Source organism: Musca vetustissima, unplaced genomic scaffold (genome assembly GCF_032173495.1).
Source record: "Musca vetustissima isolate MV318-11 ecotype Yass unplaced genomic scaffold, APGP_CSIRO_Mvet_v1 utg11918, whole genome shotgun sequence".
In the NCBI taxonomy this organism is placed as follows: Eukaryota; Metazoa; Arthropoda; class Insecta; order Diptera; family Muscidae; genus Musca; species Musca vetustissima.
The window spans coordinates 136681-208769 of record NW_026877911.1 but is presented as its reverse complement, the minus strand read 5'-3'; the positions used below and the strand labels follow the sequence as shown (position 1 = coordinate 208769).

The window sequence follows — 72089 nt, the reverse complement described above, 5'->3', positions numbered from 1 at the left end:
TGTTTATCAGTTCCAGTAAGGAATAGTCAGACATATATAAAAATGATGTATATTCTACAAAATACCTATATATGGTAATGATATTCAAATAAATGACATTTACTACATTTATTACATTTTATACAGGTATATGACGTTTTCGACGTTTACACCTTTTTGACAGTCGAAACCTAAAAATTCGTCGCATGGACCATCCCTGCTGTTTGGAATTAATGTTTGACTTTTAAGACTATATTTTCTAGAGGCGGACGTTGACGTCTCAAGGCCACACCCACCATCAGAAATATCATTTTTTCTATCGCATTTTCGTCAATAGAAGTACGTTTTGCCTTATATATGTAATTTCGATTATTTTTAAAGACAAACTCAAAAATATATTAAGGAAATAATATTGCACTAACTGTATATGGCCGAATGTGCCCCACTTTAAAATGTACTTTTATAGTTTTTTTTCATTATTTTCTTTAAATCCTCTAAAAACGTCATATTTGTAATTATTTTTTTATGAATGCATATTGTAATTAACTACTTTTTAATAATATTGCCTAAAAATTGAAAAGTTTTATACAGGAAATACTTACGAAATGGAATTATTACCAACTAATCTGTAAAAATACAAAAAACCGTGCATCTAATAAGTTTATTAGCTAGAGATAGAGATACCTGTGAATCGAAGCTAGTGATGTACAGTGAGAAACGCGATTGCTGAGTGTACCCCGATGCCGAAGGTGCTCCAGTCTCCCCTACTTGGTTTGTGTTGACATTCTTGGTGTTCAGTGATTTTGGTTGTTGTTGGAGATCTGTGATTTCATTTTAGAGAGAGTATTGGCGTTTTTAGATTTGTTCGTAAATAATATTTTCTTTTTTTGCTCCTTTTTGTGCTTGAGTACCGTTTTTCTTTGAAAAATTCAGGGCAGTTTTTGTTGTGGATCTATGCTAGCGATTGATGTTGATACATTGAACTTTATGGCACATACTTCACATATAATGGAGTTCTTACAAAAATTTTTGGTGTGACCTAATTTGAAACAATTTTTGCACTGTAGCGGATTTCGGACATATTCTTTCACCATGCATGTAATTATTCCAATTTCTACAGTTGTAGGCACTTCGTATTAATTGAAACTGTGTTGTATACTACACCATCCTTAAATCTCGTTTTTTTTTTTGCAATAAACAACACCTTGCAACTTCATACCAATAAAAATTTCTTTTGCGGAATGGTCTGTTAAAAAATCGCAAGCGTATAAGCCTTTAAATATATTTAAGGTTGGATGATAGATGAATTCTACGGGACATACACCAGCAAGATTTGTTGTTTTAGCTTGAACCTCATTCGTGGAAAAAGGGAGATTTCCATCTCTTGTGAAAATCGTTTTTAATGTTGGTTCAGCCGAAATACATTGAATAACCTTGGATATCAGGAATATGTTAAAAGACGTTAGTGTTTTTACTATTTACTATTCATCAACACATATTTAGGACAGGATTGGTATTTGGATTTGTGTTGAACTAAAGTCGGGCTAAAGTTGCAATTTTCTTTGGGGAAGAGTTGTTACCAACTATAGGATCTAGAATCCCATAGTAATTTCATACAGCTTAGGATGTCATGTTAAGAAAACCAACAAATATCACTTATAAGTTCTTTTGTATGTAAAAAAAAATTACGAAAAATAAAGGAACAGTATTGTTGTTGTTGAGAAAGTTCACAGTGCGCGCTTGTTGATATGTTTACTTGTCAACATAGGAGTTTATCTTTGTTCATTCCGTTGTGACTGATATATTTTTGGATCAAATATATTTTGTACTACTCGAACAATCGATTTGATATAATTAAAAGACTTTTTTTGAATTTTTTATCTGTACATGATTTTATCGATGATTACTTAATTTACCAAATTTTAGTTCTATTTAAAATATATCTTCAAATAAATTTTAGTAAAGTAAATAAACACACGATGTTTTAATTATATGGCTAGCTCAAAGTCTATCAGCCTTATTCTGGATATTCGCTAGGGAGATTTCTCGCACGTAAAAAATGTTTCGCTTTCACATTCTCGCCTTATTCTGAATGAATAGGGAGACGCGAAAAATGCAAGATGCGGATTCGAATTTTCGAAAATGGTGGTTGAAAAATAGATTCGTGTTGCCATATTGTAATTTGATTTGTAATATGTGTTGCCCCATTGCAATTTAATTTTCTATTATTTTTCAATATTTAATTTATTAAAAAATGTTACTTTTTATTGTTATTTAAACTTTATAACAATACAAATGTGAAATATCAAGAACCAGATGAAAGGCTGCTTTGTAATTAAGATAAAATAAACTAAAGTGTGAAAATATGGCAACATACAACCGCATGTGAAGCAGCTTTTTATTGTTTTGATACAATTTGGTGCAACAACTACAACAGATTACAAATAAAAGAAAAATTTTTATGATGGCAAAAACCACAATGAACTTTATCAAAGACAACGAATAATGGGAAGAAATCTGCGATTAAATCAAATTATTTCGCAGTTTATTATTTCACTACATAATTGTGTACGGGTTTATTTAATTTCGATATTATATCTCTCCAAATTCTTAAAGTGGCAAATTATTTTATGATATGCTCCTTCTCCTTTATTTTGTCCTTCAAAATCATCAGGCAAATTTGGCTATGTGCTTTTTCCATAACTTTTTTATTTTATTTATTATTTTCTGAAGGGACACCCAAAATGTCTTTATTTCGCCTCCAAAATGCATCAAACTCGGCTTAAATATTGCTTATTAGCTTTATACATTCGGTGACAATATTTGGTTGAGCATGCATCGTTATAAATAGGATTTCCAATGGCATTTTATTTGTTGTTTTCGAGTTCATTCAGAATAAGGCGACAGCGAGAACGAACTTTTCTTATAGCGAACACATTTTCTGGTTAAGATTTTTCATACAAATATTCGTAAAAATCGCATACATTTCATTCCCCTCGTAAAAATTTTCCAACGAAATGCAGCAGTCTCTGCAGGAAAAAATATGTTCTTCTGCTAACCGTACGATATTAACGGTAAACCACTGACGTGTGATTCTCTGCTCATTTGTTCTTGTGTGTGTCTCTCTAGAACTCACTTTGTTCTTACGTTGATCGATCGTGCTATTCACATAATTTTGCTGCTCTGTGAATTTAATTCAAATGTCACAAAAACGGTCGCACTATATGACGCTTTATATTCGCATAATGCTTTGCATCATTAATGCCGTAAACAATGGTGAAAAAATTGATGTGGCGAATCGCTACCACATCTCTCCATTTACTCTCACATTATGGAAATGCCAAACAGCAATCGCCAGGGCCGTCAAACGAATGTGCCAAATGGAGGAGTGCTTATGACACAAAAAAGCGAAAACGCTTGTCGCTACTTATATTCATGATTAAATAAAAAAACAGTCGTATAGTATATACCGTATTGTTCAGACGTGAATTTCTCCTCATATAACAAAACAAAAAACACTTTAAAATATAGTACTGTTATTCGTGCTTGTTTTTCTTCACAATACAAGAGTTTAAGCAAAACAATAACAAAAATAAATTGAACAAAATTAAGAGACCGTACGACGATGATGTTGTTGCCTCTTCAAGGCATTTAACTATGACTAAAAACCCAAAACCTAATAGGTCTTCTCAGAGAGTTGGAAACCAAAATTATTTTCTCCCTCTTCAAGTTGTGGATCCTGATGATGCAGATGAGGATATCGAAAATATCGATAATCCAAGCAGTGATAAAATACCACCGATAACTAATCTGAAATGCAAAATTGAACAAGTGCATGAAATGTGCACCTGCGTGAAGTTAGCAACGTTGCTAATTTTCGATAACAACATTTTTAACAAAACTACAGGGTGACACAGAACGACCAAATTTTACATTTTAGTACCTTTTTTGCAACTGTGATAAAAATAAATAAATAAATTTAAATAAAAAATAAATTAAAACACAAAAATTATGAATGAATATAACGAAAAAATTTACTAATATTGTTGTATAATTTATTTTATGGTGTCCATTTAGATTAATCTGTAATATTCCAGTAACAGCAGTTATAAATATGACAAATTTTTAATTTGGAGGCTACTACTTCTAAGGTCAGAAATATGGATCTGGAAGCTACAATATAAAAACGTACACCATAAACTCGATGTCTAATGAAAGAGGAGATCCTCACGAGCAATTTGGTGTATCGCATGAGCTTCTAATCAGTTTTTCGTTGAACAAAGTTTCCAATTTTCTGGTTTCCAACTGGTGGTCAGGACAGAAAACTGGATCTGGAAGCTACAATATAAAAACGTACACCATAAACTCGATGTCTAATGAAAGAGGAGATCCTCACGAGCAATTTGGTGTATTGCATGAGCTCGTAATCAGTTTTTCGTTGAACAAAGTTTCCAATTTTGTGGTTTCCAACTGGTGGTCAGGACAGAAAACTGGATCTGGAAGCTACAATATAAAAACGTACACCATAAACTCGATGTCTAATGAAAGAGGAGATCCTCACGAGCAATTTGGTGTATCGCATGAGCTTCTAATCAGTTTTTCGTTGAACAAAGTTTCCAATTTTCTGGTTTCCAACTGGTGGTCAGGACAGAAAACTGGATCTGGAAGCTACAATATAAAAACGTACACCATAAACTCGATGTCTAATGAAAGAGGAGATCCTCACGAGCAATTTGGTGTATTGCATGAGCTCGTAATCAGTTTTTCGTTGAACAAAGTTTCCAATTTTCTGGTTTCCAACTGGTGGTCAGGACAGAAAACTGGATCTGGAAGCTACAATATAAAAACGTACACCATAAACTCGATGTCTAATGAAAGAGGAGATCCTCACGAGCAATTTGGTGTATCGCATGAGCTCCTAATCAGTTTTTCGTTGAACAAAGTTTCCAATTTTCTGGTTTCCAACTGGTGGTCAGGACAGAAAACTGGATCTGGAAGCTACAATATAAAAACGTACACCATAAACTCGATGTCTAATGAAAGAGGAGATCCTCACGAGCAATTTGGTGTATTGCATGAGCTCGTAATCAGTTTTTCGTTGAACAAAGTTTCCAATTTTCTGGTTTCCAACTGGTGGTCAGGACAGAAAACTGGATCTGGAAGCTACAATATAAAAACGTACACCATAAACTCGATGTCTAATGAAAGAGGAGATCCTCACGAGCAATTTGGTGTATCGCATGAGCTTCTAATCAGTTTTTCGTTGAACAAAGTTTCCAATTTTCTGGTTTCCAACTGGTGGTCAGGACAGAAAACTGGATCTGGAAGCTACAATATAAAAACGTACACCATAAACTCGATGTCTAATGAAAGAGGAGATCCTCACGAGCAATTTGGTGTATTGCATGAGCTCGTAATCAGTTTTTCGTTGAACAAAGTTTCCAATTTTCTGGTTTCCAACTGGTGGTCAGGACAGAAAACTGGATCTGGAAGCTACAATATAAAAACGTACACCATAAACTCGATGTCTAATGAAAGAGGAGATCCTCACGAGCAATTTGGTGTATCGCATGAGCTTCTAATCAGTTTTTCGTTGAACAAAGTTTCCAATTTTCTGGTTTCCAACTGGTGGTCAGGACAGAAAACTGGATCTGGAAGCTACAATATAAAAACGTACACCATAAACTCGATGTCTAATGAAAGAGGAGATCCTCACGAGCAATTTGGTGTATTGCATGAGCTCGTAATCAGTTTTTCGTTGAACAAAGTTTCCAATTTTCTGGTTTCCAACTGGTGGTCAGGACAGAAAACTGGATCTGGAAGCTACAATATAAAAACGTACACCATAAACTCGATGTCTAATGAAAGAGGAGATCCTCACGAGCAATTTGGTGTATCGCATGAGCTCCTAATCAGTTTTTCGTTGAACAAAGTTTCCAATTTTCTGGTTTCCAACTGGTGGTCAGGACAGAAAACTGGATCTGGAAGCTACAATATAAAAACGTACACCATAAACTCGATGTCTAATGAAAGAGGAGATCCTCACGAGCAATTTGGTGTATTGCATGAGCTCCTAATCAGTTTTTCGTTGAACAAAGTTTCCAATTTTCTGGTTTCCAACTGGTGGTCAGGACAGAAAACTGGATCTGGAAGCTACAATATAAAAACGTACACCATAAACTCGATGTCTAATGAAAGAGGAGATCCTCACGAGCAATTTGGTGTATTGCATGAGCTCCTAATCAGTTTTTCGTTGAACAAAGTTTCCAATTTTCTGGTTTCCAACTGGTGGTCAGGACAGAAAACTGGATCTGGAAGCTACAATATAAAAACGTACACCATAAACTCGATGTCTAATGAAAGAGGAGATCCTCACGAGCAATTTGGTGTATCGCATGAGCTCCTAATCAGTTTTTCGTTGAACAAAGTTTCCAATTTTCTGGTTTCCAACTGGTGGTCAGGACAGAAAACTGGATCTGGAAGCTACAATATAAAAACGTACACCATAAACTCGATGTCTAATGAAAGAGGAGATCCTCACGAGCAATTTGGTGTATTGCATGAGCTCCTAATCAGTTTTTCGTTGAACAAAGTTTCCAATTTTCTGGTTTCCAACTGGTGGTCAGGACAGAAAACTGGATCTGGAAGCTACAATATAAAAACGTACACCATAAACTCGATGTCTAATGAAAGAGGAGATCCTCACGAGCAATTTGGTGTATCGCATGAGCTCCTAATCAGTTTTTCGTTGAACAAAGTTTCCAATTTTCTGGTTTCCAACTGGTGGTCAGGACAGAAAACTGGATCTGGAAGCTACAATATAAAAACGTACACCATAAACTCGATGTCTAATGAAAGAGGAGATCCTCACGAGCAATTTGGTGTATCGCATGAGCTCCTAATCAGTTTTTCGTTGAACAAAGTTTCCAATTTTCTGGTTTCCAACTGGTGGTCCAATTTTCTGGTTTCCAACTGGTGGTCAGGACAGAAAACTGGATCTGGAAGCTACAATATAAAAACGTACACCATAAACTCGATGTCTAATGAAAGAGGAGATCCTCACGAGCAATTTGGTGTATTGCATGAGCTCCTAATCAGTTTTTCGTTGAACAAAGTTTCCAATTTTCTGGTTTCCAACTGGTGGTCAGGACAGAAAACTGGATCTGGAAGCTACAATATAAAAACGTACACCATAAACTCGATGTCTAATGAAAGAGGAGATCCTCACGAGCAATTTGGTGTATCGCATGAGCTTCTAATCAGTTTTTCGTTGAACAAAGTTTCCAATTTTCTGGTTTCCAACTGGTGGTCAGGACAGAAAACTGGATCTGGAAGCTACAATATAAAAACGTACACCATAAACTCGATGTCTAATGAAAGAGGAGATCCTCACGAGCAATTTGGTGTATTGCATGAGCTCGTAATCAGTTTTTCGTTGAACAAAGTTTCCAATTTTCTGGTTTCCAACTGGTGGTCAGGACAGAAAACTGGATCTGGAAGCTACAATATAAAAACGTACACCATAAACTCGATGTCTAATGAAAGAGGAGATCCTCACGAGCAATTTGGTGTATCGCATGAGCTCCTAATCAGTTTTTCGTTGAACAAAGTTTCCAATTTTCTGGTTTCCAACTGGTGGTCAGGACAGAAAACTGGATCTGGAAGCTACAATATAAAAACGTACACCATAAACTCGATGTCTAATGAAAGAGGAGATCCTCACGAGCAATTTGGTGTATTGCATGAGCTCCTAATCAGTTTTTCGTTGAACAAAGTTTCCAATTTTCTGGTTTCCAACTGGTGGTCAGGACAGAAAACTGGATCTGGAAGCTACAATATAAAAACGTACACCATAAACTCGATGTCTAATGAAAGAGGAGATCCTCACGAGCAATTTGGTGTATCGCATGAGCTCCTAATCAGTTTTTCGTTGAACAAAGTTTCCAATTTTGGTTTCCAACTGGTGGTCAGGACAGAAAACTGGATCTGGAAGCTACAATATAAAAACGTACACCATAAACTCGATGTCTAATGAAAGAGGAGATCCTCACGAGCAATTTGGTGTATTGCATGAGCTCCTAATCAGTTTTTCGTTGAACAAAGTTTCCAATTTTCTGGTTTCCAACTGGTGGTCAGGACAGAAAACTGGATCTGGAAGCTACAATATAAAAACGTACACCATAAACTCGATGTCTAATGAAAGAGGAGATCCTCACGAGCAATTTGGTGTATCGCATGAGCTCCTAATCAGTTTTTCGTTGAACAAAGTTTCCAATTTTCTGGTTTCCAACTGGTGGTCAGGACAGAAAACTGGATCTGGAAGCTACAATATAAAAACGTACACCATAAACTCGATGTCTAATGAAAGAGGAGATCCTCACGAGCAATTTGGTGTATTGCATGAGCTCCTAATCAGTTTTTCGTTGAACAAAGTTTCCAATTTTCTGGTTTCCAACTGGTGGTCAGGACAGATAACTGGATCTGGAAGCTACAATATAAAAACGTACACCATAAACTCAATGTCTAATGAAAGAGGAGATCCTCACGAGCAATTTAGTGTATCGCATGAGCTCCTAATCAGTTTTTCGTTGAACAAAGTTTCCAATTTTCTGGTTTCCAACTGGTGGTCAGGACAGAAAACTGGATCTGGAAGCTACAATATAAAAACGTACACCATAAACTCGATGTCTAATGAAAGAGGAGATCCTCACGAGCAATTTGGTGTATCGCATGAGCTCCTAATCAGTTTTTCGTTGAACAAAGTTTTCAATTTTCTGGTTTCCAACTGGTGGTCAGGACAGAAAATTGGATCAATACAAAAACGTACAAAAGAAGATGTATCCATTCCTTCGTCTCTAGCTAAAGGTTATAATTGAGCGCACCCTGTTATAGAAATTACCCAATCTAATCCATAGTTGTCCTTTCACATATTTAGCAAGATAAGACACCAATTATTTTCTTTATAATATGTATTTATTTTTTGTGGAAAATGTGGAAAAATTGTGGAATATGTTAGCATATACATGGACATTATAGTAACAAGTTATTGATTTTTGACACTGAACGTATATACATAATGTACAAATTTAATTTCTTAATGACTAACAACATAATATAATTCCGCGCATATACATTCTCACTTCAATATCCATGATGTCGCTATGCTGAATTAGAAACTAAAAATGTACCTATGTATTCCATACGGGATCTTCAATTGTTTCCTAAAATTAAGAAATTTAAATTAATATATGTCTATGTTTGTATAATTGAGAACTACTTACCATTTATAAAAATATATATTTCATTTGCATATATATGAAATTATTATTTATGTAGGCGAATCGCTTCAAAAACAACCATTATAGCCGCCATTTCCAATAAGATAGGAGATGCCACATCTGCAAAAAATGTCGTTGCACATTTTCCATTATGATCTAAAAAGTATAAATATAAAAATTATATATTTACATATATATTATTTTATAAATAATTAATTTTAAATTAGAATGCGTTTAATAAAATTGAAAAAAAAAACATTTTTATATTTAACGGGTAAATATAAAATTGTGTATGTAGTATCTGTTTAATAAAGCGTGGCAACTCTCGTCACTTTCCATTTGTAATGGAATAAGAAAAAGTGGAACGAAACGGGATGAATTGGATGCCTAGCAAAGATATCGTTGAGTACTATTGGAAAAAATGAAACAGAATGATATTTTGAAATGGAAAATAAATTTGGCTTATGCACTTTTATTGAAGTTTTCATCGACAACAAACGTGTTTACAAAGTGATACAAAAATATATAATCCAAAATGTTAAAGTGCTTCATTGTTTCTTTAAAAGAAATATTACAACATTGTAATAGCTTAGAAAATCTAACGCATTTTTACAAAGATGAACATGGTCACTTTCAACGAATAATAGACCAATTGAATGAAATGAATAAAACGGCAAAATACCGGCGGCTCACAAATACGAAAAATAATCGTCAACGAATTGCATACTATGCTAAGCAATATATTCAGAGAGGTGTTGTAAATGCATCGAAAGGGACAGTTCTTGATGTGGAAAAAAATACAGCAATAAAAATAAATGATTGCTTCCCTTTTTGGCAATCAGAGAATGAATTACAAGAACAAATAGTGTTGCCAAAACTACCTGCACTCGAGAATTCGGCTACTGACAACAATTGTGTTCCTCACGATGTGGCAAATTGCGATGTAGTGCAGAATATGCAAAAAGACATTGTGAAGACTTTCAAAAGCGCTAAAGAGGATGATAAGAGTACAGCATATAAAATAAGTGACGATCATTCATATACTTCGACTGCAATGGAGGAATTGGAAAAAAACGTAGCATCTTCGAATTTACTGCCAATGGCCGAGAGTACAGGTATTGATAGCATAATTTCTGACGCTTCTGATTCCAGTGTAGTTCTAGAGACATCAATAGTTTCTATGGAAGACTGCATAATTATGGATGAGAATGTGCTGGATCACATATCTAAAGCAAAACCTCATAATGAAAGTTGTAGCATATTGGAGGAGCATTGCTATTCGTTGCAGGATCCTAATACCAAACATGTACTCTCTGAAGAAATAAAGCAGACAGAAGATAATTGTCCAGAACCTAAAAAGGATGCTACAGTTAACATTGTAAGTACAAACATACCTCTATGTCTTAAAATACTGATAGTATGAAATAGTTGATTGATCTGCTCCAGAGTTGACTGCATGACTAAGGTAAATATTTGTTGGCCTTTCTTTAATTTTCATAATGTTTGTTTACAAATTCAACTTAACATATCTAAAAGAAAGGAAATTAGTTAAATTATTTACAGAAAGCAACCAACACAAAACATTGCTAAATATACATTACATTTTTAATTATTTTAGAGCTCCATTTTAAGCAGCGATGAATTGAATGGTACTCCGGAGGAAGATTTCCATGTGGATTTATTAAAAAGAAATCGAAAGTCCCCAAATCCAAACGAGAAGCCTAACAGAAGCGTTCGTTTGGTGAAACGTTTACCTGAAGGAACAGAAAGAGAAAAAATTCGATTTAAAGACTGTAAGTTTTTTGACTGTGAATATTCATGCAAGGGCGTCCGTAATATTATGGACCAAAATAATGATTTTAGTCCGAAGAAAGTTCTACAGTATTTCATTCGGGTTACATACGAGGCAGCAAACAACGTTTGTGATCTTAACATACGATCAAGCAGGTTTAACGAAAACAATGACATGTTTACAACATATGCATATTGCAATGATCCTGCTTGCTGTACTTTTATAATAAAACTGTCTTTAGAAAATGAAACCTGCCGTGTATTTCGATCCAAAAAAGAACTGCAGCATCAAATTGGGGTCCACAAATATTACCAAGCTAGGGGTCCGAAACGTCAGCTGATAAAGGCGGAACTTTTTAACATGAAAGCTATAATATACAGGAAAAAGATAATCAACCAGCAATCAAAAGCATTGTATTTTGTTGGAAAACAACAAAACTTAAGATCTTTGTCAACATTTCGTAAAATTAGATCCGAACCAAAAGCCCACTTTGATTATGATGCGCATCCTTTCATAGATACATTCATTATGAGTGAAACAAATTATAAAGAGTTTATGGTGTACGTTTTTATATTGTAGCTTCCAGATCCAGTTTTCTGTCCTGACCACCAGTTGGAAACCAGAAAATTGGAAACTTTGTTCAACGAAAAACTGATTAGGAGCTCATGCAATACACCAAATTGCTCGTGAGGATCTCCTCTTTCATTAGACATCGAGTTTATGGTGTACGTTTTTATATTGTAGCTTCCAGATCCAGTTTTCTGTCCTGACCACCAGTTGGAAACCAGAAAATTGGAAACTTTGTTCAACGAAAAACTGATTAGGAGCTCATGCAATACACCAAATTGCTCGTGAGGATCTCCTCTTTCATTAGACATCGAGTTTATGGTGTACGTTTTTATATTGAAGCTTCCAGATCCAGTTTTCTGTCCTGACCACCAGTTGGAAACCAGAAAATTGGAAACTTTGTTCAACGAAAAACTGATTAGGAGCTCATGCAATACACCAAATTGCTCGTGAGGATCTCCTCTTTCATTAGACATCGAGTTTATGGTGTACGTTTTTATATTGTAGCTTCCAGATCCAGTTTTCTGTCCTGACCACCAGTTGGAAACCAGAAAATTGGAAACTTTGTTCAACGAAAAACTGATTAGGAGCTCATGCAATACACCAAATTGCTCGTGAGGATCTCCTCTTTCATTAGACATCGAGTTTATGGTGTACGTTTTTATATTGAAGCTTCCAGATCCAGTTTTCTGTCCTGACCACCAGTTGGAAACCAGAAAATTGGAAACTTTGTTCAACGAAAAACTGATTAGGAGCTCATGCGATACACCAAATTGCTCGTGAGGATCTCCTCTTTCATTAGACATCGAGTTTATGGTGTACGTTTTTATATTGAAGCTTCCAGATCCAGTTATCTGTCCTGACCACCAGTTGGAAACCAGAAAATTGGAAACTTTGTTCAACGAAAAACTGATTAGGAGCTCATGCAATACACCAAATTGCTCGTGAGGATCTCCTCTTTCATTAGACATCGAGTTTATGGTGTACGTTTTTATATTGAAGCTTCCAGATCCAGTTTTCTGTCCTGACCACCAGTTGGAAACCAGAAAATTGGAAACTTTGTTCAACGAAAAACTGATTAGGAGCTCATGCAATACACCAAATTGCTCGTGAGGATCTCCTCTTTCATTAGACATCGAGTTTATGGTGTACGTTTTTATATTGAAGCTTCCAGATCCAGTTTTCTGTCCTGACCACCAGTTGGAAACCAGAAAATTGGAAACTTTGTTCAACGAAAAACTGATTAGGAGCTCATGCGATACACCAAATTGCTCGTGAGGATCTCCTCTTTCATTAGACATCGAGTTTATGGTGTACGTTTTTATATTGTAGCTTCCAGATCCAGTTTTCTGTCCTGACCACCAGTTGGAAACCAGAAAATTGGAAACTTTGTTCAACGGAAAACTGATTAGGAGCTCATGCAATACACCAAATTGCTGGTGAGGATCTCCTCTTTCATTAGACATTGAGTTTATGGTGTACGTTTTTATATTGTAGCTTCCAGATCCAGTTTTCTGTCCTGACCACCAGTTGGAAACCAGAAAATTGGAAACTTTGTTCAACGAAAAACTGATTAGGAGCTCATGCAATACACCAAATTGCTCGTGAGGATCTCCTCTTTCATTAGACATCGAGTTTATGGTGTACGTTTTTATATTGTAGCTTCCAGATCCAGTTTTCTGTCCTGACCACCAAATTAAAAATTTGTCATATTTATAACTGCTGTTACTGGAATATTACAGATTAATCTGTAAATGGACACCATAAAATAAATTATACAACAATATTAGTAAATTTTTTCGTTATATTCATTCATAATTTTTGTGTTTAAATTTATTTTTTATTTAAATTTATTTATTTATTTTTATCTCAGTTGCAAAAAAGGTACTAAATGTAAAATTTGGTCGTTCTGTGTCACCCTGTAGTTTTGTTAAAAATGTTGTTATCGAAAATTAGCAACGTTGCTAACTTCACGCAGGTGAGTTGCAGCCATTGTAGCAAGTAGTTGGTAAATGTGGGAAAGAGACAGAGAGTGAAAAGTAAACAGTGATGCCAATTAAGCGTTTTTCCAAGGGATTTGGCAATAAAAAAAACATTTGAAAGAATGGTGCAAATTGTGCGTTCTTTAACAAAGACTTGAGGAAGATAAAGAGCGAAAAATAAACAGTAATGCCAATAAAGCATTTTCAACCAATTTGACTATTAAAACGTCAATAATTACATGTTGAAAATGAAATTGTGAAAAAATAAAATAATGCCAATGTTGCGTTTTTTTAAATGTTAATAATTTAAATTGAGAAATAAAAGTGCCAACCATTTAAAAGAATGGTGCAAATGTTGCGATTTCAAGGGATTTAACTATTAAAATGTCAGGGAAAACAGAGTGTGCTGCCAACTAAGTGTTTTACAAGGGATTTGAGTATTAAAACATCAATAATGAACTTTAAGACATTTAAAACGGCATATACATTAGAACCCGGTAAGGGTTAACCTTCTTTATGAGGATTTATTTGAAATATATATAAAGGAATTGACTATTGAATCCCACTGGGTTAACGAAATCCGGTTAAATGTAAACGTACTATAAGTGCCGAAAATTTGGAGGAATGGCGCAAATATTGCGTTTTTGCAGAGATTTGTGGAAGATAGAGAGTGGCAAAATAAACAGTAATGCCAACTAAGCGTTTTCAAGGAATTTAACTATTACAACGTCAGTGAATATAGAGAATAAAAAATAAACAGTGATGCCAACTAAGCGTTTTTTAAACATTTTAAAACATCAATAATGAAATTTATGCCGCAAATGTAAAAGAATGGTGCAAATGATGCGTTTTTTGCAGAGATTTGTGGAAGATAGAGAGCAAAAATATAAATGGTGTTGCCAACTAAGCGCTTTCAATGCCTTAAAACGTCAATTATTAAATATTAAAAAATGAAATTGTAAAAAAAAAACAATGCCAATGTTGTGTTTTCTAAAAGTTTGCGTTTTTTTCAAGGGTGTTGGCGATTTTTTCTTAGAATACGATAATAATTAAATTTAACAAATTGCAAAAATATAAGAATAGTGTTTTCAAGGAATTGGACTATTAAAACGCCAATAATTAAATTTGAGGAATGAAATTGAAAAAAAATAATAGAATAATAAAATAAAAAAAATTACCATCTTTGCAATTTTTTCATGATATAAAAAAAATTGATTGTTAACAATGACGCCATATAGGCGTTTTTAAGGCATATGACGATTATAATAAATCGCAATTTTTAAAAAACACTAATAACTGAATTTTAAAAATTAAAAGTCTGATGCTAATTTTGTTTTTTTTTTCAGAGATTGAGAAATAAACAGTGATGCCATCTTAGCGTTTTGTTACTTGATCTGAAATTGCGAGAAATTGAAATATTGAAGTCAATGTTGTGTTTTTTCAGCGATTTGGCAAAGAGAGATATTGAAAGATAAACAGTGATGCAACCTGGGTTTTTCTAAGTTTCCAGTTTCAGTTTCTTTTTTTATAATACTTTTATTATAAGATTTTTATTTTTTAATTTTTTTTAATTAATTACTTTTTTGCGATTTTCTTAAATTTGTTCTGAATTAAAGATTTATATAATATTGTTTTATTATTTTTAAATTGTTTCATTTTTTATTTTTTTAGTTTCATTTTATTATTTCTGTTATGTATTTTTTAATTATGTATTATTTGCTTTTATTTCAGTTATTTATTAATTATTTTATTTTTAATCAATTTTTTATTATATTTTTAATATGTTTTAATAGAAAACATAAATCCCTGAAAAAATTCTTATCATTTGCCATACGCCTAATTTAAAGTTTCACCCCCTGCCCATTAACGATTACTTGAGTAATCAATCATCAGTCTCTCATCATTTTCTTATTACACTTTGACATAACGGCCGTGGGTTTACAATTAGTCTACGACGTATAACACGTAACGTAAAGGTATTGCAATGCAATATGGAGGTAAAAAGGTTTGAAAATGGAAAATAATTTTTGGAAAACAAAACATATGGTAATTATGTTATTGTTATTTAGAAAACATGCATGTTTATGCATGACATAATACAATAATACAGGTAAAATGGAAATATATTTATACAAATATGTATATGTGATAACATATGTGCGATCTTAAACGCCGTGTGTGAATTTTATAAGGATGGGCATATTATTTTCAAAAAAATATATATATTCGGATATTAGGTTTTTTTCTTGTACAAATAACATACTTGAAAAATAAAAAAAATGAATGAAATGAATTAAAAATTATGAAATTGAAAAAAAAACTGTTAGGTTATGTTGTCACTTATCGATTTGACCTAACCTCAAAATAAAAGTCATATTATTTTCAGATAAAATATTGGGAAAATTGGAAAGACACATTAAATGGGGTTTTCTAGTACAATAAATTACTTGTAAAATAAAAAAAAAATGAATTAAAAATTATGAAATCGAAAAAATAGGTTATGGTGTTACATATCGACTTGACCTAACCTCAAAATAAAAGGCGTATTATTTTATTTTAAATAAACTACTCCACTAAATTTTTTGATTTATTCTTGCATTATAGACCAGTTTTTATATCGATCTAATCTAGACACACAAAATTAAATTTAAATACAAAAAGATGTTGTTCATTCCTGGCCTTTATTTTTCTCCACTATTTTTTTCTCAGAATATAATTTTGCAATATTGTTTCTATATTTACTTCCTTTCTGCATGGCAGTTTGGATTTCTGTCCGGCTCAGTTTTGATTTCTAAATAAATTTCTGAATGAAAGAGTTGTTGTTGTTGGATCTTCGTTCATGGCTTCTTATCGCAAAATTTTGAAAACAGAAAAAACTCGACAAGTGCGTACTTTATTCTCAAAAGAGTGGCATATCAACAATAATTTTAATACAAATACATATTTAAATATTTCTTTTTAAATATCAGACACTTGTGCGCCACAACTGAATCTGGAAAGTGAAAGTTCATCACAACGAAATATTGAACACCCTATTCGTATTATTAGAACAACATAAAAAAGAAAAATTTAAGACTTAGACCAATAAAAAACGCTGAGTCTCCAGTTCACATAAAAAGTATTACTGAGCTTTTTACTGGTCTCACTGAGCCTTCCGATCGCCTATGAAGCTACCCATCAGCTTTCTACTGTTCATTTTAATAAAAATAAACTTCTGGAACATTGAGCTAACCTGCAATGACTTCTTGTATATACTGATTTTATATTGATTTTTGAAAGATTTCCGATTTATGCCTTTATCTCCCTGAAAACATTAATTTAGGGCGCTGGTGTCAAAGAGGAAATAACTCTACACTAAATTTCTTCATGGGTCACAGAACACAAGAAATCTCTAGCTCTAATATTTTATTGGGAAATATAACCTCAAAATAAAAAATACTAATATTATATTCATTTTTTTAAAGATTTCCGATTTATGCCTTTATCTCCCTGAATACATTAATTTATGCTGCTGATGCCAAAGAGGAAATAACTCTACACTAAATTTGGTCATGGGTCACAGAACACAAGAAATCTCTAGGTTTAATATTTTATCCAGAAATATAACCTCAAAATAAAAAAATACTAATTTTATATTGATTAAATTTCGAAGCTTTTTCGATTTGTTCCCGAATCTCCTATAAAATTTCATTTTATAAGACAAGTTCTAAAGGGAAATTTATTCTCCGGAAAATTCCATTATAGGTCACCGACCAATAGAAATCCGTAGCTCCAATGTATAACCTGGAAATATGGCCACAAAAAATACAGAAATATTTTATGACCGTATTTTATGTATTAAATTTTAAAGCTTTTGCGATTTGTGCCCGAATCTCGCACAAAGCTTCGTTTTAGGGGATTGATGCTAAAGGGAAATTTATTCTCTGGAAAATTCCATTATAGGTCATCGACCAATAGAAATCCGTAGCTCAAATATATATAACAGGGAAATATGGCCACAAAAATACAGAAATATTTTATGACCGTATTTTTGTATTAAATTTCAAAGGTTTTGCGATTTGTGCCCGAATCTCCTACAATACTTCGTTTTAGGGGATTGGTATCGAAGAAGAAATTGTTCTGCATTAAATTCCATTATAGGTCACCGACCAATAGAAATCCGTAGCTCTAATATATAACCGGGAAATATGGCCACAAAAATATAGAAATATTTTATGACCGTATTTTTGTATCAAATTTCAAAGCTTTTGCGATTTGTGCCCGAATCTCTTACAAAACTTCGTTTTAGGGGATTGATGCTAAAGGGAAATTTATTTTCCGGAAAATTTCATTATAGGTCACCGACCAATAGAAATCCGTAGCTCTAATATATAACCGGGAAATATGGCCATAAAAATATAGAAATATTTTATGATCGTATTTTTGTATTAAATTTCAAAGCTTTTGCGATCTGTGGCCGAATCTCCTACAAAACTTCGTTTTAGGGTATAGATGCTAAAGGGAAAATTATTCTCCGGAAAATTCCATTATAGGTCATCGACCAAAAGAAACCTATAGATCCAATATATTAGCGGGAATTATCAAAAATTTCTTGGCCAGAGGCTAACAAAAAAATTCGATCCCCCTAAATTCCATCCATAAGGTTACTTCGTAGTCGGCCACTTCGGAACAATTCGATTCAAACCAACTTATTTCACAAAAAAAATTAAATCTTGAAACTGATAAGGATGCCTGGCTAGGTATTATTAGTTTGAAATGCCTTATCAGTTCTCAACACTCAAAAATTTTGGAATTGCATTGAGTACACGGTTCGTTCATGGCTTGGCTTGTCGGGCAACAGATTATGTGACGACATTTCGCAAAATTCAAACGGGGGGTTTGTGTTCAATTTGTATTTTTTATAGTAAAGAGATTGCGATATATTTTTTCTTCTTTTTGTTTTGCTGAAAATATCTCAAACCACAGGCCTTGCTGCGGATGCTGACATGCGGATGCCGATGCTAGTCACAAGAAATAGATTTCTTCGGGGGCCTACGGCGAGATCAGCAGTTAGTATTTGAACAGCAAAATGAAAGCAACTATTTTTCTGGCCGCTTGCCTATTCGTGAATCTGGGGGCGCAAGGAGTTGCGGGCCAGCAGGAGGAGGAACTGCAGGATGATGAGACCAATATCTACAAGACATCAAAATATAAATATTTTATAGAACCCAGACAAAAGGTATGGGAAAAAAGGAAATAAAGGTTAAGAGATTTTTAAAAAAATTAATTTGTTTGCAGTTCACCTGGTCCCAGGCCCTTGAGGAATGTAAAAAGAAAAAAATGAATTTAGCCACCATCGATAGCAAGGAAAGGGCCGATGATTTGAAAATAGTTTTGAATGAAGCCTTTGGCTGTAAGTTTTCTAATGTCCAGCTGCCTTTAATCTCCAATTTTTTGTATGTGATAATGTCCTCCTTTCTTCCTCCCTTAGATGAAAAGAAACGCATACCCCGTTTGTATATTGGTGCCAACGATCTGGATGAATTCCGTGAATTTGTATGGATTGCCAAGGGTGACATCTTCAGCTATACGAATTGGGAAAAGGGTGAACCGAATAATTATAAAAAATTAAATGAACGTTGTGTCCACATCGGATTCCATGGCGATGACAAATGGAATGACATCAATTGTAATCGGAAATATGGTTTCATATGTGATTTGGTTTTGGGCGTTGAGGATCTGTCGAATTTGGTGGTGAAGGCTTGAAGACGAACAAAGATATCCAAGGCAAAACTAAATTTATTTTTTTCGAATAAAATTTTGAAGAAGTATTAAAAATATACATATATTTTGAATGGATATTTCAAAGGGATTTCTAGATCAATGCTGGGAATATTTGGAATTTTTGGGAATTTTTGGAATAGGGATTTAAAGTTCAATATCTGGATTAGAAGAGAATAAAAAAAAAAATCAAAATGATTTTTATGGGAACGTGGAGGACCCTTTGAGTTTTTTAGGCAGCCGAAATACTCAGAAGATTGCAGAGGTGACCTACAGGTCCTTTATAGAAACTTGGAGGACTCCATGAGTTCTATAAGCAGCCAGAATACTCAGAGGTTTGCAGAGATGAGGCAAGCGGAGGACTCCATGAATTTTTTAGGCTGCCGGAATACTCAGTAGTTTGCTGAGGTGACCTATAGGCCCTTTATGGGATAGCGGAGGACTCCATGAGTTTTTTTAAGGCAACCGGAATACTCGGAAGTTTGCAGAGGTGACCTAGGCCCTTTATAGAAACCTGGAGAACTTCATGGGTTTTTTAGGCAGCCGGAAATACTTATAAATTTGCAGAGGTGAGCAAGCGGAGGACTCCATGAGTTCCTATAGGCAGCCGGAATACTCAGGAGTTTGCAGAGGTGAACTACAGGCCCTTTAAAGGAACGTGGCGGACTTCATGAGTTTTTTTAGGCAATCGGAATACTCAGGAGTTTACAGAGGTGATCTACAAGCCCTTTATAGGAACATGGAGGACTTGTAGAGAAGAGGTAAACGCCGCTTATAGGAGAGCGGACTCCATGAGCTCTATAGGCAGCCGGAGTGCACAGGAGTTTTCACAGGGTGACCTAAAGCCCTTTAATAAAACATCGAAGGACTTCATGAGTTCCAGGTAAGCGGAGGACTCCATGAGTTGTATAACCATGCGGAATACTAGGGAGATTACAGAGTAGAGTCATGGAGTTTGCAGAGATGACCTGAAGCCCTTTTATAGAACATCGTGACCTGAAGCCCTTTATAGACTCTATGAGTTGGCAGCCGGAATGCTCATGACTTTACACGGGGTGATCTAAAGCCCTTTTTTAGAACATCGAAGGACTCCATATGATCTAAAGGGCAGCCGGAATGCTCAGGAGTTTGCGGAGATAAGCTAAAGACATTTCAAGAAGAGAAAACGTTATGAAAAAACCGGTATTTTTTATAGTTCAAATGAAGTGGAAAACTTCGTTAGTGTTTTAGACATGTGGAATACCCAGAAGTTCCAAAAAGGCGTGCTTAAGTCAATGGCAGTCTTATTGACAGAACTGAAGGCCCAACAAATCGTTGATGCAGTCTAAGGAAATGCAAAGCAAGGTCTCTTCGTTTGTTCAGCTGAAGGCTTTTGGGGCCCAAATGTAGCAGAGCTGAATACCTGGAGGGCATTCAGGAGTACATGGTTGAGGTTTCAGAAAATCTTCATTGGGGAATAAGAAAGTTCCTTATATATATATATATATATATATATGGCGATTTGAGGTTGCAAGATCCAATTGGTATTTATAAGGCCCTATGGTCTCTACACTGAAGAATGGGTGTTTATAAATATCTATGATATCTATAGACCAGACCCAATAGATATTTTAAAATATCTGTGGTCTCTACACAAACGAATGGGTCTTTATAAATATCTATGATCTCTAGACCCGTTTCAATTGGTATTTATAAAAAATCTGGTGGTCTTTAGGACAGACGAATGGATCTTTATAACCCCCTATGATCTCTATACCAGCTCTAATTGGTTTTTATAAAAATCTTGTGGTTCCTAGACCAGGTCCATAGGTATTAATAAATACCCGTGGTCTACATTCCCGATTCTATTGATATTTTTAAACGCCTGTGGTCTCTATGCTGGCGAATGGGCCTTGATAAAGACCTGTAATTTCTATAGACCACATCCAATTGAAATTTCCAAAGACCTGTGACTTCTAGTTCCGATTAATTTACCTTTTCAAAAACCCATGGCCTCTGTATTGATCAAAAGGGTCATAGGGTCTCATCAAAATTTCCCATTTCCATCTAAAGAAAACATTTTTTGATTTTCAGGTCCACAACTCGTCTATGTTTTAACCTGTTTATTATCTTCACAAATGAAACCGAATTTCATATCACAATCAATATCATTCCAGGTGCCATCATCGTACAGACCCAAATGGACACAACGCTCATTCTTTTCATAGTTATTTGGTTCGAATTCACTCCAGTTGGTATATTGAAATTTATGACCCGTTGGCGTCCAGAGAAATTGCTTGCGGTCGGCCAAATTGTTACCGCCAATATAAAGCAGAGGTTTTTCTTTGCCTAGAGAAAAAAAGGAAAAGCTGTAGTTAAAAAAAATTAATCGTATTGGAATTTTTCAAACCTTTAAAAACCGTATTAATCAAATCATTTATTTCCTGCATTTTCTCGGCACTCTCAATGCTCAGCAGATCCATATTATTTACTTTACATTCTGCATCCGATTGAAACCAATTGTACTGGGAATAAAGATAATTCAGTGAATTTATTTTGAAATTAAAATGTATATATTATGAAATTTACTTACCTTATTACGTATTTCAATTAAATATCTATTATTTTGTGAAGATGTATAGAATTCAGCCGCAATTGTATTGATTTGGAAATAACAAATCCAGAGAACAACAGCTGATAAGAACATGGGCGATGTTGACTTCATTGTGGCTGGCTAATAACTGAAACAATACTTATCAGAAACAGAATCAGAATCTCTAAATCTGAGTTTGTATTTTTTTTATTAAATTACACATTTATTTTTATAATCTCTGTTTTTTTTTATTTTTGTATTGTGGAATTCAATTTCTTGGCATAAATCATTCGGCCAGTTGCATGAATAATTTTTATATTTAATTTTAGAAAAATAGGAAACGAAATGATTAAGGCATTTATTTAATAATATATTTTAAGAACGGTTTGAAAATAATATTTTTAATAATTACATCTTTAATTGAAATCTCGTCACTGTATTTTTCTGATTCAAATATTGACGGATTTTGAATTCAATATACCAAACGAAATTGGGATTTGAATCAAGTAATTTTTGGTGTTAATAAAGCTGAAGGCTCGGGTAGTCTCAATAGTGGAGCTAAAGTCTCAGGAATTCCTTTTAAATTGATGGAAGACGAGCCGAATACTTCAGAAAAAATTTTAGGGTTTTTTATTTTATGCTTTAAATAATAATAAAAAAATTGCATTTCCTTCCTTTGCACCACCCCAAAAAAAATATTCCTACAATTCAGGGTTTATTTTTATATTAATCTTTTAACAATTTTATTCAATATTCCATTTTATTCTTTCAATATTAAATTAATTTAAAAAATTCAACCATTTCTCGTTAATACTTATTGTCATAGGCGTTGTTACACCATAAATGGCCGGGAAAATGTTGTCGGCTATCAATTCCTAGTGATTATCCCCCGTTATCATAAACAATGTTTCCTTTCCTTTGTGTTATCACATGAAAGTTATTAACAACAATTCATGGTTTATTTTTATATATTAATTTTTTAATATTATTTTTTAAACAATTATTCTTTAAAAAGGAAATAAATTTAAAAAATGCAACAATTTCTCATTAATAATTATTCTCATGGGCGTTGTTGCACCATAATGGCACACAAAATGTTGTTGGCTATCAACTCAAAGTGATTGCTCCCTCCTTCATCACAGTCAGTTTAATGTTTTCCTTTTTTGTTTTGTTTTAACTATAAAAAAATAATGTAAAAAATCATTGTTGTTTCATATAATAATCTTTTAACTTTTTTTAAACATTTATTTTTATTCTGTAAACAAAATAATTTAAAAATGCAACCATTTCTCATAAATAATTCTTCTCATGGGCGTTGTTGCACCAGAATGGTAGGCAAAATGTTATCGGCTATCAAGTCAAAGTGGTTGCCCGCATTGATAAAAATCGCTTTAATTGTTTCTATTGTTTGTTTTAAAAATTCAAAAAATTTGTCAAAAAATGTCAGGACTTTTTATAAATATAAGTCGCCTACCATTTTTAAACAACATCTAATTTTATCCCTTAAACAATTATCTTGATGACTGCTCTGCCGCCGCCACAGCTACTAAGGCAGAAAATGAGACGACTAAAGGCAAAAACAATAACAAAAACGTTGAGGGCAATGATAATAGAGTTGATAATAAGAATAAAAACAATAACAACAATCATGCAAAAGCAAAAAAACCCAAATCAAAATCAATCACAATTTAAAAAATCAAAATACAGCAATGGCGCCAGCGGCTGCAGCTGTTGGTATTTCTTCTGTTAATTGCAATAAAAATAATAAAAAGAGAAAAACAAAAAAGAAGAAGAATAGCGCGAGACAGTTTTTTAAAAACATTTAATTTTATTCCTTAAAAAAAAACGACAATTTCTCATTAAAAATTATTCTCATGGGCGTTGTTACACCATAATGGCGGTTAAATGTTATTTGCTATCAACTCAACGTGATTGTCCCTTTGCTTGCCTTCTTGTCATTCTCCTTTTGTATTGACATTCTCTGTTTCTTTCATATATTTTTTTGACGGCGCCTTTGTTTTTCCTGTGTGTCTGTGTGTTTTTTTAGTATCGGCCTCGATCTCTGGCGAGAGAGATTTGTTTTTCTACCAGACAATACGGGAAACGTGAATATAAAAACAAATTTTTACCAAAATAATATTGTCAAATTGAAAAAAATTTAATAAATAATGAAAATTTAAGAGCTCTGCTATAAAATGCAAGCATTGGAATATAAAAATTCACGAGTTGAGGCAGTTTAAAAGTGAAACAGAAAAAATGGTGCTTTTGTAGAGGAGCAAAAGACAAGAAAAAATCTTAATGAGAAAAAGAATAACAACAACAACAGTAACGGCATAAACAGCCGCAGTAGCAGCAGTGGTAACGGCTACGGCAGCCGCACTCTGACAGAGAGATATAAAAAGATTTTTTTGTTGGTTGTGTGATTTTGTGTGTGGTGTTCGAAGCAGGCAAAAAGAAGCAATAACATATTAAGGAATTAATAAAAAAATATACATGCAAAATAATTAAAATTTATGATAAATAAAATAAATGTTAACAATAATTACAATGTGAAAATATTATTGCAAAGAAAATTATGTGAATAAGAAAAGAGTAACAAGAGCACTGCACAGAGAAAACCGAAAGAAGTGACGTCAAAAAAGATTTTTTCTTTCATCAGAGCAAAAAACAGCTTAATAAAAATTAAAAATAAAAAAATATATTTTAATTGGGGAAGTAGAGTAGAGCAGAAAAAAAAGAACGGCCCCACAATGACAGACTGTTTGGATAGCTTATTTAGCAGCATGGCCAATACATTTAACAATGAGGTGGATTTAAATAATGCTGAAGTCAATTTGGCCGAAGATAAAACACTAAAGTGGCGTAATTTGTCCAAAAATCAATTTGCCTCAAAAGATAAAGATAAGAAGGGCGGCAGCAGCAGCAGCAGTAATGGAAAAACTACACCAACAGTAGCTGGCAATGATGATGGTGGTGTGGCGGCGATAAGGACAGAAAGTCAGACCACCAACACCTCTGATACAATTAGTCCCAAAAAAGAAGACCAGCAACGGCATGAGGTAAAAACCGAACACCAGGAGGAGCAAATGCTGAAGGAGGAGGTAAAATCCCCCAACACCACCAACAGCAGTACAACGTCATCGCCGTCGACGACCCCTACCGTAGAGAATATTATCGATAAGAAACAAGAAAAACCAACAACAACAAATTCAGACAATATTCAACAAAATCAAACAGGAAATTGTAATAATACTTCAATTACAACAACAAAGACCACAGATACAACAAAGTCCGAACAACAATTATTGTTGGTCGAAACAGCAGCAGCTGACAGCATAAATATGGCCAATAAGAAAGTCAATAAAAAAAGCTCTGGCGAAAATCACCATCATCAAGGTCAGCCAGTTTTGTTTGTTGGTACTGCTGCTAACACCAGCACAGCAACAACAACACCAACGGAGACCCAAAACCTCCAATTATCTAAAAACAATAATTCCACTGGTGTAAAAAACATAAAAGCGGAAGAAGAGAATTCATTAAATATTGATGGTGGCAAAACACCCACAACAACAACTACAAATACTACAACAGTGACGACAACGTCATCAGCAGCAGCATCATCAACAGCTGCTGCTGCCACCTCTGTTTCTACTTTGATTTCTGATCAACAACAAGTTGTTGCAGTTAAAAAATCTAATCGCAATTCATGCGGTGATGATGACCAACAACAGCAGCCACAGAATCATCAACATCATCCTATTGCAAACAAAACCGAAAGCAAAGATAATCATGATGGTAATCTCTTGCTCAATCAAAACAAAGATGTTGAGGTAAACAACGACAGCAGCAGCAGCAGCACGACTAGTCAAGCAACAACAAAAACTAATACAGAGCCAACGCCGTTACTGGTGCTCGGCAACGACGACGACAATAAAGTGCAGAGAGTAACGGCCTCTCTCACCACACAACATCATCAAAGGGAGACTAGTGGTGGGGGCAGTGAGCATAATACAAATGATGTTGATGACTGCTCTGCCGCCGCCACAGCAACTAAGCCAGAGAATGAAACGACTAAAGGCAAAAACAATAACAAAAACAACGTTGAGGGTAATGATGGTGATGGTGTTGATAATAAGAATAAATACAATAACAACAGCCATGCAAAGGCAAACACAAATCAAAATCAATCAAAATTGGAAAATCAAAATAAAGCAACGACTGACGTTGTTGGTATTTCTTCTGTTACTTGTAATAAAAATAATAATATTGATGGAAAAACAAAAACGGAAGAAGAAGAAGAGAGCCAGACTTCATCCGAGGTGTTAACTATTAATAAAGTGGCTGATAAAAAAATTAACACCCCCTGCACAACAACAGATGTTGAAGAAGGTGAAAGGAAACAAGACGGTTCAAAAGAGGGTGGTGATGTTGGCGCTGGGGTGGTTGATGTTAATAGTAAAAGTGTAACAGTAAAAGCAAATGCCGCCGGCGTTGCTACTACAACGGCGTCGTTGCCGTCAACAACAATCAACTGCACTGTCACAGCTGCTAATGTCGTTGACAGCATTGCTGCTGATGATGATGATGATGGCGGTGGGGATGTTAAAGGTGCAAAAACTGTAAGTATAACAAGTATTTGTGAATGTGTGATGTTGTTGTTGCTGTTTTTTTATTTTTGTTGTTGTAGATTGGGGGAACTGGCTGTTATTAGCTGCTGCTGCTGCCAAGTATATAAGTAGCTGTTTTATTTTTCTGCTTCTTAAATGACTTTTGACTTTTTGCAAATGATGTGTGTGTGTGTGTGTGTGTGTGCGAGGGAAAAAAAGGAATTTTATTTTTTGCAAATGGTTTAAAGGAAAAAGATGGGATAAAATGCAATGAAGAAAAACTTGCAGTTTTTTAATAAGGAAATTAAAAGGTGTTAAAATTATTTTATCATGAAATGAAAAAATATGCTAATTAATTTATGAGTAGATACACACAAATAGTGGATGTCTTAGGTGAGGGTATTATTAATTTTGGAAAAAAAAAATTAATTTTTTTATTTGTAGAATTTTAGATCAATGGAAGTAGGAACAAAGGAAGAAAAAATTGAAAAATGGGATCATGTTTTGGCAAAGGACTGAAGAAAAAGCACCATTCTAAATTGTGCCAATTAATTAATTAGGAAAATTTGTTAATGTCTAAATTAAATTAGGAGTAGATGCACACAATTGGAGGAGCTCTAAGTTGTGGGTATTCCAATTTTTTAGAAACATTTTTTTTATTTATAGATTTTTTTATTTGTAGATTTTTATACCCAAATTCATATTGGATCAATCCATCGATATATAAGCAAAATATTTTTGGAGAAGATTATTCAATTTCAATTTATTTCATAAACGAGAACCTAGCCCATAGGGCCATGAGCGATTCCAAAAAGTTCATTACATGGACTACTTCGAGTGGAACAATGAGAGGACTAGTATTTATTATAAACTGTAGTCAATATTCTCACCGTAGTCTAATTTCTGGAAAGAGCATAAAAAATGCTTCCAATCAATTGTTTTTGAGGAAACTTGGTTTTGCAGCCAGTTCTTAATTCCCCCTTTTGTTTGCCTCGAACCCCAAATCCCTAGTCTAAATATCTACCCACCATTTTCTATTGACTTATTTAATAACCTGTTATTTTTATTTTCAGGAACCTAACATTGATTCCGATGTCCCTATGACCAATTTGGAAATTCCCCTCAACAATGAATGCAACTTGTCACAAATCAGTCCAAATCCCACTGCAAGCGATAAAGAAAGCAATGAAAAAGTCAATACAAATCAGGCGCTAAATAAACGTGGCCGTGGTCGTAGTAAGAAAATCAACAATGCAGAAGGTGAGGGAAGCACCACAAACAACACGCCTGTAACGCCCGCAGTGGAAGCGGCCAGTGAACAAAATAATTCCCCCACTTCCAATGAAAGGCGAGCGCCCGGACGAAAACGTAAACAATTGGATGATGAGTCCAATGAGGCGGCCAACAAACATCATGAGGATGAGGAGGGTAAACGTATGAGACGTAGTGAGAGATTGTGTAATCGTTTGGATGGTTTTAAGATATTGGTGAGTTTGCAATGGAGTTTTTTTTTCAAATGGAAAATTTTTCATTTTTTTTATTTTTCTAGGATGAAGATGTCCCCCTCAATCACCATCATATGGATGACTCCCCCACCCGCAAAGCCTTGCGCATACAAATCGATGAAAAGACACCACCCAAAAAACGGGGACGCAAGGCAAAAATACAAATTGAAGCTGAGAAACAACATACCGATGAACAAATTTCGCCCACTGTGGCGGCAGCAAATGCCAATAAACGCCATACCAGTGCCACTACGGCAACAACCACAAATGATGGCGGTTCGGTTATTGTTCCAAAACGTTCACAGCGACGCATTAAACCCACAACCAAAATACTCGAAAATGATGAGCTACGTTATGAATTTGAAACCAAGAATATTGTACGCATGACAGCCCAAAATTTGGATAGTTTAGAGCAGAGTGATGCCACAACACCCACCCATCAAGTTGTACAAAATTCCAGCAGTGGTGGTGGAGCAGGTTCAAAAATGAAAAGTGAAAAATCCGAGGATAGTAATGGTGGTCAGCAACCACATCCCAGTGGTTCAAGTGCCATAAAAAAGAAACTCTTTACCAAGTCACGCAAAGAAATGGAACAGCCACGGAAACCACCATGTCCAGATATTGATAAATTTCTGCATGAAATCAAGACTTCCAAATTGAATTTAAATCGTTCGCCGGAAGATAAGAAACTGAGTAAGAAACAGCAACGAAAATTGGCCAAACAAAAAGAGCGACATTTGGAGAAGTTGGGTTTGCGTCGCAATGCCAGCGATGAGATCAGTGACAATGACAGCCTGAGTGATAATGAGGAATTTGTACCGGCCAAAAGGGTACAGGTGGGTAAGCCCAGTGTTACGTTGAGGGTGCGTAAGGAGTCGACACCGCCGCAACCACAAGTTACACATCAACAGCAGACGGGGGTGGTCACAACAAAAAGTGTAACAAACCAAACCTCAGGAGGCAATTCCTTAACTTCCAATACCCGGCGTAAACAAAAACAAACCTCTAGTGAAAAATCCTTGGAATTGGATGCCAAACAATTGCGAAATTTAAATGCCTCGGCTGTGGCAGTTACAAATTTACCAACAAGCACTACCACCACTACCAATTCCAAGAATGTAAATTTAATATGCCTTTGCCAGGCCACTTCCAAATATTATACCCCCAAGACACCAGAGACCCAGTACTGTTGTGCCATTGATAACATCGATGATTTAAAGGTGGGCTGTTCCAATCAATTAAATGGTGAAATACTTAATTTGTTTAGACCCAGTCAAAGGGTAGGATATTTGGTCTTATGTGATGATCACAAAAGACGGCTGCAGACCCATAATTCCTGTGCTGAATGTGGCATTTTTTGTACACAGGTGAGTGGGATTTCAGAGAGGGTAATTTTCTTCATTTTTTTCTAATAATTTTTTCTTCTTTTTTTCGATTCCAGGGCGAATTTGTCTTGTGTAAAAATCATCACTTTTTCCATGCTTCGTGTGCCCAACGCATTGTACTCAGTTCCAAATATGATCCCCAGCAACCTGCCTCGAAAACTGCCAGTCGCACTTTGGTATTGAAATGCCCGCACTGTGGCATAGATACGGCGGAAAAGACCACCACAATTACCATGAAAAGTCAAACGGTGCCAATATTTTCGGCAACACAAAAACCACCTTTGGCGGCCGGCAATAACAACAACAATAACAGTTCGGGTGGTGCTAAAACGAATAGTAAAAATAAATCTGCCATTAATTGTTTAATGGACTCACCCATGACCTTTAAACCAAATACCAAAATCAATTATGAACATCTTATACCGGAATCGGTTATGAATGTTGTGGCTGCCCGGGGACGTTCACGCAGTACCGCCACACTCACAGAGTTCACAACCAAAGATATGTATTATGCCGTTAAGAATGATGATTTGGAAAGGGTGGCGGAGATATTGGGTAAGTGGGGGAAATTAAATTAATTGAGAATCCAATTAAATTATTTTTTTTTCTTCCAGTTTCAAAATACGATGTCACCTCCAGCATGCGTGAATGCTACAACGGCACCTGTTTGCATTTGGTGGCCACCTTTGGTACCCTACAAATGGCCTATTTGTTGCTGTGCAAAGGCAGCGGCGGTGATTTCATTAATAAAATGGATCAGGAAATGCGCACCGCGGTTATGTGTGCCGTCAATGAGGGCAAATATGATATTGTTAATTTGTTTATACAACATAGGGCGGATTTGGCCATAAGGGTAAAACAAAATTTAATTTTAAGTAATTAAAAAAAAGAATAAAATTTTATTTGAATTTTTTCCAGGGTCCCGATGGCCACACAGTCTTGCACATTGCTGCCCGCACCGGCAATTTGGAATTAGTACAATTAATCGTCTATAGCTATAAGGCCAGTAAGAATATATCACAATTTTTAAGTTTCATAAATGCCCAAGATGATGGAGGCTGGACGGCCATGGTGTGGGCGGCCGAATTGGGTCACACAGATATTGTGAGGTGGGTCAAGATATCGTTTTCAAAATTTACTTACAAATTATAACAACAATTTATTTTATTTCAGTTTACTTTTACAACAAGGTGCCGATCCCAATATCTGTGATAATGACAACAATACGGTATTGCATTGGGCTGCCCTGCACAATAATGATTTGGATACCATAACAGTATTATTGCAGACCGGTATCAATTGTAATATACAAAATGTGGAGGGTGAAACACCGCTGTGAGTTTTATACAAACAAAATCTATTAGATCATAAAAATAATTCCCATCTTTCCCTTTTCCCCCCAGCCACATTGCTTGCCGCCATTCGAGTAAAAATCTCAGTCTCCTCCTTATATTCAATGGTGCCGATTTAATGCTGAAAAATCGTGCCGATGAGTTACCCTATAATTGTATACCAAATGAAAATTCCGATTGTGCCCGACATGTCGGTTTTCAAATGCGTATGCATGCTCTACATCGTCGTCGTTCGCATATTGTTTGTGCCGATATATCGAATGGACGTGAATTATGTCCCATACAGGCATTACGTAATGAAAATAATAATATCACACCGATTGATGAATCGGATCAGATAATGTTACCAGATTTTCGTTATATTACCGATACGATAATTTTGCAGAATTCCGTGCAAATCGATAGGAGAGTGTCACAAATGCGTATCTGTACATGTTTAGATGGGTGAGTGGAGGGTGGTTTGAGTTTTGAATAGAAAAAGAATTTTGAAACTGAAATTTTCTTATTTTTTTAGTTGCATTACGGACAGCTGCCAGTGTACTGGTGCTTCGGGTCAAAGTTGGTATACCGCAGAGGGCCGTTTAAGCTCCGATTTTAATTATGAAGATCCGGCAATAATATTTGAGTGCAATGATGTCTGTGGCTGTAATAAGGTATAGAAAATAATTTAAAAAAATATTTCAAATTGAAAAAAAAAAATATCTTTTCCCATTTCAGCGTTTCTGTAAAAATCGCGTGGTGCAAAATGGCATTACCATACCGCTACAGGTGATGGAGTGTGAAGAGACCAACAAAGGTTGGGGAGTGCGCAGTATGGTCCATATACCCAAGGGTACATTTGTGGCCACCTATACGGGAGAAATTCTCACCGATCATGAGGCCGATCGTCGCATGGATGATAGCTACTTTTTCGATTTGGGTAATGGCCATTGTATTGATGCTAATTATTATGGCAATGTTAGCCGTTTCTTTAATCATTCGTGTGAGGCAAATATTACACCCGTTCGGGTATTCTATGAACATCAGGATTATCGTTTTCCGAAAATTGCATTTTTCACAAGTCGTGATGTGGAGTCGGGTGAGGAGTTGTGGTGAGTAATAAAATGAATTTCTGGTTTTTTCTTATTGTTAATTGTTTACGGTTTTCAGTTTCGATTATGGTGAAAAATTCTGGTTAATGAAAAATCGTTATTTGTCGTGTAAATGTAAAACGGCAACTTGTCGTTATGCCAATTTGACGCAACAAAATCCCATGGTCAATGGTGGTGTGGCGTCCGCCGCAACAACCACGGTTATAGAGGTGGACGATGATGATGATGACGATGAGGATGATATAACGGAAACGACCTCAGCCACAACAGCATCCCTGAATCAATCAGCAAATATAGCTATTGCCAGTACATCATCGACAACAACAACAAATCTTATACCAGCTGCGGCTGCCCAACTTGTACAAAATTTGGAAGATGTTTCCATAATTAGTGTTAGTCCTCAGGTTACATTAACTCCCATAAATCACAATAACAATATGACGGCCCATAGCCAGTCGTCGGGTGGTGGTGTAAATCATGCAGTGGCAGGGAATCATCATCACCCTTAGCTTCTTGGTGATTTAACCAATTATTCAATTATAATTTTTTATGACACTTAAAGGGTTTCCTTTAGAATTTACTTATAAATAAATTGTTAATAAGACAAACACAACCACACACACTCAACCATAGACAACACAACTTAAACACTACCACATTTTTTTTTATTTATAAAAAAAATTGCTTTGAGTGTTGAAAAATAAATTATTAAAGAACTAGGTTTGTGGTGGTTCCTGTAAACAGTTTTAGATTTAATTATAAAAATTCAATTTCAAAGCAATTTACTTTTTTCTTAAAAAAAGAAGAAGAATGAAAATAAATCACAACAAACAAATTAAGGCTTAAAGTTAACTTTTTTTCAAAAATATCCTATTTATAAATATACATATATAAATTAATTTTTAAGGACAATAGTTTTAGGTATTTTTTAGTAATGAAGTTTTTTTGTTGTTATGTTATTTTTTGATTTTATTTTTTTGTGAACTAATTTTTTTAACACATACAAAAAGTTGGAATAATTTAAAAAAATATATTACTTAAAATTAAAAAAAAAAAATAATTTAAAAAATTAGATTTTTTAAATCAGATATAAAAATATATTTTAATTAACCCGAGCTGTGCTAGCGTGACCATATGGTCACACTCACAATACAATCAATAAATCATCTAAAAAACCTGTACCCGAGCAGTGCTAGTGTGAACATACGGTCACAGCCCAAAAATTGATCCTGTCGATTATTCTGATAAGAAAAAAGGATACAAATCAAATTTTTGAATTCAGTGGCCCACAATCTAGAGACGCTGAAAGATTCGTTTCACAATTCGAAAAAAAAAAATAATTACAGCACTATTCGGGATAATATTCGATTTAAAAAAATCCGATTTTTTATTATTTTTTTAAATTAAATTATTAATTTTGTTAAAAAATTTAAAAATTTGAAATTAAATATTAAAGAAAAAATTTTGTGTTAAAAAATTTTACTTGAAATAAAAAAAAATAATTTAAAAAATTAGATTTTTTATTTAAATCAAATATAAAAAATATATTTTAATTAATATTTGTTTTAAAAAATCCGATTTTTTTTTTATTAATTTTCTAGGATTTTTTAAATGATTTTTTCTTTAAATTAAATTATTGAAAAAAATTAAATATTAAAGAAAAAAAAAATAAATATATTACAACCAATTTTTTATTTAATTTTTTTCAATTTTTTTTAAATATTTTTTTTTTAAATAAAATAATTTTTTTTTAATTTATTTTTTAAAAAAAAATATATTATACCCAATTTTGTATTTATATATTTTTATTTAATTTTTTCAAAGATTTTTTTAAATAAAATCATTTTTTTAACATTGATTTTTAAAAGGAATCTAAAAAATTAAAAAAGGAAAATATTCCTAAAAAATTATTAAATATTTTGTTATTTTTTTTTAAACAAATCTTAACGAATTAAAATTAAATTAAATATTTTTTTAAATTTTATTTTCAAATCAAATCCAAAAAGTTAAAAATTAATATATATATTTTTTATTTTTTTTTAACATATCTAAAAATTTAAAAAAAATTAAGAAGAAATCTTAAAAAAAAATTAAAAAAATAAAGAAAAAAATGTCTATATAAAAAATTGGGGTTTTATTAATATATTTTTTAATATATTTTTTTATATTATAAATACAAAATATATATCCATTATATTTTTTGTTTTTTTTTCTGATTTTTTTTTTTTTTTTTAATTGATTTTTTTAAAGATTTTTGTTTTTAATTAATTATTTTTAATAAAATTTGTTACAAATCCAAAAAATTAAAGTAGAAATATTTCAAAAAAAAAAAAAAAAAATAAATAAATAAATATTAAAGAATTCGGTTTTTTTAATTGAAAATTTTTATTTTTTGTTTAAAAAGATTTTTGTTTTTAATTAATTATCTTTAATAAAATTTGTTACAAATCCCAAAAATTAAAGTAGAAATATTCCAAAAAAAAAAAAAAAAAAAAAAATATTAAAGAATTCGGATTTTTTAATTGAAAATTTTTATTTTTTGTTTAAAAAGACCCAAACTAGTTATTCTTAATTTTTTTTATTATTTTACAGTTAAATTGATTTTTAAATATTATTTTTTTTATTTACAAAACTGCCATAATTTTCCTTATTTTTAAGTCAAAACAAATATATTTTTCCCAAAAAAAAAAAAAAAAAAAATAAATAAATAAAAAAACTCACAAAAACATAGACATAAAAAAGTATATATTATAAAATCGTATAGAAAATAATTACAATAACATGAAAGAAATGAAAATATAGAATACCATAAGTGCCTAACAAAATATTATTAAATTTTTATTATTAATTAAATATTTGTTTAATATTTTTTGTTTATCTTCTTTTTTATAAAAATCGACCGGTTTTCATTAAAACAATTATATATAGAAAATAACAATAATAATGAATAAATAAATAAAACAAATAGAGCAACAACAAAAATAGTCAATTATTGCTTAAAATGAAATTTAAATCAAAGCAATTGTAAAAAAAATCTATATAAAAAATAAATATTTTTGAATATATATTTTTTTAATTTCCAAAGAGACTGCAAGAATTATTAATTAAATAAAAAGAATAGAATTTTTAATTTTTGTTTTTTTTTTTAATTTTTTAATTAATTTAAAAAAGTGTTATGTATTTTATTATGTGTTTTTTTATTTTATTTTTGTTAATTATTTAGGATATATTTTTTAAATTTGAAACCCTTTATTATTATTTTTTTTTTTTTTTTTGTAAGAAAAAAAAAAAAATATTCCCAAAATATATATAACATATAAATTTAATACTAAGCAAAAAAAAAAAAAAAACAAAACAAATCATGTTTCAAAGGGGCTTACCCCCCCCTTTGGAGGACCTAAAAAAATAATTCTTTCTCCTTTCAAAAATATCACAAATTCTTAATAACTAATTCTTAAATTTTAAGTAAGATTAAAAAAAAAAATCCCTACACACATACATATGTATAACTATTTACTATTAATATTATTATGAACAATTAAACAAATTATAATTATCATTATTGTATAACTAAACGAATTGTAACCATCAAAAATATATTTTATAGCAATATCATCACAAAATAAATATTAAATTTAAAAAAAAAAATATTATCTATCATATTATATAATGTTTGTCATCTATATATCTATAACTACCAAATATATACATACATATATCTAACCTAAAATAAATATGTATTTTAATTTATAAACATATTCTTATTACAAAAAAATTGTTTCAATTAAAAAAAAAAAAAAAATAAAAAAAATAAAAAACTTCAAATGCAAAATATCCTCAGAACATTAATATACTGAACATAACATATTAAATGTTTTTTCTAGACATATAAAAATAAAAAAAATCATAAAAAATAAAATTTAACACTAATACATATACACAATATTTTAAATGTTTTTAAATTAGTCACACATACATATTACAAAATATTAAAAAAAAAAAACTGAACTAAAAAAACAAATTAAAAAAAAACCCATACAATAATAAATAAAATATATAAATAAATACAAATTTAATTTCAAAACAAAAGTGGGTTTTATTTAAAAAAAAAAAAAAATCACGTAGAAAAAAATGAGCCTCAGAAGCTGAGGTTCCAAAATTTTTTTCTAGAGAAAAAAATCCTAGAGGGAAAAAAATTAATCGAACCACCCCACAATGATTCCAAATTCAAATTTCATTGGTTCGCCCACAATTCAACTTGTACCAACTTTTACTACACAGTAGGACTTATTTCCAAAACCTACCCAAAACCTACACCCTCACAATGAACCTAAATCCATGTTTCACTATTCGAACTCTATTGGTTCACCCACAATTGAAATTGTACCAAATTTAGTACGCAGTTGTACCAATTTCCAAAACTTCATACATATCCCAATCCTACACCCCACAGCCATCCTAAATCCATGTTTCAGGATTCCAACTTTCTCGGTTGACCCACAATTCAAATTGTACCAAATTTAGTACATAGTTGTACCAATTTCCAAAATTTCATACATACCCCAATCCTACACCCTCACAGCCATCCTAAATCCAAGTTTCAGGATTCCAACTCTATCGGTTCACCTACAATTTAAAATTGTACTAAATTTTGTACACCCCAATCCTACAACCCCACAGTGATCCCAAATCCAAATTTCAGGATTCCAACTCTAACGCTTCACCCACAATTTAAATTGTACCAAATTTAGTACACTTAGAAACAATTTATAAAACTTTATACATACCCCAACCCTACACCCCCCCACAGTAATCCGAAATCCAAGCCTCAGGAATCCAACTCTATCGGATCACTCACAATTTAAAATTTACCAAATTTAGTACACATTAGTACAAATTTCTAAAACTTTTACATATCTCAAGCTTACACCTCAACAGTGATCTTGACTCCAAATTTTATGATTCTAGCTCTATTGTTTCACCTAAAATTCAAATTGTACGAAATTTAGTACCATTTAGTACCCATAAGTATTAATTTGTTAAACTGAATTCTGACCCTAATCTTACACCTTTACAATGATCCTGACTCCAAAATTTTATTGTACCCGCTCTATCGGTTCCCCCAAATCCAAATTGTACCAATTATAGTACGATGTAGTACTTTTCGTACACATAAGTAAACATTTTTCCAAAACTACGTACATATCCCAATCCTACACTCCGACGGTAATGTTACATTAAATTTTCAGGACTCCAGCTCAATTTTCAGGATTCCTCCAAATCAAATTTGTACCAAATATAGTACCATATAGTACTTTTGTGGGTTTTGGTTGCATTTTTCCACCGAATTGGCTGTAATTTAGTATTTTGAGTTCTTATTGGGTAGCAAATCTCTCCACTAAAAATTATAAACATAGGGAAATTTTTTTCTGGTAGCCCCCATATAAGGGTACCCTACAATTTTCGGTATTTTGAGGTTCTTGAGCGCGTTTTTCAACCGAATTCGCTGAAATTTGGCACATTGGGTTCTTATTGGGTACCAAATATCCCTACTAAAAATTACAAATATAGGTCCACTTTTTCTGGTAGCCCCCATATAACGGTACCCCTCAATTTTCAGTATTTTGAGGGGTTTGATTGCATTTTTCGACCGAATTGGCTGCAACGTTGTATTTTGAGTGCTTATTGGGTAGCAAAGTTCTTCACTAAAAATTATAAATATAAGGTAATTTTTTCTGGTAGCCCCCTTATAAGGGTACCCTACAATTTTCGGTATTTTGGGGTTCTTGGGCACGTTTTTCAACCGATTGAGCTGTAATTTGGTATTTTGTAGTCGTTTATGGTACCAAATCTCTCTACCAAAAATTATTAATATTCGCCCCCATTTTGGGGTAGTCCCCATATAACCCCCCTTTTTATACCCTTCACCACACTGTGGTACAGGGTATTATGTCTTTGTGCATATGTTTGTAACAGGCAAAAATAATCGAGATAGACCCATGGTTCCTTTTGAGAATATGCATAGAATCACTTTCTAAGTCGATTTATGCATGTCCGTCCGTCCGTCTGTCCGTCTGTCTGTCCATGTTAAATTGTAAACAAAGTACAGGTCGCATTTATGATCCGAATTAGATGAAATTTGGCATAGGTCACTTATTCGGCCCAAGGACGAACCCTATTGAAATTGGGAAAAATCGGTTCAGATTTAGATATAGCTCCCATATATATATTTAACCGATTTAATGTAAACGGTCCCTATATATCTTTCGATTTGCACGAAATTTGGTACAGGCTAATCATTTAGGCCTATAATGATGTCTGCCAAGTTTCATGAAAATCGGTCCAGATTTAGATATAGCTCCCATATATAGTTTCGTCCGATTTCATGTAAATGGTGCCCCAAAGTCCCTATATATCTTTTGATTTGCACGAAATTTGGCATAACGTACTGAATTAAGCCTAGAGTGATGTCTGCCAAGTTTCGAGAAAATCGATTTAGATTTAGATATAGCTCCCATATATAGTTTCGTCCGATTTCATGTAAATGGTGCCCCAAAGTCGCTATATATCTTTCGATTTGCACGAAATTTGGCATAACGTACTGAATTAGGTCCAGAATGATGTGTGTTAAATTTCCTGAAAATCGGTTCAGGTTTAGATATAGCTCCCATACATATTTTCGTCCGATTTTAGGTAAATATTGCACCAAAGTCCCTATATATCGTTAGATTTGCACGAAATTTGGCATAGCGTACGGAATTAAGTCTAGAACGATGTGTGTTAAATTTCGTGAAAATAGGTTCAGATTTAGATATAGCTCCCATATATATTTTCGTCCGATTTTATGTAAATGGTGCAACAATGTCCCTATATATCCTTCGATTTGCACGAAATTTCGCATAGCATACTGAACTAAGTCTAGAACGATGTGTGTTAAATTTCGTGAAAATCGGTTCAGATTTAGATATAGCTCCCATATATATTTTCGTCCGATTTTGGATTTATAAGTAAATTTGGATTTATAAGTAAATAAAGAACTCAAAATGTGGCCGAATGCAAAAACCATACTGAAATAAGTGTAACCTATATTTCGATATTTCGCTTTAAATTTATTTACATTATTTTGTCCCATCGTAAGAAGCAACTCTATACCTGATCAAAATTTATATAGGTTGCAGAATGACATGTTTAATTTCATGTTAATGGTTCTTCAATAATGCGACGTCTGTTAGGATTCATCTGTTTAATATACCCACAGTGGTGAAGGGTATCATATAGTCGGCCCCGTCCGACTTTACTACTTTCCTTACTGGTTTTAAATTTAAAAACATTGGCTTTAACATGGCGAAGTCCAGGCTTATCTTGGTCGCTCTTTCATCACAATTGTGGACACTGACCTCCCCGTGGTGCCACCTGGGGTAACTATTTTCATCGTCCATTGAAACACTTGGGTACCAAAAACCGCCACCAACAAACCCATGGTACGATCAGGACTGCCGTAATGCTACTGATGTGAAAAAACGCAGTGTATAGGGCAACCGTGCTGACAGTAGCAACACGAAATGTGATGGAGAATTATTGGGAGAAAAGAAGAGAGGAGAAACATATTTACAGAAAAAATACCAAGAAAAACGTGAGCGTGAGCAAATCGAGATGTACAGAGTCAGAATGAAGTTCGAGAATTTTACCAACGAGTAAAACACCAAACCGAAGGCTTTGGTGCAAGCACATCCTCCTGTAGAGATGAAGAAGGAAACCTGGTGACAGATACAGACAGCGTGTTGAGGATCTGGTAGAAGCATTTTGAAAAACTTCTGACGGTATAGAGTGTATACCACCTAGCCAAGATGAGGTCAGAATAGCAATCAATCGGCTGAAGAATAATACAGGAGCAGGTGCCGATGGGTTACCAGCCGAACTATTCAAGACTGGTGGTCAGATGCTGGTAAGGAGCATGCACCAGCTGATTAGTACAATTTGGCTAGAGGAATGCATTGGAACCTCAGCATCCTGTGTCCCGTGCACAAAAAAAAAGGAGACAAGACGATCTCATCGCATATAAAGTGCTATCCAGCGTGCTGTGTGAACGACTGAAGCCAATGGTCAATGACATTATTGGACCATACCAATGCGGCTTCAGACCTGGCAAATCTACCATTGACCAGATTTTCACTCTGCGCCAAATCCTGGAAAAGACCCACGAAAAACACATCGACACATACCACCTATACTTACTTAGCTGGCTTGTGACAGAACTTTCGATCCATAAGCCGAGCTTAAAAACCAGTAAGGAAAGTAGTAAAGTCGGACTTGGCCGACTATATGATACCCTTCACCACTTTGGGTATATTGCTGCGCATATGTATCCTTACCATTTGCATGTCAATGTTCCCTCGAAGGAATATAGTCATGTTGCCAATCTCCAACTAGGCGCGTCTTCCCGGATGGCGGATGGGAAGGGGGTCTCCATGATGTGCAGAGTTAAACTAAACTAGGTCTCCTAGATCAACTTTTTTCTGCACTCCGTGGAAACCTTGGGGATCTTCGGGATCTTCCCCGTGAACCAAAATGGATCGGGGTAGTGCCATTTAAATTAATCAACTACGATGGGTAAAAGAAGTAAAAAGAATAAAGTTATGATGCAGGGATTTAATAACCCAGTACCGGCGGCAATCGTTGGTGAGGTCACAAGCCACTTGTCGTCGAGATCAAGCGGTTGGATCCGTCTGTTCTAGGTGTGGATGCCTTGGCACCTGCACCTGTGCAACAATTCTAAACCAAAACGTTGACGAACCTGTCTATTCCTTTGGCAAATGAGCATGCCATGAATGATGAAAATCAGTCTCTGGCTGACAGGACTGTAGTTCTGGCAGGGGACGACCTACACGGGAATCTATGCGCTATCCGCGATAGTCTAGAGGAGCAAAGTAAGGAACTCTTCGACCAGTTAGAAAGACTTGTGCCGGAAGACCAATGAGGGGATACGCTTCCGCAGGAACTTCTATTGAATCTTACCCTAACTGATGATGAGCTGGACATCACGGTGATCCCAGCCAAGTCTACACAAGAGTATTGCTATAGTAGCAACGAAAGAAGTGCAGACCCTGTTGGCCGACCGACTTCCAGTCTGACTACAACAGGTCTGTGTCGGCATCCGCCGACAAACTTCAGAGGCAATCTGCAACGAAGGTGATGTCCGACGATGGGGAACGGACAGCGCCTGAAAAGCTGGGAAGGCCCGAGAAGTAGCTGATGCGAAGCATTATAAATGTGCTGTTTCGTATCTCCGCAAATTCATGGGGCGAGATGCGAATTTGATCTCGGAGAGGGAGGTACACCTCATCAAGGATAAGATGATATACATAAAGAAGTTCGAAAGAATCTATGCGCACGCTCTCCATCCGAGTAAGAATGCACAGGAAAAGCCACTTGAGAACATCTCGAAGCAGAATGTCATCCATAAGGATGATCAAGGGTGTGGAGGGCTCTGTCTCAAAGCCCGATTCTGCGCCTAATGACAAAGGTGAAGCTAAAGCTTTGGGTGGATTCACTAGTGGTCGAAATCGGAAGAAGGGGAAGTCAGTCAAGGAACCATCGTCTCCTGGGGGAGTAACTGTCGGCCCACAGAACAAATCTGAAAAGCGCATCCGCTCTTCAGAAGGTCCGCAAGCCTCACACAGATCCTTCTACCTCATATGCGGCTGTCGCTGGACAACAAACAGCGGAGAAACAGCTAAGTACAGTGAAGGCATCAACCTCCTCTGGAAAGGCGAACTCCAAAGTTCGTAACCAATGACAGCGTAAGCCATATGACAGACCGAACAAGGTAGCCGCTGAAGAAGACCTTCTAGTGGCAATCATTGACAAATCTGATCCTCATGGCAGGATCAGTGATTGTCATTGGTTGCTCTTTGAAGGAGCCCTTCGGTCGGCCATCGTCTGTGGTTCGGACCAAGGGGATCGTCAGTTTTGTAGTGCCTTCATGCAGAAGGGTGCCAAAGTCATTAACTGTCTAAACAAGAAATCTACAAGAAATTTAAATCTAATTCATTATGCTGAGCAAAATTTCCCGCAAATCGAAAGACATAGCCCCCATATAAGGGTACCCTACAATTTTCTGTATTTTGGGGTTCTTGAGCACGTTTTTCAACTGAATTCGCTGAAATTTTGCACATTGGGTTCTTATTGGGTACCAAATATATCCCTACTAAAAATTACATATATAGGTCCACTTTTTCTGGTAGCCCCCATATAACGGTACACCCTAATTTTTAGTATTTTGAGGGTTTTGATTGCATTTTTCGACCGAATTGGCTGCAACTTTGTATTTTGAGTTCTTATTGGGTAGCAAATCTCTTCACTAAAAATTATAAATATAGCTCTATTTTTTTCTGGTAGCCCCCTTATAAGGGTACCCTACAATTTTCGGTATTTTGGAGGTTCTTGAGCGCATTTCTCAACCGATTTAACTGTAATTTGGTATTTAGTAGTCGTAACAAATCTCTCCACCAAAAATTATTAATACTCATCCCCTTTTAGGAGTAGTCCCCATACAACCCCTTTTTATAACCTTCACCACACTGTGGTATCAGGGTATTATGTCTTTGTGCATGTGTTTGCAAAAGGAAAGGAGATAGACCCATAGTTACTTTTGAGAATATGCATAGAATCACTTTTTGAGTCGATTTTTGCATGTCCGTCCGTTCGTCCGTCTGTCTGTCCGTCCATGTTAAATTGTAAACAAAGTATAGGTCGCATTTATGATCCGAATTGAATGAAATTTGGTACAGCTCATTTATTTGGCCCAAGGACGAACCCTATTGAAATTGAGAAAAATCGGTTCAGATTTAGATATAGCTCCCATATATATTTTCGTCCGATTTAAGGTAAATGGGGCACCAAAGTCCCTATATAACTTTCGATTTGCACGAAATTTTTCACAGCGTACTGAATTATGTATAGAATGATGTGTGCTAAGTTTCATGGAAATCGGTTCAGATTTAGATATAGCTCTCATATATATTTTCGTCCGATTTAAGGTAAATGGTGTACCAAAGTCTCTAAATATCTTTCGATTTGCAGGAAATTTGGCATGGCATACTGAATGGAGCCTAGAATGATGTCTGCCAAGTTTCGTGAAAATCGGTTCAGATTTAGATATAGCTCCCATATATATTTTTGTCCGATTTGAGGTAAATGGGCACCAAAGTCCCTATATAACTTTCGATTTGCACGAAATTTAGCATAGCGTACTGGTTTCAGCCTAGACTGATGTCTGCCAAGTTTCGTGAAAATCGGTTCAGATTTAGATATAGCTCCCATATATATTTTCGTCCGATTTTAGGTAAATGGTGTACCAAAGTCCCTGTAAATCTCCCGATTTGCACAAAATTTGGCAAAGAGTATTGAAATAAGTCTAGAAGTATGTGTGCTAAGTTTCATGAAAATCTGTTCAGATTTATTTATAGCCCCCATACATATTTTCATCCGATTTTCAGTAAATGGTGTACCAAAGTCCCTATATATCTTTCGATTTACACGAAATTTAGCATAGCGTACTGAATTGAGTCCTACATGATGTGTGTTAAGTTTCCTGAAAATCGCTTCAGATTTAGATATAGCTCCCATATATATTTTTGTCCGATTTGAGGTAAATGGGGCACCAAAGACCCTATATATCTTTCGATTTACACGAAATTTGGCACAGCGTACGGAATTAAGTCTAAAATGATGTGTGTTAAGTTTCGTGAAAATCGGTTCAGATTTAGATATAGCTCCCACATATATTTTCGGCCGATTTGAGGTAAATGGTGCACTAAGTCCCCAAATATTTTTCGATTTGCAGGAAATTTGACACAGCGTACTGAATTATGTATAGAATGATGTGTGCTAAGTTTCATGGAAATCGGTTCAGATTTAGATATAGCTCCCATATATAGTTTCGTCCGATTTGAGGTAAATGGTGCTCTAAAGTCCCCATATTTCTTACGATTTGCACGAAATTTGGCACAGCGTACTGAATTGAGTCTAGAATGATGTCTACCAAGTTTCATGAAAATCGGTTCAAATTTAGATATAGCTCCCATATATAGGTTAGTCCGATTTGAGGTAAATGGTGCACTAAAGTCCCCAAATATTTTTCGATTTGCAGGAAATTTGACACAGCGTACTGAATTAAGTCTAAAATGATGTGTGTTAAGTTTCGTGAAAATCGTTTCAGATTTAGATATAGCTCCCATATATAGTTTCATCCGATTTTCAGTAAATGGTGAACCAATGTCCCTATATATCATTCGATTTGCACGAAATTTGGAATAACATACTGAATTGAGCCTGGAGTGATGTCTACCAAGTTTCATGAAAATCGGTCCAGAATTAGATTAGCTCCCATATATATTTTCGTCCGATTTTCAATAAATGGTGCATGAAAGTCCCTATATAACTTTCGATTTGCACGAAATTTGGCACAGCGTACAGAATTAAGTCTAAAATGATGTGAGCTGAGTTTCGTGAAAATCGGTTCAGATTTAGATATAGCTCCCATATATATTTTCGTCCGATTTAAGGTAAATGATGCACTAAAGTCCCTAAATATCTTTCGATTTGCACGAAATTTTTCACAGCGTACTGAATTATGTATAGAATGATGTGTACTAAGTTTCATGAAAATCGGTTCAGATTTAAATATATTTCCCATATATATTTTCGCCCGATTTTATGAAAATGGTGAACCAAAGTCCCTATTTTTATTTCGATTTGCACGAAATTTTGCATAGGGTACTGAAGTGAGTATTGAATGATGTCTGCCAAGTTTCGTGAAAATCGGTTCAGATTTAGATATAGCTCCTATATATATTTTCGTCCGATTTAAGGTAAATGGTGTACCAAAGTCCCTAAATATCTTTCGATTTGCATGAAATTTTGCATAGGGTACTGAAGTGAGTATTGAATGATGTGCGTTAAGTTTCGTGAAAATCGGTTCAGATTTATATATAGCTCCCATATATATTTTCGTCCGATTTAAGGTAAGTGGTGTACCAAAGTCCCTATATATCTTTCGATTTGCTCGAAATTTGGCACAGCGTACAGATTAAGGTCTAGAAAGATGTGTGTTAAGTTTCCTGAAAATTGGTTCAGATTTAGATATAGCTCCCATATATATTTTCGTCCGATTTAAGGTAAATGTTGCACCAAAGTCCCTTTATATCCTTCGATTTACACGAAATTTGGCATAGGGTACTGAATTAGGTCTAGAAAGGTGTGTTTCAAGTTTCATGAAAATCGGTTCAGATTTAGATATAGCTCCCATATATATTTTCGTCCGATTTGAGGTAAATGGTGCACCAAAGTCCCTATTTATATTTCGATTTGCACGAAATTTTGCATAGGGTACTGAATTGAGTCTAGAGTGATGTGTGTGAAGTTTCATGAAAATCGGTTCAGATTTAGATATAGCTCCTATATATATTTTCTTCTGATTTTATGTAAATGGGGCACCAAAGTCCCTATATATATTTCGATTTACACGAAATTTAGCATAGCGTACTGAATTGAGTCTTACATGATGTGTGTTAAGTTTTCTGAAAATCGGTTAAGATTTAGATATAGCTTCCATATATATATATTTTCGTCCGATTTAATGTAAATGGGGCACCAAAGTCCCTATATATATTTCGATTTACATGAAATTTTGCATAGGGTACTGAATTAAGTCTAAAATGATTTGTGTTAAGTTTCATGGAAATCGGTTCAGATTTAGATATAGCTCCCATATATATTTTCGTCCGATTTTAGGTAAATGGTGCACCAAAGACCCTATATGTCATTCGATTTGCACGAAATTTGGCATAACGTACTCAATTATGCCTAGAGTGATGTCTGCCAAGTTTCGAAAATATCGGTTCAGATTTAGATATAGCTCCCGTATATAATTTTGTTCGATTTTATGAAAATGGTGCACCAATGTCCCTATATATCATTCGATTTGCACGAAATTTGGCACAGTGTACTGAATTAATTCTAGAAAGATGTGTGTTAAGTTTCGTGAAAATCGGTTCGGATTTAGATATAGCTCCCATATATAGTTTTGTCCGATGTAAGGTAAATGGGGCACCAAAGTCCCTTTATATCCTTCGATTTACACGAAATTTGGCATAGGGTACTGAATTAGGTCTAGAAAGGTGTGTGTCAAGTTTCGTAAAAATTAAAAACTCATTTGTTGTTGTTGTTTTTTTTAATATATAATTTTTATTTAGAAAAGATTTTTAAATGCATTCTCTTTTTTTGTTGTTGTTAATTATTACAATTATCATTACAAAGTAATATTTTGTTGTAGTTGTTTGTTTTTGTAATTAGCCAGAAAAAACTAATATATTTTGTTTTTTTTTTTTTAATTATTATTAAGATTGTTGTTGTTTTTATTTGCACAAAAATTCTGCTGCTTATTTACAAATAACTAAAAATTAAAATTTATTTAAAATTAAAATTGGAAATTGTTGCTAATATAAATGCTGGAATTTGTTTTTTTAATTTTATTTATTATTTATTTCTGGTTTGTGTTGCTTAAATTCTAAAAAAAAATATTTTTTTTTAAATAATTTTCAATTTTTTGTATATTTTTGTTTTTGTTGTTTAAATGCAATAAAAATTAAGCACAATTTTATTTTTCAAAAAAATTATTTTTTTTTCATTTCTTTAAATTATAGAATTAATAATAAATATAGTTTTAAGAATTTTTTTTAAATTTTTTATAAATTAGAGTCTTAAAGAATTTAGGTATTTTTTTTTTAAATAAATAAATAAGTAAAATAGTTGTGTTGGTTTTTTTTGTTGTTGTCATAGGAATAGAGTTTTTTTTTAGAAATTCATTATTTTTAACCAGTCTCTATGGAAGTTTTAAAATTTCGGGGTCTTTTTTTTAAATTTATTAAAAAAAAATATTTAAAAAAAATTTATTAAAATTTTTTAATTTTAAAACTTCATAGAAAGTGATTATTTTTTTTTTCTAAATAAAATAGGCAGTAGTTTGTTTGAATAAATAAAATAAAATAAAAAAATATATTAAATTTAAAGGCCTGTTTTTTTGAGAGGAAACTTTAAATAGCTTTTTGTGTGTCTGTGTTTGAAGAAAAAGCTTAGATAAAGTTTATAGAATGAAATAAGCTTTTAGATAAATTTCTTGGAAACCTAGGGACAGACTTGGAGGGATGGTGACAAGGAAAAACATATCAAAAAAGCTTTGGATTAAAAAAAATCAAAAATATGTGAAAGCTTTAAAATGAGCTTTTTTAAAAGGACTAAAAAATCGTTTTCTTATAAAAGAAAAAAACATTTCTTTAAAGTTTCAAAGCTTTTGAAGGAAAATTTTATAAAGCTTTTGAAAAAGCTTTTTTTTGGAAAACAATTTTTCTAAAAATTTTACTTCCCAACAAGGCAATTTTCGTTTCAAAGCTCTGGAAAGACTATTTATATAAAGCTTTTGCAAAAGCTTTTTTCGCAAACATTTTTTCTAAGATTTTTACTTCCCAACAAGGCAATTTCTTATGTACTGATAGGTTTAGCGACGATTTTAGGCCGTAGAGCTTTCAAATAAAAATAAAAACATAAAGAGCTTTTACAAAACGTCTGATTAGTAATTCTCCAAAGCACATTAATGCAGTTATTTTGATACGGCAAAGCAAATTTGGTGATTATTTTATATGTCAGAGCTTTCAAAATAAGAAAGCTTTTGCAAAAGCTTTTTTTGGAAAACAAATTTTCTAAAAAAATTTACTTCCCAACAAGGCAATTTCTTATGTACTGATAGGTTTAGCGGCGATTTTAGGCCGCAGAGCTTTCAAATAGAAATAAAAACTTAAAGAGCTTTTACAAAACTTTTGATTAGTAATTCTCCAAAGCACATTAATACAGTTATTTTGATACGGCAAAGCAAATTTTGTGATTTTTATAGCCAGAGCTTTGCAGGAGGAAGCCTTAAAATAGCTCAAGTGCTTCTGAGCTTTTAAAGTAAACTTTTTCCCAAAGAGCTTTTTCAAAAAAATTTAAATTTTGCAGGAGGAAACCTTAAAATAGTTATTTATACTCCAGAGCTTTAAAAATAATATATTTCAAAAAAGAGCTTTTTTCATAAAGAATTGATTTTTTTCAAAAAGCTTTTTCAAAAAAAATTGAAATTTCATGGAAAAGATGCCTTTAAAAAATAAAATGGTAAAAGTACTGCGTTTTTTATAATTTTTTAATGCACCAAAGCTTTTAAAGTAAACTTTTTTCCAAAGAGCTTTTTCAAAAAATTGAAATTTTGCAGGAAATTAGTCTTTCAAAATTAAAATGACTCCTTGTACAGTATCTATACATTTTTATACTCTAGAGCTTTAAAAATTCTATATTTCAAAAAAAAAGAGCTTTTTCAAAAAAATTTGATTTTTTCCAAAGAGCTTTTTCAAAAGAATCAACATTTTGCGGGAAGATAAATCTTTAAAAAATAAAGCTTTTCTATTTATAATTTTTTACTCTTCAGAGCTTTTAAAACGATATTTTTCTAAAAAAGCTTTTTTCAAACAAAATGTTTTTCTCCAAAAAAATATACATTTTGCAGGAAAGAAGCCTTTGCAAATTTCAATGACCCTGATATTATATTTTTGCCATCATTTTCTGCCACAGAGCTTTCAAAGAAAATCACTTTTTTGTAAAGAGCTTTTAGTAGATATTTTTTGAAGTTTGACAAATAAAATTTTTGTAAGCTAATTTACTTAGCTAGTCCTTAGAAAAAAAAATTATGGATTTTTACGATTTTTTAAATTTTGTTGGCAAAGAGCTTTCCACGAAAATTTTGAGCTTTTAAAAAAACTTTCGAAAAAATGAAAAAAATAACATATTTTATGGGTTAAATTTCCAATTGAACTGTAAATTTGAAAAAAATTGGTGATTTTTTGTTAACAAATTACCAAAGAGCTTTTACCGAAAATTAAAGCTTTTCATCTTCGTATACCCATTTTTGGTCTAATATAGTTAAAATTCTTCCAAAGTTGAAATTTGAAGCAAAAATTATGATTTTTTTTCAATTTTTTTTACTAAAGAGCTTTGAATATTTCAGAGCTTTTTACCTTTATATATCTATTTTTTTTTGCCCAATATTCACAATTTCTGAAGAATATATTTAGTTCTTCAAAAGAAATTTGTTGATTTTTTAAAAAAATTGCCAAAGAGCTTTTACAGAAAATTAAAGCTTTTCATCTATATATACCCATTTTTTGGTCTAATATGCTTAAAATTCTCCCAAAATTGAAATTTGAAAAAAATAATATAATTTTAAAAATTTTTTGTACTAAAGAGCTTTTAAATATTTCAGAGCTTTTTACCGATATATACCCATTTTTTGGTCTAATATTCATTTTTTGTCGAAATTCTGCCAAAATTGATATTTGAACCAAAAATTACGATTTTTTAAATTTTTTGCATATATTTTTTTATTCCAAAAAAAAAACTGTTTACTATGGAACTTTTGGAGCTTCCCTTGTGAAATTTAAAACCCTCCAAGCTTTCCTTAAAAGCTTTCTATTGGCGAAAATATACTAAAAGCTTACGTCGCAGTTTGGTTTTTAAGAATGAAATTAATTATAGAAAATTTTAAAATTAAAAAATAGTCGAAAGCTTTTGAGGAGCTTTTTTCGAAAAAGCTTTCTAACTAGGTTTTTTCGTTTTTAAAGATAATTTCTTCTTCTTTTTTTCGTTTTTTGCATCATAGGGCTTAAGTTGTATCCGTTGTTGTTGTTCTTGTTGCTGGTTTTATAATAAAATTTATAAAAAAGCTTATTACTAAAAATAATTTTTTTAATTTATAAAAACCAAGTAAAAGCTTAATTTACTTGATTTTTTGTTTCTCTAAAACTAATTACCGTAATTTTTTAGGATTTTTTTGTATGTATGTGTGTGTGTCTAGCTATGTGTTAGGCATGTGTAGCTGTGTGTGTATTGCTTTTCTTTTCACTAGGTGGTGGTTGGTTGTTGTTGTTGGTGTGTGCTTATTATTGTTTTGTTTTTGTTGTTGTTGTTGCTTTTGCTTACTTATGCTACAATTTTATGGGGTTGCATCCATTTTTTCATATAGTACACAAACAAAGTGGAAATATACAATAAAATCATGAGAGCACAGGTAACGGCCAAAGCCAAGACGGAAGTTTTAGTGGGGCAGGGTTCAATGATAGTGACAGTCTTATCTAAAAATAGAAAATAAAGGAATTTCAAATTTGGTTATTAGCATCGGGTTTGGTTATATATGTGTGTGTGACGGATGTCGGATCTATGTACCTTTAGCAAAATCTGTGCTGGGATCCGATTTGAAAAATTCACGTTTCTCATCACCGAAATCTAAAACTAAAATCTCCTGGGAAATGTTCATATCCTCATCGGCTTCCTTGGTGTCATTGCTAAGGGGGGAGGAAATAGAAATTAAATTTAAATATTGGAAATTAAATTAAAAAAATAAATATTAAAAATATTTTTTTTAATTAATTTTTAGTACTAAAATTTTTTTTAATTCATTTTTAGTACCTAAACTAATTTTTAATAATTTTTTAGTACCTAAAACGTTTTTGAAATTAAGTTTTAGTACATCAATAATTTTTAGTACTCAACAACTTTTAGTACCTAAAAACGGTTTTAAATTAATTTTTAGTACCTAAAATTTTGTTTAAATTAATTTTTAGTAGCTAAAATTTTTTTTAATTAATTTTTAGTACATATTTTATTAATAATATATTTTATTAAAAATTTTTAGTACTAAAAATTAATATATATTTTTTAAATTTTAGTATTAAAAAAAATTTTTTTTTTAATATTTTGTACTAAAAATATGTTTTATTAAAAATTTTTAGTAATTAAAAAAAATACATATTTTTTAAATATTTAGTACTAAAAAATATATACTTTTTTTAATTTTTAGTACTAAATTTTTTTTTTAATTTTAAATTTAATAAAAAAATAAATATTGAAAATATTTTTTTTAATTAATTTTTAGTACCTAAATTTTTTTAAATTCATTTTTAGTACCTAAACTAATTTTTAATAATCGTTTAGTACCTTAAAAGTGTTTAAATTAATTTTTAGTACATCAATAATTTTTAGTACTCAACAATTTTTAATTTTTAGTACCTAAAAACGGGTTTAATTAATTTTTAGTACCTAAAATTTTGTTTAAATTAATTTTTAGTACCTAAAAAATTAATATAATTTAATTTTTAGTACATAATAATTTTTTAAAATAAATTTTTGGTAACAAAAAAAATTTTAATAAATTTTTAGTACAAAAAAATTTAGATAAATTTTTAGTACTTAAAAAAATTTTAACTGTGTTTTTAGTACCTAAAAATTTTAAAAATTAGTTTTTAGTACTAAAAAATGTGTATTCAAATCTATTTTTAGTACTTAAAAATCTTTTTAAATTCACTTTTAGTACCCAGTCTTAAGTACTAAAAATATTCTTTTAAAAAATTTTTAGTACGACAAAATTAATTTTTTAATATTTGGTACTAAAAAATATATACCTTTTTAATTTTTAGTACTAAAAAATTAATTTTTTAATATTTTGTACTAAAAATGTTTCCTTTAAAAATTTTTAGTACAATTTTTTTTTATTTTTAGTACTTAAAAGTGTTTATTCAAATAAACCTTTTTAATTTTTAGTACTAAAAATTTTTAGTACTAAAATATTTTTTTTAATATTTGGTACTAAAAATTTTTAGTAAATTTTTTTTTAATTTTTAGTACTAAAAATATATTTTTTTAATATTTCTTATTTAAAAAATTTATTCTCCCTTACCTTTCCACGGAACGACGACGTCTTCTGCCCAAGCTTTCAAACGATTCCATATTCCATTCGCACACAGCCGGTTCGCATGGACCCAAGCAGTACTTGACATTGCACTGGAAGATGACGCCATAGCTTTCGGTGAAACGGAAAGCTTCATAGGTCGATTGCAGGGCATTGCCGTCGGCTGTGAAGCCCGGGAAGATGGTGGGATCGGTGGGACAGCCATCGTCATCGATGATTTTGAAACTGGTGCGGGCATCCTTGGCCATGGCAACACAGGAGCGGGCGAAAATGCCATAGGGAGCTGAAAGGAAAATTAAAAAAAAAATCCATTAATAACCTCCTCAAAAACCTCTCCTCTTTCCGATACTTACTATCTTCGGGAATTTCAATGCGGAAGTTCAGACGATCACCAATGCGCACAGTCTCCACTTCACGTTGGCGGGTATCCAAAATGCGAATTCTTGGTGGTGGAGCCTCAGGCGACGAGTTGATGTGAATCATTTCAGGATCACGGATGGGCATCATGCCGAAGGTAATGTTCTTGGAGCTCATGTCATAGGTACACTTGACCTTGTAGATTTTATCGGCCTTGGTCATGACAACGCTGTGATGTTGCAGGACAACGGTATTCGAATAGACACCGGTCTGAAAAAAACGGGAGAATTTTTTTTAAATCGGAAAAAAACTTCGGAGAAAAATTTTAATGTACTTACCACACTCTGGGTATTACAATCCTGTCCGGCCATGGTCAAATCCAAACGGAACGAATCGGAATTGATGACATCAATGTTACAGGTTTCGGAACGGCCCAAGGCATAGATACGTCCGTTGAAGGGTTTGTTGGTGCGGACTTGGACGGCAATGCGGGTATCCTTGCAGTGGACGGAGACTGGAAAGGAGAGACAAAATAAAATTTAAATGGGAAGGTAAAGGATCAAAAAAAAAATCTCGGGACCCAAGTTCGGAAAAAATTCTAGGGATCCAATTTCCAATTTTTTTTAGAAAAAAAATGAACCCTAGTTCCCAATTTGTTTAATGGCAAAAATTCTCAGGACCATAGTTCCGATTTTTTTAATAAAAAAAAATCTCAAGGCCCTTGTTCCGATTTTTTTCTATAGAAAAAAAATTCTCGGGACAATAGTTCAGATTTTTTTTCTATAGAAAAAAATACTGGGGACAATAGTTCGGATTTTTTTAATAAAAAAAATCTCAAGGCCCTTGTTCCGATTTTTTTCTATAGAAAAAATTCTCGGGACCCTAGCTCCGATTTTTTTAAATTAAAAAAAAATCTGAACACCCTTGTTCCGAATTTTATTTCTATAGAAAAAAATTCTCGGGACCCTAGTTCCGATTTTTTTCTCGGGACCCGATTTTTTTTCTATAGAAAAAATTGTCGGGACCCTATTTCCGTTGTTTTTTTATAGAAAAAAATTCACTGTACGCTAGTTCCGATTTTTTCTACAGAAAAAAATTCTCGGGACCCTAGTTCCGTTGTTTTTTCTATAGAAAAAAATTCTGGGGACCTTAGTTCCGTTGTTGTTTCTATAGAAAAAAATTCTCCGGACCCTAGTTCCGTTGTTGTTTCTATAGAAAAAAATTCTCGGGACCCTTGTTCGGATTTTTTTTTAAAGAAAAAAATCATGGGACCCTAGTTCCAATGTTTTATCTATAGAAAAAATTTCTCGGGACCCCAGTTCCGATTTTTTTCTATAGAAAAAAATTCTCGGGACCCTAGTTCCGATTTTTTTCTATAGAAAAAAATTCTCGGGACCCTATTTCCGATTTTTTTCTATAGAAAAAAATTCTCGGGACCCTAGTTCCGATTTTTTTCTATAGAAAAAAATTGTCGGGACCCTAGTTTCGATTTTTTTACAGAAAAAAAATTCTCGGGACCCTAGTTTCGATTTTTTTCTATAGAAAAAAATTCTTGGGTCCACCGAACGATTTTTTTCTATAGGAAAAAATTCTCCGGACCATAATTCCGATTTTTTTCTATAGAAAAAAATTCTCGGGACCCTAGTTCCGTTTTTTTCTATAGAGAAAAAATCGCCGGATCCTATTTCCAAATTTTTTCTATAGAAAAAAATTTCGAGACTATAATTCCGATTTTTTTCTATAGAAAAAAAATTTCCCGGGACCCTAGTTCCGATTTTTTTAATGGAATATTTTTCGGGGGCCCTATTTCCGATTTTTTTTTTTCAGAATTTAAATCCTTACTCACCATCATAACAGGTACCGGTCTTATCACAATTCACATCATTGCGGGTAATATTCAAGGCGGGATCCTCTTGTACACTCAACAGGCTATCTTGTTGATCCAATTGATCCAATGGTCCAGGGCTGGTGGAAATGGCCGATGGAGCTGCCGATTTATCGCAAATGTTTTCGAAATATTGTCCAATGGGTTCACCGTGATCGATCAAGGGACGTTCATGATTCAAATAGGTTGAGGGACCATCGGGCAGGGTCTTGTGATCCAAATGATACAAACGGCAGTTATATTGGGCACCCTGAGGCTGACCCAGATACAAGAAGGAGCGGCACAAGAATTCCGATTCAATTTCACAGGCCAGACGACAGGCTGATTCCGAAGTGACTTGTAATTCCTTGTCGGTGTAGTAGTGGAGGCCAACATATTGGGCTACCTTCTCCTCCGAAACTCCCACTCTGGCATTGGCAAAGGACCGTGTGGATTTACAGGCCTGTTGGGGCTTCAAACACAAGTTCTCAAAATAATCTGTACCCTGGGCATCAGCCAACTGAACAAATTGTCCACCACTACGACGATCAGCATCGGAGAGGACACACTTCATGCTATTGTAATCGTATTCCACCGAACGGCACACGAATCTCTTCTCATTCAAACAGGCCGAGAGACATGCTTCCTTGGTGCTCGTGTAGATCAGGGCATTGTCATTACCACGGATAACCTTATTCGGTACCCGTTCGAAGGACCATGGTCGATGGCAGACATTTTCACTGCGCAACTGCAGTTTCACCATGTAATACATGTTGGCGGAACGCTGTGGAGCCGCTGAAGGGTTATGGGCCGATGAGTCATTTTGCAATTGGCAGTGGGTTTCCTGTGAAGGTGACAGGGGATTGACGACAAAACTAAAGGCAGCAGCTTGACAATCGGCTTCCTCACGACACCAGCCCTGACATTCGTATAGGGAGAGATTCTTAACACTGTAATAGGTCGTACCGGCAAAGTCGTAATCTGTCAGTTTTTCAAAGGCCATGCGGGCTGCCGCTGGTGTGGGCAAGGCAATGAGGAGCAGGCATGTGGCTATGACAATACTGGTGGTGGTGGTGGCGGAGGTGCTACTGGTGGAGAGACTCATGATGCTAGAGTTGTTGTGTTGTTTTTTGGATATTTTCTGTTGTTGTTGTTTTGTAGAATTCAGTCGCATCTGAAAATGAAAAGAGAAGAGAGGAGATTGTCATTAGAAGAGAAGGTATTAAGAGATTTTTTTTAACTAATAAAGAGAGGAATAAATTCCCGTAATGGAAAAAAATTCTAGCTGCCTCAGTTCCGCATTTTCTCTATAGAAAAACATTCTCGCAGCTCTATTTTTCATTTTTTTCTTTAAAAAAATTATCGGAACCTTTAGTTTTAATATTTTAAAGCTCTAATAGACTTCCTAAAAATATCTCCCCTTCAATAAATCTTGCTTTCTTATAAATAAAAAAATCCGCCATTTGTGCCGTTACAGAAAAAACCGATTTAACCACAACATTGTCTATTATTATTATTTACCGGCAGCAACAACAACAGCAACAATGACAACAAACAATTTACAATAATATCGAATGCCACAGCAGTCTTTCGCTATGACTTATGTGGCAAATTGCAGCCAAGTCTTTGCGGAAAAGAGTCAGATGGTCAAGCAACAAAAACAATATAACAAATGTTCAACATTTTTTTCTTTCTCTCTTTTTTGCTCTATCAACATTGCTGTTCATATCACTGTCATTTGCTGCTGGCCTTCCGGCAATAAGTTCTGCTGAACTTCACTTGGAGTTTTTATTTTTTCGAAGCCTAAGAAAAGTTTCATAAAATTGTCTTTGGACAACAAAACATGACCAGGCAGGCAGCATTGCCATTTATTTACAAAAAAAGAAAGATATAAAGAACAATAGAAACACCTTGACACTTAAAAGTTCAGGCATAGGGTCAACCAGAACAACAAGAAAAAAAAAATAAATGGAAAAAAATGTTGCAACTTTGAGGTTATATTTTTTTATAAATATTTATAAGGAGCCAAAAAAATTTCTTAAATAATAAAAAAAAAAATTCCAAAAAATATGAATTCAAACGCCTCCTTTTATTTTAAGGCGTAATTTTTTTTCCTTTGAAAATCTCGTTTTTATGCCTTACAATGGAGATAATAACAAAATCCCCTATGTCTCTTACGATTAAGCGAGAGAAGAGAGCCTCCCACTGTAATGAGAAGTGAACTCTCTTTATAACGGACACATTAATTCTAGTGATGAGACCCCATAACAAGTTTGTTGCTTAAGTCTAATTAAATGCATTGTTTACATTGTTTACGTTTACCTTGCGATTAAGCGAGAGAAGAGAGCATCCCACTGTAATGAGAAGAGAGCTCTCTTTATAACGGCTTTATTACTACATATGATGAAACCCCATAGCAAGTTTGTTGCTTAAGTCTAATTGATTGTTTTGTTTACATTCGTCATTCCGTTACTGTGTGTGAGCGAGAGAGAGGGAGAGCGAGTAATGTATTTAACGAGTCTGTGCAAGAGAATTCTTGTTGGAAACCCGTTGTAAAGCAGTGATAATGGTAAATCACGTTTGTTACTTAAGTCTTTTGTATTATTTGCGTATTTAAATGATTTATTTAAGTTTTAATGGAAAAATGAGCAGAATTTAATAAAATTAATATTTTTTAAGGGCTGTGAATAATTTAAAAAATTATTTTTTTTATTACACAAAAGGGAAAATTGGAAAATTAAAAAAAAAAAATAGTTCGTAATTTTTAATTGGATGCATTGTTTACATTCAGCATTCCGTTAATGGGTGTGTGTGAGAGAGAGTGCGAGTAATGCATTTGGCGAGTATGTGCAAGAGAATTCTTGTTGGAAACTCATGGTAAAGCAGAGATAATGGAAAATCACGCTTGTTGCTTAAGTCTTTTGTATTATTTGGCTATTTTAATGATTTAATTGATTTTTTAATGGAAAAATGGTTGGAATTTGTGAAAATTAATATTTTTCAAAGGCTGGGAAAAATTTAAAAAATTATTTTTTTTTAATTATAAAGGAAAAAAATTAAAAATAAAAAAAAATATTTCATAATTCCTAATTGGATGCATTGTTTATATTCGGCATTCCGTTAATGGGTGTGTGTGAGAGAGAGCGTGTAATGCATTTAACGGGCATGTGCAAGAGAATTCTTGTTGGAAACTCGTTGTAAAGCAGTGATAATGGTAAATCACGCTTGTTGCTTAAGTCTTTTGTATTATTCGGCCATTTTAATGATTTATTTAAGTTTTTAATGGAAAAATGGTTGGAATTTGTGAAAATTAATATTTTTTAAGGGCTGTGAATAATTTTAAAAATTATTTTTTTTATTACACTAAAGGGAAAATTGGAAAATAAAAAAAAAATATTTATTTCATAATTTCCAAGTTAATTTTTTTCTTCAGATAATTAATAAAAAAATATTTTTAATGAAAGATAATAATATAAAAAAATTATTTGTATTACTATTCAAAGGGAAAATTTTTTTTTAAAAAAAAAAAATATATTTAAGAATGACAGATGATAATATAAAAAATTTTTATTTTTTTAAATACAAAGGAAAAATATTAAAAAAATTTTTAAATAAAAAAAATAAATAAATAAATATTTTTATTTCTTATTTTTCCCTCCCATATCATCATTGCCCCCTTATGAGGTATTATTATATGTTCAACAAAATACCGGCAATTATACGCAAGAATAGCGTAACAAAAAAAAATTGTAACCCATTCCCAACTAAACCTTATCAAATTACCAGATCTATAAACAAAAAAAAAACGGTATCATTCTATTACAGCTAGATATATTATTTGTGTACGAGTGTGTGTGTGTGTGTATCTGTTCGCCTGAGTATTTTTATCATAAAATTTTTCTTTTGATTTTATTATTTTTCTTTTTTTTCCTAGAATTGTTTTACAATTTAAATTGAGACACTCTAGGCGGTGATTTGAAATTTCCACGCCGTTTTGCCATATTAAAATGAGGGAGCTCTGCTTATCTGCTGTCTGGAAAAATTATTGTAGCATAAAATAGTTTCTGCTTGAGTTCAGAAACTAATTTTTGTGGTGTGTGTTGTATTTTTGTTGTTGTTGTTGTTTTTTTTTGCATTTAAATTATTGAAATGAGATTTTTTTTCTGTAATGGGAGGTGAGATCAAAAGAAGAAGATATTTTTTTCTTCTATAGAAAAAAAATTCCAGGGGTTTGCGATAATTTTTTTTATAGGAAAAAGTTGCAAACTATGGTTTTTTGGATGTTTTTGTATAGAAAATTTTTTGAACTAAGATTCGGAAATTTTTTTCTCAAAAGAAAAAAATGTGGAACTGGGTTTTTTAAGAATTTTTTCTATAGAAACATTTTTTAACTGAGGTTTGTTTCGCTCCTGAGAATTTTTTTTGTATAGGAAAATCGTAATCAGGTTTCCTGAAGAATTTTTGGTGGAGAAAATTGCAAACAGGGTTCTTGAGAAGTTATTATAAAAAAATGGCGGACCTGGCACCTCACAGGGGTCATGCAATTTTTTTTCTATAAAAAAAATGGACCTGCCGCTATGAGATTTTTCTATAGAAAAAAATTGGACCTGATACCCTGAGAATTTTTTCCATAGAAAAAAATCGGATTAGAAGTCTCGACTTGGGTCCTGAGGATTTTTTTCTATAGAAAAAAATGTCTGTCAATTTTATTTTTGGCCCTGCCGCTACGAAATTTTTTTTTTATAGAAAAAAAATGGATCTGATGCCCTGAGAATTTTTTCCATAGAAAATAATCGATTTAGAAGTCTCGACTGGGGTCCTGAGGATTTTTTTCTCTATAGGAAAAATGCCTGTCAATTTTTTTCTACTAATTATGCTAATAATGTATTGCAATCTCTGTCATTTAACACCTGTTGTTGTTCCAAACAGCGGCATACGATAAAAAATCTGGAAACCTGACAACCACTTAAAACAATAAATACAATAAATTATATATGTGTGAGTGTGTGTGTGTATGGAGGCCCAAGAAAATTTTTCTTCTTCTACTTCGGCATCTGTTACTTCTTATCAACCCATAGCGACATGTGAATGCCTTCCTTGGCACCAAAGCTCTAGGTAGAAAAAAAAAATAAAATAAAAATAATCCACCATCAGCTAGGTGATGATGACAGCCTTAGAAGCTGCCGTAAAGGCCTAAGAAGAACAACCAAACATCCTCTTTAACTTATAAATAGATGCAGAAATCCAGAGAACGAAAAAAATTGTAATAATAATGAAGCTAGACACAGTAAAGTGGCATTTTTACAAATCTCCACTGACATCCGAAAGCATGGCAATTAATAAAAGATAATAAAAATAAAATCTTTCTCTAACTTTACTAACAATTGACGACCTCTTAGATGCTATTTTTATGAAATGAAATTTATACGGCCATTTGTACTGAAATGTTGCCCTGCCATAGAAAAAAAATCTCTTGGCATTATTTCACTTTAATACCAAGTGACGGAACAATTGACTGACTCACTGACTGAATTTAATTAATGTGTTAAGGTATTTTTCGATCGCTCTACCCTCATCCCTACCTCTCTCACTCCTTCTCTCTATTTTTAAAAGCTCCATAACATCGAGACCAACCAATAAAATTTGCCCTTAGGCTTTGAAAACAAGAATACGTCTCGGCCCCAAAAGACATACACACAAACAGGGCATAGTAGAACGTTCCGCAAAATTTTCCAACTACCATAATAGGCTGTAAATAGTTAAAGTCATAACATTAAAACAAATTATCCTTAATATATATTATTGCCAGCGTAAGGAACTTTAATGTTTTTTTTAGCAAATAACAATGGTAGATCTTCATTGTATTTAACAAGAAGAAGAAGAAGAAAAAAATAAATAAAAAATCATAGGAAAAGAAACAACAAAGGAAGTGAGAAAAAAATCAAGGGAATCTAAAAATACTATTTTTTTCTAGGAATTTTCTTTGAAAAAAAAAATCGCAAAAAAAATCCTAAAGTTTGTGACTTAAGTCTTTTGTTTAAATTTAGAAAAAAAATAATAGTAAAAAAATCAGATAAATTTATTTCAATTGTAATTAATTTTAAAAATTTTGTTTTTTAATTTTAAAATGTTAATTTTGTTTTTAATTTAATTTTCTTCAATTATTTGATTTTTTTCATTTTTTATAGTTTTTTTTATTTTTTAGTTTATTTAAAAAATATATTTTTCAAAAATAATTATTTTTTTATGTAATATTTTTTAATATTCAATTTTTTTTATTTAATATTTTAATTTAATTTTTTTTTTTTTTATTTTTTAATTTTTTTTTTTAATTTTTTTCAATTATTTGATTTTTTATTTTTTTATAGATTTTTTTTTAGTTTATTTAAAAAAAAATATTTTTCAAAAATATTTTTTTTTTATGTAATATTTTTTAATATTCATTTTTTATTTAATATTTTTATTTAATTTTATTTTTTTATTTTTTATTTTTTATTTTTTAATTTTTTTAAATTTAATTTTCTTCAATTATTTGATTTTTTATTTTTTTATAGATTTTTTTTAGTTTATTTAAAAAAAATATTTTTCAAAAATATTTATTTTTTTATGTAATATTTTTTAATATTCATTTTTTATTTAATATTTTTATTTAATTTTTAATTATTTATTTTATTTTTAATTTTATGTAATATTTAATATTTTCCAAAAAATCCAAATTATCCTTTAAAAAATATAAACATATGTTTTCTATATAATTTTCCTTCAGTAATTCACTTAATATCACAATTAATCATTTAATTCTCTTTAAATTCCCTTTGAATTAATCAAAAGACTTAAGAAACAAGCACATTTGCCATTTGTAATGTCTCAATCGGCTATCTCTTTAATTTGGCTCTCATTGCTCTCCTTACTCTCTTTGTTATTAGCATTCCAACCGTTCACCTTACCAAAGACTTAAGAAACAAACTTGTTATGGATGGATGGTAATGTTTAAGTGAGGTGTGATCAAAGAGAGAGATAGAGATAGATGGAGAGAGATAAGAGATAAATTAAAGCAAAACAATGACTGCTCGTAATTGCAAAAAACGAAAGACTTAAGCAACAAACTTTTATTGTTTTTAATGGCATCTACTATTAACGAAAGACTTAAGCAACAAGCGGGGTATTATATTAGTGATAAACAGAGAGAGTGTTAGAGAGAGAGAGAGAGATAGGAAGGCAGTGAAAGATTTAAGAAACAAACGTTAAACCGTTTCATTATTATTATTATTTTCTTTTTTTTTTTTTTTTGAGAGAGGAAGAGAGAGTCAATATTCTAATAAGAGAAATACAAGATTTAAAAGACTTAAGCAACAAACTTTTATTATTTTTAATGGTATCTACTATTAACGAAAGACTTAAGCAACAAGCGGGGAATTATATTAGTGATAAACAGAGAGAGAGAGAGAGTGTGTGTTAGAGAGATAGGGAGACAATGAAAGACTTAAGAAACAAACATTAAAACATTTTTAAAGGCCGTTTTATTATTATTATTATTTTTTGAGAGAGAGAGGAAGAGATTAAAAATTTTAATAAGATAAATTCAGGAATTAATGTTTGTTTCTTAAGTCTTTTGTGTATATTTAAGGGCAAATGAAAGGGAATTGAGAATTTTTGCATTGTTTTATTGGTTTTCGGCTGATGTGATTACTATTATAGTGAACAAAAAAATAAATAAAATAAATAAATAAAATAAAAATAAAATAAAATAAAAATAAATAAAAAAATGAAAAAATAAAAAATTAATAAAATAAAAATAAATAAAATAAAAATAAATAAAATGAATAAATTAAAAATAAATAAATTAAAAATAAATAAAATAAAAATAAATAAAATAAAAAATATAGAAAATCAAAATAAAAAATAAAATTAAAATACGTAAATAAATAAAATAAAATAAAAATGAAAAAAATAAAATAAAAATTAAGAACAAATAAATAAAATTAAAATAAATAAAATAAAAAAATATATAAAATCAAAATAAAAAAATAAAATTAAATAAAAAAATTAATATAAAAAATAAAATAAAATAAATTAAATAAAAAATCAAAATAAAAAATAAAATTAAATAAAAAAAATAAAAATAAAAAAATAAAAATGTATTTATTTTTATTTTATTTATGTTTAAAAATAAATACAAATTAAAAAACAACCCCTTTTAATTAAATAGACTCCAATCGTATATCACAGATGTTACCATATTATTTTTAGCACTTTTAAATAAATGTGTGTGCTTCGAAAAAAAATTAATATTATGTATTTGCTAAAAAATCCCCCCCCCCCCTCAATTTATTGAATAAAAAATTAATAAATAAAATATAATAAAAAATATAAACTAAAAATAAGTAAAAAAAAATAAATAAAATAAAAACAAATAAAATAAAAATAAATAAAATAAAAGTAAATAAAATAAAATAAATAAATTAGAAACAATAAAATAAAAATGTTTTTAATTTTATTTTATTTTTTTTTAAAAATAAATAAAAATAAAAAATAACCCCTTTTAATTAAATTGACTCCAATCGTATTTATCACAGATGTTACCATATTATTTTTAGCACTTTAAAAAATGTGTGTGCTTCGAAAAAATAATAATATCAGGTATTTACTAACAAATCCCCCCCTCAATTAAAAAAAAACGAATTACCAATGCAAAGAAATAAAAAAATTATTTTGTTCGTTCTTGCAAAAATAAATTACAAATAATCATAGATGGTGGCTAACTGTTATTAGCATATATATACCATACATATGTGTGCGTTTGGTGTTTCGATGCCATTCACCAGGTAGTCATTTTTATTGATTATTGATTGCCGGCAATCAATTCAATTGTGAATGAAAATGTACGGCAAAAAGATAACCATTTATGGTTGTCGATGATGCAGCCAACAGATATACCACTGGTATAACCATTAAAATCATATTTATGTTACACATATGTACGGAGATGAAAATGGAGAAGAAGAAGAGGATGTGGACGAAGGGGAAGGCGAAAAAAAACTGGTTGCAGGAAAAAATTGGATTTGTTGCTGTACCAAAACCGAACATCGTTTACAGTTGCAATGCAATTCAACAATGTTGTGGCCACGTAAGAAATGAACCAGAAATAAAATACCGAGATACGAAGCAGGCCAGGTATGAAAGTGATCATAGTTAGATTTTCCTACTTTTAACTGATGATGATTATTGCAAACTTTTATCGGAGATGCTGTGTATGTTCACTTTTCTGTTCGGTTCTGAACACCTGAGCTATGTTAATTGTTATGGTTTTGAAAAAGAAGCATTGGATTTTTTTCCTTTGAATTATCGTTAAGCAGTTGTGAAGAAAAAAATTATGGTGGTATTTTTTTACATTTCATGAAGAAGTTTTCATTTTTTTGTACAGAATTTGTTTTTGTGATTTTTTTTGATTTCAGTAATAAATTCAATTTGTAACTTAAATCTTTACTTCAAAAAAATTTTTTGGATCACGTTTAACACATAAAAATGTTTGCTTTTGGTTTCATTTCAAATTTTTTTCTTGTGAAAGTTTCAATTTTTTGTCTTTTTTTGATGATTTTTTTCTCCCAGAATTTTCCCTCGTCCCCCTTTTCAATATCTAGCCATTTAATAAATTTTACTTAGGCCATTGCCATCACCGTCATCATCACAATTTTCATGCCATCCTATCTCTCTGGTGTTTTGGCCACGTTTTCTTCCACTTGTCGCCAATATCATCTCACACCAGGCGAACATCCTACAATTAATTTACAACATGCTGGGTTTTAATAAGAACACCAGCGAACACTTGCCAACAACGTCAAAGGAATTGCCACACAGCTGTGCGGCATACACACACACACACGCAAACATAAATTATAGCCCGGCCAATGGTCGACACTTTTTCTGGTTATGGAGAAGTAACGTGGTAATAGAGAATGAACCTATTTTGATCAGGGAATGCCACTGTGTTGGCAATTAATGTAATTTTGTTGTGAACTGATGTAGCAGTGATATAATAAATTGCCACAAGGGGGATGGAGGGGACATCAACAGCAAGTTATCATGCCATCAAAAAAATATATGTAATAAAAAAACTATTTTTTTTACTTAAATGGAAAATTCGAAAATAGAAATTCAAAAAAAAAAAAAAATAAATAAATAAATAAATATTAAATATTTTGTTTTTTTTTTTTTAATTTTTCTTAAATATATATTTTTTTAATATTTGTAATAATTTTTAATTTTTCTAATATTTTTTCTATTTAAATATTTTTAATTTATTTAAATTTTTTATTTTAAATATTTATTAATTTTTTAATTTTTTTAAAAATTTTTAAAAATTTTTAATTTTTTTAATTTTTATTTTTTAAAAATTTTTAATTTTTTAAATATTTTTTTAATTTTTTGAATTATTTTTTTCTTTTAATATTTTTTAATTATTTTCCCCACTCAACAACCTATTAAGTTTGTTGCTTAAGTCTTTTAAAACCAAATTCATCTCTCTCCTTCTTCCAAATTCATCTCTCTTTGTTTCCTGCATTTGTGTATTCCCATTTAAACACCATCACACAGAAGTGAAGAGAGAATGAGAGAGAGACAGTTCGTATTCATTGCCTTTGTAGCCCAAAGACTTAAGCAACGAACTTTTTATGTGCTTAACATCTGTTATCATTCGTTGGGTGGTACTGAGAGAATTAGAGAGAGAGAGAGATGCCGTTATTTATTACCGAAAAATGAAAGACTTAAACAACAAACTTGTTAGACTAAAATAAAATGGACTATTGATGAGAAAGAGAAAATATATCAAAAGACTTAGGCAACAAACTTGATAAAATCTTTCTTTTGTAATAATAAATGAAAAAAAAATGAGAAAAATATTAAAATTTATAGATAAAAAAATAAATTGAAAAAAAAAACAAATTAAAAAAAAATGTATTTAAATAAAAATATAAAAATTAATTGAAAAAAAATAAATAACAAAAATTAAAAAAAAAAAAATTAAAAAAAATATATTTAAATAAAATAAACATATGGGATAAAAAATTAAAAAAAAAAATAAATTAATTAATTAACGAAAAAAAATTATTTTTGGCAAATTTTTGCTGTTTTTTTTTGGCTGGTCACATGTGATAGGAATTGTTTTTTTTCCTCCAAACAATTGCATGTAATAATAATTGTTTTCTGTTTAATTAAACATGAACATACATGAAGTAGCAAAACAAGACAAGCAATTTAGCCAATGACATTTAGGGCTGTCTGAGAATAACAATGGGTGGATACCCAGTTGATGTTCATGACATGGACATGATAAAGAGGATAACAATTAATCTACAAAACCAAGGAGGATTATATTTTTTATGGAAGGGTTCTTAAAGGGCACAGTAATAAGAAACTCCGAGAATTTCTTTAAAAATCGTTGCTGAATTGTGTTTTTCGTTACAAAAATCCTGCTCAATTGAATTTTCCTTTTAAAAAACATTGCACAATTGAGTTTTAATATAGAAAAACCTTGCTGAATTGAGTTTTTCCATCGAAAATCATAGCTGAATTGTGATTTTTTGATGGAAAATTATTGTAGAATTTTGTTTCACTATTGAAAATCGTTGCTGAATTACGTTCCTCATTACAAAAATCTAGCTGAATTGATATATCCGTCAGAAAAACCTTGCTAAATTGAGTTTGCCATAAGAAAATTGTAGCTGAATTTTATTTTACGGTTAAAAATCGTTGCTGAATACAGTTTATCTATGCAAAAATCTTGCTGAATTGCGTTTTTCATATGAAAATTTTAGCTGAATTGTGTTTTTTCATTAGAAATCCTAGCTGAATTGAAATCTTATGGAATGTCGTTGCAGAATTGTAGTTTTCATTAGAAAAATCTAGGTGAATTGCGATTTTCCTTTAAAAAATCTTGCTGAATTACCATTTTCGTATAAAAAAATTGAGCTGAATTGTGTTTTTCATTGGAAAACAGTTGCTGAATTGAGTTTCTCTAACGAAATTGGACAATTAATTATCTATTTTCAAAGAAAAAACTTTGCTGAATTGTGTTTTTCGTTTGAAAACCTTTTTCTATAGAAAAAACATATATAAATTGTGATTTTTATCGTAAAAACCCAGCTTAATTACGATTTTCCTTTAAAAAACTTGCTGAATTAGTTTTTTTTTATAAAAAAATCTTGTTGCATTAGTTTTGTTTTCGTAAAAAATGAGCTGAATTATGTTTTTCATTGGAAAAACCTAGCTGAATTGTGTTTTTCCATCGAAATAGGATAAAAAATTATTATTTTTCAATGAAAAAACTTTGCTGAATTGTGTTTTTCGTTTGAAAACCTAGCTGAATAGACGTTTTCTATAGAAAAACATAGATAAATTGTGATTTTCATCGTAAAAACTTAGCTGAATTGTGTTTTTCTTTGGGAAAACTTTGCTGAATTACGATTTTTATTAAAAAAATCTTTGCTAATTGCGGGATTTCAATAAAAAACGTAGCTGAATTAATGTTATCAGTAGAAAAACTTAGCTGAATTAAGTTTTTCAGGAGAAAAATTTAGCTGAATTAACTTTTCCAGGAGATAAACTTAGCTGAATTAACTTTTTCAGGAGAAAAACTTAGCTGAATTAACTTTTTTAGGGGAAAAATTTAGCTGAATAAACTTTTTTAGGAGAAAAACTTAGCTGAACCAACTTTTCCACGAGAAAAATTTAGCTGAATTAACTTTTTTAGGAGAAAAACTTAGCTGAATTGTGTTAATCTATGCAAAAATTATGCTGAATTGTGATGTTTATTGGAAAATCTTTGCTGAATTCGGTGTTTCCAATGGAAAAACTTTGCTGAATTGCATTTTGGTATTATCAAATACCGTTAAGTATTTTTCCGCCACCTCAACATCCAAACAGCTTGTTAACAGATTTAAAAATAACCTTTATTTGAGAGAGAGCAGAACTTCGGGTCAGATAAAAATAAAATATACACACACAGCAGATCAACCACCCACATAATTTGAATGGAAATGCCCTGGCTGAGTTAAGACCAGGCTTGGTTTGGCCACACCAGAACAACTGTATCACAATAGAATCGCATCGAAAGAAACCGGAAATTGATTGCATAACAGGCCATAGGAGAGCCTTCAGCTAAAGATAATAAAAAAAAATAGAGGCGACGCCAATGACGATGAGGATGATAATCGGGTCCAAGCATCTTGCTGATGCTGGCCATGGACATAGCTCAAGGTTGCTTTGAGAATACGATAATAAATTTTTGCAAGGCTTTCACCGTTCAACAACTGTTTACCAGTCTCCTTGTCTCTCACTCACTCACTCACTCTTATCTCCCCTCTCTCTTTCTCTGGATCTTGCTCTTTGGAAATGGGAACGATTTATTTTTTTTTTCTTCATCCTCATCCTCAAAAAACAGCTTGAAATGATGTTTTGTGAAATGTTCACTAAACTGCGTTGAAATTTGCTCATTTATCTTGGCGGCGTTCGGACAGCCATGGTTAGCAACTGGGCCAGCGACAACAACAACAGCAATCATGGCCATGATGCCTCTTCCAACTAGAATTCCAGTTAGAAGATCGAGAAGAAAAAGTGGCATAACGTAAATTTGAAAGCATTTCTTGCTGATTGGCAATGTGATATGAAAAGAAGGAGGAGGAGAGGAAGGGAGAGAGATGGGGAAAGAGAGACAGAGAGAGAGAGGTGAGGAGGTGGAAAAAGAGGGGTCTAAATAGAAAAGAAATTCCTTGGCTTTACAAGCCATTTACATTTAAAACAGCATGTGGTTGTTAGATGTGCGGAATCGTTGGCAGGCCAAATGGATGGTTGCTCAGCTGGCTGGCTGACTGGCTAACCTGGCCAAAAACAAGATTTTCTTTCTTTAACTGCCTGCCAACTTAAATAAATCTAAAATAATCGATTATTTTAACAGCCAACCAACCAACCATCCTGGCCTGGAATTGTTTTCTTCTTCTTGGCAATAGAAAGCAAAGGTGTGCCCAGGTTTTTGTTCCATGGAACAATACCCCATCATCGTCATCAGATGCTGAGATACCTTCGGCTTCGGCTGATAATTGAAGAGTTATTGGCCATTTTGTTGGCTTAATTTTTTGTTTAGACATTGGCCAATAAAATGTTGGAAAATTTATATTACGGCCAAGGCCTGAGACCACAAGAGAAAAGCAGGTGGAAATCAGATGAAAATTGATATGGCGGGGCACACAAAACGGCACAATTGTCCAACGAAAACACATTGTAAATAATCCAAAGAAGAAGAAGAAGAAAAAAAATCCAATATCCCAAAGAAAGAAAACGGCACAAAAGATTTATTTTAGCAATTTTCAAAAACGAGTTGGGCAATAATAATAACAATAATACAAAAGACTTAAGCAACAAACTTCAAGGAAACATATTTCTTTTAATGGCTAGGCAAGGAGTAGCTATCTAAAGAGAGAGTGAGAGAGAGAAGGTAAAGAGAGACAAAATAAGAAAAAAATACATATTTTTGTGGAAAAAAAAACTTTGCTGAATTGAGATTTTCATCAAAAAAACTTAGCTGAATTTAGATTTTCTTTACAAAAACTTAGCTTAATTGAGAATTTCTTTACAAAAACTTAGCTGAATTGAGATTTTCATCAGAAAAACTTAGCTTAGTTGAGAATTTTTTTACAAAAACTTAGCTGAATTGAGATTTTCTTTACAAAAACTTAGCTGAATTGAGATTTTTTTTACAAAAACTTAGCTGAATTGAGATTTTCTATATAAAATTACAATTTGCTTTACAAAAAGTTTGCTGAATTGAGATTTTCATTAGAAACACTTTGCTGAATTGAGATTTTCTTTAGAAAAACTTAGCTTAATTATGATGTCCTTTACAAAAACTTAGCTGAATTGAGATTTTCATTAGAAAAACTTAGCTGAATTTAGATTTTCATTAGAAATACTTAACTGAATTATGATTTTCTTTGGAGAAACTTAGCTGAATTGAGATTTTCTATAGAAAATTAAAATATTCTCCAGAAAAATCTTAGCTGAATTGAGATTTTCATTATAAAAACTTACTTGAATTGAGATTTCCTTTAGAAATACTTAGCTGAATTGAGATTTTCTATAGAAAATTTAAAATGTCTCCACAAAAATCTTAGCTGAATTGATATTTTTCCTACAAAAATTTAGCTGGACTACAATATTCTTCACAAATCCAGCTGAATTGTGATTTTCCATTGAAATACATTGCTGAATAACGACTTTCATTAGCTGAATTGATTATTTTGTTATAAAAACCTAGCTGAATTGTGATTTTCTATTGAAATACATTGCTGAATTAATATTTTCTACAGAAAACTTTAGCTGAATTGATATTTTTGTTATAAAAACGTAGCTGAATTACAATTTTTTTCAAAAAATCATTGCTTAATAACGATTTTCTAACGAAAACTTTAGCTGAATTGATATTATTGTCATAAAAACTTAGCTGAATTACAATTTTCTTTAACAAAACATAGCTGAATTGATATTTTCTTAAGAAAAACCTTGCGGAATTAATATTTTTGTTATAAAAACTTAGCTGAATTGGGTTTGCCTTCAAAAAGACCTTGCTGAATTGATATTTTCGGTATAAAAAACAAGTTTTAAAGTGATTTTTCCATTAAAATGATTTTTCTCTATAGAAAAATCGTTCCTGACTTCACTTCGCGTCTTAAAAATCTAATTTTCCCAAACGCATTAAAATAAATTTCCCATCATTTACCCGACAGCAGCAGCAGCAGCAACAACAATAATTAACATATTTCATTCGGATGTCATCGCTTAGAGAACGACGACGACGAACGAGAAGCTGCCATCCGATTTTCAATTAAAATCTAAATTGTTGACAACACCTATCGATGTTGAAATGAATAATGAGCAACAAACAACACACAGCAAGGAGAGAGAAGGAGAGAGAGCTTCCAATCTCTCAACATGTGTCTGCACAAGCACACACACGCGCAGTGATACACAGTGATTGAAACTAATTTCAGCTAGGGACCACCTGCTGTTTGCCTAGTAGGAGATGTGTGTGTGTGTTTTGTTGTATTTGATTTGTTGTTGTTCTCCTTCTCTTGCCAAGGCAAGCCATGGCATGGCTCCAAGCAGTTTTGAAGGGTTCTGATTGGAATTTTGTTTCTTTGAAAGCAAACAAAACCTATTGCCCTATACTTTGAGGCAAGATTACTTGTTGTTGTTGTTTGTTTTTTTGTTGTAACTAAAAATGCATTTAGAAGTACAAGAACGATCACGACCGACTACTGGTAGCAGTTATTGGTTTAATAAAAATTTAAAAGAACAAAAAAAACTTGTCCATCGTTAAAAGTTATGGTTGTCATTAAATTTTAAGGGCCATGTAGTTTAGAGGGGGGTTTGCGAGAGGGGTGGTATAATAATTATGGGAAATTAAATTAATTTTCAGAGAGGAACTTACATTTAGTGAAATTGGGATAATTTATTTACCTGTAAAGAAAATGAAGAAAAAAAATAATAATTAAAATGTTTATAAAAAAATAGCAAGGAAACATATAATAAAAATTAGCTGAATAAATTAAAAAAATGATTTTCGTTAAAGAAACCTAGCTGAATTGACATTTTTGTAATAAACACTTTGCTGAATTGATATTTTTCATATAAAAACCTTGCTGAATTGATACTTTTGGGCTAAAAACCTAGCTGAATTTAAATTTTCAGCGGAAAAGCTTTGCTGAATTGATTTTTTGGTGCAAAAACCTAGCTGAATTCATGTTTTTGGTATAAAAACCTAGCGGAATTGATGTTTATGGTATAAAAACCTAGCTGAATTGGTATTTTTGATATAAAAACCTAGCTGAATTGAAGTTTTTGATATAAAAATCTAGCTGAGTTGCAATTTTCTTGAGAAAAAGTTTGCTGAATTGATATTTTTAATATAAAAACATTGCTGAATTGATATTTTTGGTATAAAACCCTAGCTGAATTGCGATTTTCTTGAGAGAAGCTGTGCTGAATTGATGTTTTTGGTATAAAAACCTAGCTTAATTGATATTTTTGATATAAAAACCTTGCTGAATTGATGTTTTTGGTGTAAAAACCCACCGAAATAGATATTTTTGGTGTAAAAACCTAGCTGAATTGCGACTTTCTTGAGAAAAAGTTTGCTGAATTGATATTTTTGGTACAATAACCTAGCTGAATTGATATTTGTGCTATAAAAACCTTGCTGAATTGATGTTTTTGGTATAAAAACCTAGCTGAATTGTAATTTTCATAAGAAAAACGTTGCTGAATTGCAATTTTCTTCGTAAAATCTTTGCTGAATTGTGTTTTTCATTATGAAACATTAGGTGAATTGTATTCTGCATCATAAAAACTTAGCTGAATTGTCTTTGTCATTGAAAAATGTCCGCTGAATTGTGGTTTTCTTTGCGAAAACCTTGCTGAATAGTGTTTTTTGATATAAACACCTAGCTGAATTTACATTGTCGATGAAAAATGTTCGTTGAATTGAGTTTTAATGTAGGAAAATCTTGCTGAATTGTGTTTCTTCGATATAAACACCTAGCTGAATTTATTTCTTATGTAAAAAATGTATGCAAAATTCATTTTACTGCACAAAAACTATGCTGAATTTTGTTTTTCGACATGAACACCTAGCTGAATTGACTTATTATGTGAAAAAACGTTGCTGAATACATTTTGTCAACGAAAAAAGTCCGCTGAATTGAGTTTTTCTAAAGGAAAACCTTTCTGAATAGTGTTTTTCAACATAAAAAACCTAGCTGAATTGACTTATTTTGTAAAAATGTTAGCTAAATGCATTTTGTAGATAAAAAAAGTCCGCTGAATTGTGTTTTTCTTTATTAAGAACCTTGCTGAACTAAGTTTTTCAATATAAAAACCTTGCTGAATTGATTTTTTATATAAAAAATGTTTGCTAAATGCATTTTGTAGATAAGAAAAGTCCGCTGAATTAGGTTTTTCTATTGTAAAACCTTGCTGAATTATGTTTTTCCATAGAAAACATTTGCGAGTTGTGTTTTTCAACATAAAATCCTAGCTGAATTGACTTTTTATGTAAAAAATGTTTGCTGAATCCACTTTGTCAATGAAAAAAGTCCGCTGAATTAGGTTTTTCTATAAGA

General features: G+C 32.2%; 4 protein-coding genes across 4 annotated transcripts; 2 read left to right on the top strand and 2 right to left on the bottom strand.

The window, feature by feature from the left end:
- The first annotated feature begins 18666 nt into the window (after nucleotides 1-18666).
- Nucleotides 18667-19343, top strand: LOC133322591 (lectin subunit alpha-like). The gene is made up of 3 exons (XM_061531570.1): nucleotides 18667-18816; nucleotides 18876-18990; nucleotides 19069-19343. The coding sequence occupies exons 1-3, from the start codon at nucleotides 18667-18669 to the stop codon at nucleotides 19341-19343; spliced, it is 540 nt and encodes a 179-aa protein (XP_061387554.1).
- A 2101-nt stretch (nucleotides 19344-21444) lies between these two features.
- On the bottom strand, nucleotides 21445-22062 carry LOC133322590 (lectin subunit alpha-like). Its single transcript, XM_061531569.1, has 3 exons — nucleotides 21931-22062; nucleotides 21748-21862; nucleotides 21445-21686 (listed from the first exon to the last, which is right to left on the bottom strand). The coding sequence occupies exons 1-3, from the start codon at nucleotides 22060-22062 to the stop codon at nucleotides 21445-21447; spliced, it is 489 nt and encodes a 162-aa protein (XP_061387553.1).
- Nucleotides 22063-24674: 2612 nt separating this feature from the next.
- LOC133322589 (homeobox protein 5) lies at nucleotides 24675-32379 on the top strand. Its single transcript, XM_061531568.1, has 13 exons — nucleotides 24675-25091; nucleotides 25203-26160; nucleotides 26221-26549; nucleotides 27611-28024; nucleotides 28087-29409; nucleotides 29484-29982; nucleotides 30042-30280; nucleotides 30346-30536; nucleotides 30601-30762; nucleotides 30831-31223; nucleotides 31294-31432; nucleotides 31497-31870; nucleotides 31929-32379. The coding sequence occupies exons 1-13, from the start codon at nucleotides 24681-24683 to the stop codon at nucleotides 32377-32379; spliced, it is 5883 nt and encodes a 1960-aa protein (XP_061387552.1). The 5' UTR covers nucleotides 24675-24680.
- Nucleotides 32380-49933: 17554 nt separating this feature from the next.
- LOC133322592 (uncharacterized) lies at nucleotides 49934-54990 on the bottom strand. Its single transcript, XM_061531571.1, has 6 exons — nucleotides 53902-54990; nucleotides 52394-52569; nucleotides 52052-52325; nucleotides 51687-51981; nucleotides 50177-50295; nucleotides 49934-50085 (listed from the first exon to the last, which is right to left on the bottom strand). The coding sequence occupies exons 1-6, from the start codon at nucleotides 54920-54922 to the stop codon at nucleotides 49934-49936; spliced, it is 2037 nt and encodes a 678-aa protein (XP_061387555.1). The 5' UTR covers nucleotides 54923-54990.
- Nucleotides 54991-72089: the final 17099 nt, after the last annotated feature.

Bases quoted from the DNA above. Each gene is read 5' to 3' on its own strand.
- LOC133322592 (XM_061531571.1), bottom strand. From the start codon at position 54,922: ATGGCCTTTGAAAAACTGACAGATTACGACTTTGCCGGTACGACCTAT. The intron at 51,982-52,051 runs GTAAGTATCGGA...TTTTCCTTTCAG, and splicing joins CATTGAAATTCCCGAAGATA to CTCCCTATGGCATTTTCGCC. The intron at 50,296-51,686 runs GTAAGGGAGAAT...CTCCCCCCTTAG, and splicing joins CGTCGTCGTTCCGTGGAAAG to CAATGACACCAAGGAAGCCG.
- LOC133322591 (XM_061531570.1), top strand. From the start codon at position 18,667: ATGAAAGCAACTATTTTTCTGGCCGCTTGCCTATTCGTGAATCTGGGG. The intron at 18,817-18,875 runs GTATGGGAAAAA...ATTTGTTTGCAG, and splicing joins TTATAGAACCCAGACAAAAG to TTCACCTGGTCCCAGGCCCT. The intron at 18,991-19,068 runs GTAAGTTTTCTA...TTCCTCCCTTAG, and splicing joins TTTGAATGAAGCCTTTGGCT to ATGAAAAGAAACGCATACCC.
- LOC133322590 (XM_061531569.1), bottom strand. From the start codon at position 22,062: ATGAAGTCAACATCGCCCATGTTCTTATCAGCTGTTGTTCTCTGGATT. The intron at 21,863-21,930 runs GTAAGTAAATTT...CTTTATTCCCAG, and splicing joins TAATTGAAATACGTAATAAG to TACAATTGGTTTCAATCGGA. The intron at 21,687-21,747 runs GTTTGAAAAATT...TTTTTTCTCTAG, and splicing joins GATTAATACGGTTTTTAAAG to GCAAAGAAAAACCTCTGCTT.
- LOC133322589 (XM_061531568.1), top strand. From the start codon at position 24,681: ATGACAGACTGTTTGGATAGCTTATTTAGCAGCATGGCCAATACATTT. The intron at 29,983-30,041 runs GTAAGTGGGGGA...TTTTTCTTCCAG, and splicing joins AAGGGTGGCGGAGATATTGG to TTTCAAAATACGATGTCACC. The intron at 31,433-31,496 runs GTATAGAAAATA...TTCCCATTTCAG, and splicing joins ATGTCTGTGGCTGTAATAAG to CGTTTCTGTAAAAATCGCGT.